Source organism: Vitis vinifera, chromosome 14 (assembly GCF_030704535.1).
Source record: "Vitis vinifera cultivar Pinot Noir 40024 chromosome 14, ASM3070453v1".
In the NCBI taxonomy this organism is placed as follows: domain Eukaryota; kingdom Viridiplantae; phylum Streptophyta; class Magnoliopsida; order Vitales; family Vitaceae; genus Vitis; species Vitis vinifera.
In genome coordinates this window covers 3,639,851-3,711,939 of record NC_081818.1, presented here as the reverse complement: position 1 = coordinate 3,711,939, position 72,089 = coordinate 3,639,851, and the positions used below count along the sequence as shown (strand labels likewise).

Here is a 72,089-nt window from a genome sequence, read left to right as displayed (position 1 = left end):
TCAATATAACCCACTGTAGGTTAGACATAGGACAAGAAAGGCAATTTCCAATAACTTGTTCTGATGTAGGTGAAATTCTGGGTATTCCATATATTGGTAGGAGGTTCCTACTTTCACCTACCAATAGGAATAATAGGATGGAAAACCTATTAGATCTTAGAGATAGACTGATTTCAATGGAAGACATGGGCGAGTTAAAAAAATTGTTTATCTTCTTCTCATGTGCTACATTACTTTCTCCAACATCAAAGTTGGATGGTAGTCATGAGTTGTGGTGTACTTTGCTTACTGGAGACTTTGACATCAATGTTAATTGGGGCCAATTTGTACTTGACACATTGGTTGCTAGAATTAGACATTTTCGATTGGGTAAAGGCTCATGGTTTATAGGTTGCCTTATTTTTTTACATGTAGATACCTTTTTTTATTAAATGCTAAAGTTTTCCATATCATTTTCTATGTTTTAACAAGTCTTTTCTACATAACGTATTGATGTTTGGAATATGCATGTCCTCATCATCATCCAACTGTTGAAGTGCAGATGGATCAAACTCAAGGGTGTAATGAAATGTATATCTATTTGAATTAATATCCAACCGTTCGCATGCCTTTGAAACAAAATCAGCATATGACATCCCTTGTCCAATGTACATGCCTTTTTGTTGCCCACCCTTATATTGTATTTGTTTATCCTCCTTAGGTACAATCTCCCCTCCTTCATGAAGGTAGCCATAAATGGAATTTTCCAAGTCCATTTACCAATTCAGAAGTACGTCTTCTTTCACCGCCAATCAAATCAATCTATTTCACAATATTACAATCAAGGAAAATTTTACAACAAATACAAAATAAACAAATGAAAATTATAATCAATTGAGACATATTTTAAATAATAAATAGCAATATTTGTTGTATATTAGACATGTTAGGGATATGCCAAAGAACCCACAATTGCCCAGTTTCATAAGAAATTTGAAATTTTCAAAATTTTACCTTATCATAATGTATCGTAATGTTATTGTATTTGTATTGTAATTGTGGTGTATTTTTATTATACCTCTATATTTTGATATAAAAAAAAATTATAGATTTTTTTTTATCCATCATCGGATAATCATCAACAACTTCATGTATTAAAATTACAATAGTGTATTTTTGTTGTCTTTTTATAATTTTGGCTTGCAAGGATGTTTTATGATAGGAATACAACATGATAGCCTAGAAATGTCAGTTCAGTAAAAAACAATTCAATATTTTGTCATTTTAGTATATTGTAATGTATTGTAATGTTAATGTTTTTTCATTGTAACTATATTGCATTTGTATTGTACTTATACTTTATAACTGAAGTAATGGTTCTTTTACACAACCTTCAAACTACTAGGCATTCAACTCATCATACCAAAATAATACTTATACAAAAAGGTAACAAATTCATAACAAAAATATAGTGATCTTAACTCTTTAACAAATTCATAATAAAAGACAAATTGGTCTCGTACAAAGGGGATTTCAGTTTTCAATGAAAATCCAAATATGTTCATAAATAAACAAACAAAGTGGTCCCAAACAAGCATAAAACAATTGAGAACATTTTTTCTTCAACCATGTCAAAAAGTCTTAACAACAAAACTAAAGTGCAAACCTTTTCAATGGAAATCAATAATAATCATATCAAACAATCCACCCGGAAAATAAATTAAAAATAAAAACACATCTTCAATATGACCAAAATAATATAAAAAAAATTCAAAATAATAAATTTAAATAACATTTTACACAAAAAAAATGTAATTTCTTTCTCAAAACCTCCTTCAATATTTTAGATCTAATATTTTAGATCTAATATTTTACGGCTACATTGTTAAAATTATTAACTTTTCATTCATTCGATCCGATTTTTAAATTATTTATTTATTTATTTCCATAAACAGACATTTTTTTTTTTGGTATTTAAAAAAAAAACTTACCTTTAATGGATTTCTTGCTAGATTCACACAAAAAAAAACAAGTTTTGTGTAAACGGTTGTAGATAATGACCTAAAGTGTTGGACCTTTTTCCTTTCCTTTTTTTTTCTTTTACAATACCGACAAGTTGCAGGTAGGTTAAAGAAAAAAACTCTTTTTTCTTTCCTGATGCTTTTCACTTTGCTGTTACTTTTCACTTATTAAGGGTAATCTTGGTATTTAAACAAAATAAGGCCTTTGAAGGAATTATCATAATTTTACCCTATCCTTCACAATAATTATCAAATTTACCCACCCTCATCAGTCATATTTTTCCCCAACCTACCCTTAAGGGTAATTCTCCCTAACACTTTCTGCTTGGTTTTGTATGATAATTTATAGGTGGTTTTTGCTTAGTCATGTCATACCGACTCTCTGCCCTTCACATTCAGCATTCATGATAAAATACCACAAGAATTACTGAAAACTTTATTATTACATCTTCGCATCACCTGCCTCACGCTTTATTGCAAACAGTGAGCGTGCTTCTCTCACTGACCAATGCACCCGTACACACTCTATACCTCAAGCCATTAACACTTTCCTCTTGGTTTGGTGTTATAGCTGTTTTTTCCTACTCTTGGTCTCTGCCCCCTTCACATTCAGCCCTACGGCAGGGATCTGCTTGGTGTTAGTGTGTTACTTATATCTCAATTTCTTTACTCTTTTCTTGATGGCCTCTGCTGCTGATTTTTGCTTGCAAAAACCATTGACTTTCCTCGTTCTACTTGAGCTTTCTCATCTCCTTTGTCATTTTTCCTAGCGTCACTCATATTCACTAGAGATCATTCTACTTTTCATCTCTCCGTTTGGAACGAATGCTCGGCTCATTTCCTTTCCTAGTTTAATTTCATGAAAATGATATGAATAATAAGGTGAATAATAATTATAAAAATGATAGATAATATTAATAAAAATGATATGAATAATAACATGAATAATTTTAAATATTAATAGCATAATAAAATTATGTTAATTAAAAAAAAAAATATATATATATATATAAATTTAAGTTATTTGATGAAAGTATAAATATTGGGATGAAAAGATGTAAGAAGATAAAAAAGGAAAAACAAAAAGGGTAATAAGCAAATGAATTGAATAAAAAAAGAAAGTAATGGATGGAAAGCAGTGAGAAATAAATGATGGGACTGATGACACTTTTGAATAGGTATCCGGTTGGACCCTCTTCTTGATGGTGGGTTCTTGACTATTGATGGACAATTCTAGGGTACCTCCTTCGGTACTATACAAATTTTTTTAAGCCATTGGATGTCCAAGATTACATCTTGGCCATCCATTTTAAATTTGAAAAAAAAAATCCACTTAACGAGAAAAACCAGTTGTGACCTTCACTCTCTTCTCCTTTTTCCTCTTCTTCCCCATTTCCCAAAAATTTTGGGTTTAAATAAAATAAATATGTGATAAATATTGAGATAAAAATAGAATTGGATTAAAAAATAATTATTTGACTACATTGTTTTATTTTTAATAAATTATTAAATATTTAAATTTGATATAAAAATAAATATGATAATATTTTAATATAAAATGAGTATTTACATTAAAATTCAATATTTTGATAATTATATATAAAGATTAGATAATTAGACCATCCTAATATTTTTCGTATTCTTCAAAATTTATATTTTTTGAATTTAAGATTTTTAAATTAAAGTTATAATAAAATAAATTATCAATACCCATTTTAGTTGCTAATGATACTATTTTCAAAAATAAATTTGTAATTTCAAAAAATGGATATGAAAAATGTGATCAACGTACCAAGCATGTATTAAAATGTGATGAAGACACCAAATATGTATTCATCAAATTATTAATATCCGTTCCACATTTTTTTGTTTTAACCTCACATTTTTTGTACCTTAAATTATTTATATTTTTTAAATTTTAGATTTACTTTTTAACTTAAAATGATAATAAAATAGTTTAATAATATTATTTTGAGTTATTCTTGATGGAATTTTTTTTTTAAAAAAAAAGGAATTAAAAAATAGAAATGATGAAAATTATCCTTAAAAAAATTAGAAAATGAAAATACTAAAAAATTGGAAATGGTATATACCCTTCCTCATATTTTTTGTATACTCCAAATTTTACAATTTTTCAAAAAACATTTCCACTTAGAAATAGAATAATATTGTTTATTGATGTTAATTAAGCTTAAAAATGATGGAAATTATTTTTTAAAAATTAAAAAATTAAAACACTAAATAATTGTGAAGGGAACAAAGAATATGAGGAATAGTACGAAAAAATGTGAGGAATCTTGATATTCTTTGTACCTTTCCTCACATTTTTTGTATTGTCAAAATTTTATAATTTTTTCAAAGGTTAGAAATTATGAAAATTATTCTAAAAAAAATTAAAAATTAAAAACACTAGGTAAATATAAAAGGTACGAAAAATGTGATGAATGGTACGAATAATGCAATGCCTCATATTCTTTGTATCATTCTTCACATTCTTTGTACCCTTAAAATTTTATAATTTTTCAAAAATTTTCCACTTGAAAATGCAATAATATTGTTTATTGATACTTATTAAGCTTATAAATGATGGAAATTATCCTCAAAAAAATTTAAAAACTAAAATACTAAAAAATTAAGGAAGATACAAAGAATATGAGAAATATTTTTCATTTTTTTTTCCATTTGAAAATACAATAATATTGTTTATTAATACTAATTAAGCTGAGAGATAATAAAAATTATCCTCGAAAAAATTTAAAAATTTAAAAATTAAGACACTAAAAAACTGAGGAGGATATGAAGAATGTGAGGAACTCACATTTTTCATACCATTTCTCACATTATTTGTACCTTTGAAATTTTACAATTTTTTTAGTTTTTGATTTTGTTTTTTCACTTGGAAATACAATAATATTGTTTATTGATATTAATTAAGCTTATAAATAATGAAAATTATCCTAAAAAAAATTTAAAAATTAAAACACTAAAAAATTAGGAGGGTACAAATAATCCGAGGAAGGATACGAAGAAAGTGAGAATCCTCACATTTTCCGTACCATTCCTCATATTTTTCCTACCCACTAAATTTTACAAATTTTTTAATTTTTTTCCACTTGGAAATACAATAATATTGTTTATTGATACTAATTAAACTTAGAAATGATGTAAATTATCCAGACATTATTCATACTATTCCTCTTTTCGTATAATTTTTCACATTTTTTGTACCATTGAAATTTTATAATTTTTCGAATTTTTTTTCATTTGGAAATACAATAATATTGTTTATTGATACTTATTAAAAATGATGAAAATTATCATAAAAAAAATTAAAAATTAAAACACTGAAAATTTTGAGAAGGTACGGAGAATACGATGAAGGGTATGAAGAATATGAAGATCCTAACATTTTTCTTATTCTTCTTCACATTCTTTTGTACCCCAAAATTTTACAAATTTTCCAATTATTTTTTCACTTGAAAATACAATAATATTGTATTAACAATAATTAAACTTATAAATGATGAAAATTATCTTTAAAAAAATTATTTCTTGTTATAAAATATGAGATCTATACTTCTATGGTAACTTGTGGATCAATGTGCATTTTATAATGTGAAAAAAAAATGGAGACGAAAACCACTAATTCTCAACCCCATCTAACATGAGGTACACCGCTGAACATATACTGTTGCTTTAAGGGGAAAAGACAGTTATTTTTAAATTTAAGCATTCTACGCAATCAATTTGAAGCCTGAGTGACAATTGCATGCTACATCATTCAACAAGCAGTGGGAAAAATTGAATTTACGATAACACCTCATCTCATGGGTTTGTTGTCCTAAATTATATCAAATTATGCAAAAAAAAAAAAATGAACTATGAAAAACTTCTGAACCCTATATAGCTAGTACCATCAAGCATATCATCAATTCTGTTGAATATAGTGTAGAAAAGGTTTAAGCATTTACACAACTCACACACAATGATGATATGTTTCAGTAATATATGTATTGTATCACATTGAATCAAACAAATTATTATTTAATGTTCACATTTTGGTGTCATAGCAAAAAAAATGGTGATCACCTCAGAACAAGTACGTCTTACATATATATATGTCTATCTAGTAAATATAGGAATTAAAACAAATAACAACTGAACAATTGTACATATAACAATAGCCAGAATAAAGAAAACATTGCTTTTGGTTCTACACGTATGATGTAACCTATTGCCACGATGAGAGCTCAGAGCATCTAACAAATTTATTACAAGGGACAATACCCTAGTTAAAGTAATTGATGGAACATAAAAAAAAAAAAAAAAAACTCTTTCTTCATTTTATCTTCATTATGTTCTTTTTGACGAAAAACCCAAGACTCATCTCTCATCATACGACAATAAGATTAAAAGATGCCCTTCAACAACTAAATCATTGAACGTATTCACTGTAAGTACACAAATTAAAGTTCTCAAACTTTGTGTTGGGGAAGAGGGGGGGCAACCTATAATTTTTTCCTAAGTTGGACTTTCACATGGCTTAGCTTAGGGGGGTGGGGGCATTGCTTGTTTGGAGATGGATTTTTTTTTCCCACATTTGGAGGAGGGCATCAAACATCCTCATTGGAACTAAATAGGATTTTCATGGGTAGGGGTTGCGCCCTAGGCCCCAGCTGGATCCCTCATTGTTATTAAGTAGGGATCAATGAAGAGTATTTAAATATTATAGGATCACATGTTAACATTTAAGCATACATTTAATAGCAAAAATTTATCCGATTACCTTGGTTCATGCCATGAGAAGCCATTTCTTCTCCCTCTGATATCCAATAAGCTGCTTTCCGGGTACGTGATGGTCCGAGAATGAGGGATCAATGAGCTCTTCCCTTGCCTCCCAAAATTCAGTCCAAAGTGAAGTGTGTGTGTGTGTGTGTTTGCCGGGAGTGCTCTCCAAATAGAAGAAAAGAGGATAGCTACCCAAATGCACACACATCTCTCTCTCTCTCTCTCTCTCTCTCTCTCTCTCTTTATATATATTACATATTACACACTTTAGTTGGACGACTTGACTTAATGAGTTAGTTAAGTGAATTAAGGTGAGCCTATAAAAAATCAAGCAACAATATGTGTCCAGTCCCATTATGGACCACAATGCAAAAAATAAATTAACACTGATTTATGATATTATCAAATTGATTATGTAAGTCCACACATAAAAATTCCAACAATTCTCTCACTTAGACTACATAATCAAACATCACAACATATACATAATCATAAATCAATGTCCCATAGAATCTCATCAAAAACAAATAATCAAAAGCAATCATATATGCTTCATTGCTTGATTCATAGGGAAATGTACAATAATAGCAATCCTTCCAACAATAACATAGTATTACAATACCAAAAAGTGGCTCCCACTAACTTAATACAACCTAGGCTTCCAACAACCCCATTTGAGATACATGTTCTTGAAATGCAATTATGGGTAAGCCTTTTGTTAATAAATCTGCCAACATACTTTTTGTGGACATGTGTTCAATATCAATAAGAGACTCTGCCACTTTCTCCTTAACAAAATAGAACTTTACATCAATATGTTTGGAGCGAGAAATACTCCTAATGTTCTTGGAGAAAGCAACAGCTACGGAATTATCACAAAATAATTTCAGCGGTCTAGAAATGGAGTCAACAACTCCCAAAGCTTAAATAAAATTCTGCATCCACATAGCATGACAACAAGCCTCATAATATGCCACATACTCTACCTCCATAGTTGAGGATGTTGTAAGTGTCTGCTTGACACTTTTCCAAGATCGATACAGCTCCTCCTGCCATCATAAAAATATAGCTCGTAGTAGATTTCTTATCATCTATGCATCCAGCAAAATCAGCATCACAAAACCCAACTACATCAAGTAAGCTGGTGCACTAATATGTCAACATTAAGTCCTTAGTTCCTTGCAAATACCTAAGGACCTTCTTAGCTGCTTTCCAATGTTGACTCCCAGGATTGCTCAAGTACCTTCCCAACATGCCCACAACAAAAGCAATATCAGGGCATGTACATACTTAAGCATACATAAGGTTGCCCACCACAGATGAATAAGGAATGGTCCTCATTTCCTCTCTCTCATCATCATTTTGAGGACACCGAGCCTTTGAAAATTTATCACCCTTCACAATTGGCGCTTTAGTAGATTTACAGTTATGCATATTGAACCTCTTCAATATCTTTTCAATATAGGCTCTTTGAGACAATTTAAGCACTCCATTAGCCCTATCACGAAGAATCTTTATGCCCAAGACATAAGAAGTCTCACCAAGATCCTTCATGTCAAAATGGGTTGACAACATGTGCTTTGTCTCAATCAACAAGTTAGGATCATTTGATGCGAGTAGTATATCATCAACATATAAAACAAGAAATATGTAACTACTCTCACTGACCCTCAAATATATGCATCTATCAACTGTATTCTCTTTAAAGCCATTTTGGGTGATAATCCTATCAAACTTCAGATACCACTGCCTCGAAGCCTGTTTAAGACCATAAATGGACTTACTGAGCTTGCAAACTAAATCTTCCTTTCCAACTTCTACAAAACCAGTAGGTTGCTCCATATACACCTCTTCATCCAAATCACCATTCAAGAAAGTTGTCTTGACATCCATCTGATGTAGCTCCAAATCAAAATGAGCTATTATGGCCATAATCACTCTAAAAAAGTCCTTGGTCAACACAGGTGAGAAGGTTTTTTTGAAATCAATTCCTTCTCTTTGACTATAACCTTTAACCACAAGTCTAGCTTTATATCTCTCTATTTTCCCGCTAGAATCACGTTTGGTCTTAAAGATCCACTTACACCCAACTGGTTTACAACCATGTGGCAATTCAACCAAGTCCCAAACACCATTCATATACATAGAATTCATTTCATCATCCATGGCTTCTTTCCAAGATATGAATTGAGGACAATGAATTGCTTCTTGGTAAGTGACTGGATCAAAAGCATCATAACCATCATACTCATCCTCCTACAAATAAACCATATAATCATCTGAAATAGCCGGCCTACGAACCCTCTGTGATCTTCTCAAAGGAACCTTATTAACAGTAGTATCATCTACAGGAAGGCCAGATTCCACTTGATCACCATGCTCTCCTTGATTAGTGGCTGGCTGTTGGACAATAGGAACATCCACATTTGGAACATGAGATGTAGAAAATGAATCACAACATGTTCTTCTCCAAAAGGTATCTCACGAGGCACAAAATTTGGATCAGCAGTAACTTCATCCTCAAAATATACAGCCCTGTCTGATTCAATGATCCTGGTGGTATGAGATGGACAATAAAATCTGGAACCCCTTGATCCAATGCAATAGCTAACAAAGAAACCACTAATGGTTTTAGGATCAAGTTTCTTTGACTGTGGGTTATAGGGCCTAACCTCAGCCTTACATCCCCAAACATGGAAATGGTGAAGGCTGGGTTTCTTTCCTGACCATAGCTCATAAGGTGTCTTAGGCACAGACTTACTGGGCACTTAATTCAAAATATATGTCGCAGTCCTTAAGGCTTCACCCCACAGAAATTCTAGTGAAGAGGAATTAGACAACATGCACCTCACCATATCTAACAATGTGCGATTCCTCCTTTCTGCAACCCCATTCCATTAAGGAGTGTCTGGCATTGTATATCTCGCATCAATGCCACATTCCAACAGAAACTTAGCAAATGGTCCAGGATTCCGTCCAGTCTCATCATATCTCCCATAATACTCACCACCTCTATCAGACTTCACGGCTTTAATGGGCTTTCCCAACTGCAACTCCACCTTAGCCTTAAAGGCTTTAAACACATTCAAGAAGTCAGATTTCTCATGGATTAGTTCAACATAACCAAATCTAGAGAAATCATCAATAAAAGTGATGAAATATTTATAACCCCCTAAAGTAGTTGGTGTCAAAGGACCACATATATCTGTGTGGATCAAGTTTAAAGTACTTCCACACCTATTAATCTTCTCATTTCTAGTCTTTGCTGTCAGCTTCCCCTTTAAGCAAACAACATAAGTTTCGAAGTCTGAGAAATAAAGATTAGAACGCACACCATCTTTCACCAATCTCTCTAATCTTTGCCTAGAAATATGACCTAGGCGTTTGTGCCATAACATGGAAGAACTCAAATTCATTCTAGCACGCTTGCAACCAACAACAGAATTAACAGAAGATGAATCACATAATAAACCATGATGCAAACTGAGACAATAAAGATTTCCAAACAAAACACCATTGCCAATTAAGACTGAGTTGCAAAAAATATTCACTTTTCCATCTCCAAAGTGAAAAGAATAACCAAGTCTATCCAAAGAAGATACAGAAATCAGATTCCTCCGAAGTGAGGGTATGAAAGCCACATTGTGTAACAACAAAAAACTTTATGTGATCAACTTCAGCTTTATCATGCCAAAAAATTCCACTTTCACTTTGCTTCCGTCACCCATATACACACATTCTTCATGCTTTGACGACTTCCTTCTGTTTGTCATCTCCTACAAAGAATTAGTGACATGAATAGTGGCACCAGTATCTAACCACCAAGAATTGGCATGAACATCAGCATTATTTGTCTCAATCATGTTTGCATTCAAATTAACCACAACCACAATTTCACCTTTCTTTTTCTTTTCTAGCCAATTTTTAAATTTGAAGCAATCAGCTTGCTTGTGGCCAATCTTATGGCAAAAGTTGCACTTCCCCTTGAATTTCTCACTCTTTGTAGCATTAGAAGAAGCAGATGCATTGGAGGTTCCTTGATTTGAATTCCCTTTCCTCTTGAACTGCTTAAAGCCTCCAAAATTCTTGTGTTGAGGTTTTTTCTTCATATTACTGACTTGATCAGTTACAAGAGCAAGAGAGTGAGTCTCATTTTTCTTCAGTGAGACTTCATGTTGCACTACAATGGACATCAACTCCTTCAGAGTCCATTCTTCTTTCAAGGCATTGTAAGTCAACTTCATTGCATCAAAGGAAACAGGAAGAGACTCAAGTATCAACCATTTTAGAAAATTTTCACCCAACTCCACTTTCATCTAATTTGCCTTGTTGAAGTGGTGCCTTAGCTTGATGATATGATCTTTAACCCCACTGACTCCATCATATATAGTAGTTGTGAGAAGCTTCAAATGAGTTGTCATTTCTGCCTTATCAACCTTGGTATAATTGGTCTTCACATATTCCAAGAAGTCTTTGGCCCTTTCTGTCTTTGGCATGCATTCTTTGATAGATTCATCCATAGTGTATTTCATCACCATCAAACAACTCCTGTTGGAGTGCTCCCATCTTTCATAAAATAATCTTTCATCTGCAAAGCTCACATCAGTGGGCTTACTTGGCTCATCAACCCTCAAAGCCAAGTCCAGATTTTGTAGAGTCATATGCACGTTAAAGGACTCAAACCATTCTTCAAAATTATTCCCAGTAAGAGGTTTGATGGCAGACAATTACAGAGAAATACCAGGATTGCTAGTAGCTGGAAAATAGCAAAATTCAACAGTATGCATGTTATTACAATATCATGCATTTGCTAGTTTCCATAATTTCTCAATTTAGCAATAGATTGGAATTTTGAAAATTCCACGGCGGTAAGGACAACTAATTAAATATTACAACCAAGATGTACTAATTTTATTACCGAAAGGGCAAAGAAAATTAGTACGGTTCATAATATACAATTAATTTCCTTCACCAATCTAAGCATCCTACCAAGTATTGTTATCATCGATAGGAAAATTACAATACCCATATGGATCTTAGTAATCACAATAATAAAGCAACTAAATGTGGGAGTTAAATTATCTCAGCAAAGACAATTTGACACATATAGGGTCACGATAGGCAACCACATATATGTTCACTATTGTCATGATAAACTAAAATATTCAATTTGCGCAACTTGACACACTTGGAATTGCGATAGGCAATCATACAAGTGTTATATATTGCCACAATAAATTTAAATAGTTAACAAAATTGACCTTGGACAACATTATTGGTATAAAATAAAAATTATACCATAAAAACAATAATTATAATAATTGTCCCAATAAAGTCAATTTTAAAAAATGCATAATAATTCTAACATATGCATAATCAATCCAAAAATACCAAGGCAAACAAAACAAAAAAAAATTTTGTTTTTTTATGACGTCATGATGACGTCAGCATGTTACTGTTCATCTTCTCCTCCAGCTGAGCACGGCCTGGTTTTGGAGAAGAAAAAAAAAATTTCGCCCAAAATTTCGCGCATTTTTCGACAAAAATACGTTAGATTTCCATCTTCAAACATCAATCCTTCAATCCAAATCCAAAAAAATGCACAAAAAACGCATAATAGCAAGAACCAAACAAGCCCTAATTTTCGAAATATCACCAAATGAGCTCCAAAAATCACAAAAATTGATGGGTTTTGCTCCAAACAATATTCTCTACAAGTCTCCAACCTCAATCGGGCTTAAAAACCAAGAATTAACACCAAACAAAAAAAAAAAAAAAAACCCCAAAAAATGTCTTCCATAACCAAAAAACGAGAAATAAAAAATTAACCCAAAATTGCAGCTCAAATGTCAACCATGCTTGCTCTGATACCAATTGAAGAGAATTTAAATATTATAGGATCACATGTTAACATTTAAGCATGCATTTAATAGCAAAAATTCATCCGGTTACCTTGGTTCATGCCATGAGAAGCCATTTCTTCTCCCTTTGATATCCAATAAGCTGCTTTCTGGGTGCGTGATGGTCCGAGAATGAGGGATCAATGAGCTCTTCCCTTGCCTCCCAAAATTCAGTCCAAAGTGAAGTGTGTGTGTGTGTGTGTTTGCCGGAAGTGCTCTCTCCAAATAGAAGAAAAGAGGATAGCTACCCAAATGCACACACATCTATATATATATATATATAAATATTACACATTACACACTTTAGTTGGATTACTTGACTTAATGGATCAGCCAAGTGAATTAGGGTGAGCCCATAAAAAATCAAGCAACAATATGTGTCCAGTCCCATTATGGACCACAATGCAAAAAATAAATTAACACTGATTTATGATATTATCAAATTGATTATGTAAGTCCACACATAAAAATTCCAACAATCAAGTGTAGCATACTTTTATTTCAGTTATTTTTTTATTTTTTTTATTTTTTCTCTCTACAGTAGCTTAAAATATGAGAGTCCACCAAATGAGGATATGTGATAAAAGCTTTGTTCTATCCCTATGTTTCTTATTTTTTGCATTTAAAAACTATGGTTTAAAGCAAGTCCTATTTCTTATAGCCATCACCTGAATAAAAAATTTAAGTTATTCAACAACATATTGTTGTTTTCTACCAAAAATAAAACATCCTTACTCCATATGAGAGAAAGGTTCATCTTAACTACATACTAGTACACTTAATTTTTAAAATCTCTATGTATAAAAACATGGTTCGCCCTTTCACTCTTTATTTTTATTTGTACAAATTTTCCTCTACCACTGTCTGAAATCTTAAGCAAAAAACCCCACTCAAACATTAAGCATGAAATGGGCATTTTTTTTGGGTCAAAATGTACTTTCCAATGAAAGGGTTTTTTTGGGTTATGTTTTCTTTTTTAATTCCCTAATGCAACATATTTACATAATTCCCCTGATTAAAAAACCAGCTAATAATAGTTTAGAATAAACAATAGGTCCACAATAATAATAATAATTCTTTCAATGGAATAACCTATTGTGATAATGATCTTGAAAAAGGCTATCATTATCCTATAACTTCATGTCTCTCTTTTTCTTTCCATTTTCTATTTTCTATTTTCTTTTTTCTTTCTTTCAGCTCACTTTCCTCATGAATGATCCAAGCTAGCACCATAAGGTTTACATCAAGATAAAAATATTGATAATTTTATTTATGATTTTACATTTTTCTTAAATTAGTATATGAAATTGATCATAAAATAATTAAAATAAATTTATTTATTTATAATATTTTATTTTTATTAATTTATAAAATATATTATAATATATAAAAAGTATATATATATATATATATATCTGTGTGCGTGTGTGTGTGTATCATAAAATAAGTTTGGTTTAATGATAAAAGCCATCCATTTTAAATCTAAGCATCTAAGTTCAAGTCCTTCATTTTATGTAAATAAGAGCACAATTCAACATCAAAACTTAACTTTGAGATATTGCAAAGCTTTATAGCCTTTGGCCCATTAGAGAACATTAAAAAGTCACCATTATAGGCTGGTTGGACTCATTCAACATTAAAAAGTTTGGACATTAAACATTTCCCCCATATATTTTTTCATTTTGTGCAAATAAGAACACAATTCCACATTGAAACTTAACTTTGAGATATTGCAAAGCTTTATAGGCTTTGATCCATTGTACTAAAATTAAAGAATTTACATATATTAAGTAATTAGACTTTATCCATCTTTTGCCCCATTAGAGAAGATTAAAAGGTCACCATGCATAGGTTGATTGAGCTAATCTAACATTAAAAAATTTGACCATTAAACATCACTTATTTCACTGATATATCGTAGATATGTCGGTGATTTTTTTCAATATAATTCGATATTTTTGTCAATTGATATATCTTATTTATATATTATATTCATCTTCTCCGATACATGATATATAAATGATATATTATCGATATATCTCGATATTTTCATCCTTGATCTACAATAATAATTTGTTCTACTCATTACTCGTGTAAGGAACCCAAGGTTGAATATACTTACTTTGGTTGAAAAATGCAAGCGTCACAAGCTGTTGTGCTTTCTAAACACAATTGCATAATTAACATGTTTTCAACCGTTTTTAATAACATTTTTATTTGTTAAAAATAGAAAAATTATTATTTATTAATTAATATTCCCATTTACATGAAATTCAATATATATGCTTTAATAATTAAAAAATTATATATTTAAACCAAAGCATCTAATATTACTTCAATCAAGATATTTTAAAAATAATAATAATAAATTATTACTTTATTAATAAAAAATTTAATAATCTTGAAATAACAGAATTATATAAATAAATGAGTCAAACTTAAAAATAAAATCATAATATTCAAAGCAATCATTTTATTGTCAATAGGAGCCATTTTATTTTAATATTTTTGTTTATTTAGGTTGAAACCGCATTTTATTTTTTTATTTTTTTACATTTTTAACTTCATATTTTTACTTATTTTTTTATTAGTTTGTTTAAAATTTAAAAGTTATGAAATAAATTTAAAATATATGCTTTAATAATAAAAATGTTTATATGTTTAAACTTACGGGTCTAGTATAAATTTTTTATTAGTGAAGCATATTTTTTAATTTCACATAAATAAGAGCATTAATTAACATAATATTTTTAATATATTTTTATATATTTATTTTATAACTTTTAAATTTTAAAAAAAAATCATCAAATACATGTAAAAATGTGAAGTTAAAAATGCAAAAAAATTAAAAATAAAATTGCATTTGTCAAATGACAAATGCAGTGTTAACCTAAATTAATAAAAATTAAAATGAAGTATGTATTTGCCAAACGTGGTTTTAATCTAAATAAAAAAAAATTATTAAAATGAGAAGGCTCATATAATTCTATTGTTTTAATATTATTAATTTATTAATAAATAAAATAATAATCTATTATTATTTCTAAAATTTTATATTTATTGAAGTAATACTAAATACTTAAGTTTAAATATATAATTTTTTTAATTTTTAAAGTATATATTTTAAATTTTATGTAAATAATAATATTAATTAGTAAATAATAAATTTTAGTACATAACATTTATATATTTATTTTTTATAAATTTAAATTTTAATGATGTTATTTGTTTACACTTATTTAAATTTAATATATAAATAAATTAACAATCATAAATAATAAAGTTATATGAATAAATAAGATAAAAAAAATAAAAAATAAAAAGTAAAAAGGTGAAGCTAAAAAGATGACACGGTTTTAGTTTGAAAGAGAAACAATGATATACTGTTTCAATTTTCAACCTAATAAAAAAAGAAAGAAAAAAAAAGTCGGGCCTTCCACATCCCAACTGGCTAGCCATGGAAAATGGAAGTTTCGGGGCAAAATATCTAGAAAAATATATAGGCTTTAACCCCTTTCCAAGACTTATGTTTAAATTAGTCTTTTATCTGCGTATAGGAACCATATCATAATTTTTCTTTTTTTCTTTTTCTAATTTAAGTTGCAGCCTCAATTACAGATTAAGGCATCATCTTTTAATTAAAGTCATATTTGATAATTAAGGTTTCAATTTCTTTTACTTTAAAATTTAATTAAAAAAATATTAAATTATAAATTATTATTAAAATTAAAAATACATACTTTAATAATAAAATTTTTATATATTTAAATTTAAGAATTTAGTATTATTTTAATAAAAATAAATTAATAAATATAATAATAAATGAATATTTTACTTATTAATAAATTAATAATCTTAAAATAATAAAGTTATATGAAATATAAATAAGATATAAAATTATATAATTTATTAATTTAAGATATTTAATTTTTTTTTTTTTAAATGTAAAATTATCCAATTTATTAATATAAGTTATATTATATATAGTACCTACAAAAGTTAACTTCAAGGCATATATGTTCTTTGTATACAAATAGTAGTTTCTTTTTTTTCTAAAATTATAAACATATGTTTTAAAATAATAAAAATTCTATATATAAAAACTTAAAGAATGTACTATTATTTCAATAAAAATAAATTTATTAAAATAGAAATAAATTAATATCTTAAAAAATAATAAATATTTTAGGTTATTATTATTAATATCTTAAAATATTTATAACCTATCCTGAAAATGTGAATCTCAATAATGAACTACACCTAGAGGGGGGTGAATAGGTGTTGTAGACCAATTTAAAAAAAAAAATCCTTCCAACAAAGATTACCTAACCTTAGACTATCTTTAATGTCAAGAATTTTTTCTTCTAATAACTTTTCAACAAAGCAAAACATCCACAAGCAATAATGTATGCATCAACACTCTCCCAACAATTTATAAATGCAAAACACATGCAAATGCTTCAACACTCCTCAAAAATAAATCAAAATATAGAGTGAGAGAAAGAGACAATGAACACCGGATTTTTAACGTGGAAAACCTCCGAAGAGATCAAAAACCACGGGCCTATCACCGATTGAAAACTCCACTATGAAGAATAAAAACTGAGTACAAGGTTTTACCTAGCTCAAGCCAACCAATCCTTCCCAGAATACTTGACTAGTACCTTCATTTTCAGCTTCTCCTTTTGGAGCACACTTGGAGTCCATACCAAGCTCAATCTCGGCCTCTTCTTGAATCCACACAAAAAGAAAATGGGTTTTTGCACAACCCAAATAAAATGAGAGATTTAGATGTGAATGAAAGAATGAATCAACTCATTTATTGCTCAAGAAAATCCATTGAAAACTAGTTTTGAAAACATTAAGAGAAGTGGATTTTCTTTGCAATCAAAAACCCCAACTTAGGAAAGCAAAAATGAGAAAATGAAGAACACTTGGAGTGTGGCTGCTCTCCCCACGTTTTCAGCAGTCTCTCTACCCAGAAAATGAGAGAAGATTGGTTTTTAAAGTGTAAAAAGAAACCCTTAATCTAATGGCTAAGATTTGATCAAAAAAACATTAGTTAGATAGATCCACCCCTACACCTGGATCGATCCAGAAACAGAGGAATGAAAGTCTTGCACCAAAAACCATTTTTCCCAACTTTCTAACACATTTAAAGATTAAAAACCAGGTTGATTCACATCCAATCACCACACACTCGACTACATACCTCGGCCTTTTAGCAAAGTCTTAGTCTTCAAAGTCAAGTAGTCCGAATAGGAATAGGAAAGCCGAGTTAGGGGACACTTAGGAATTTTGTCTGAAATTGTCAACCTAGCTAAACACTCACATATCCCATCCTAACCGCCAGCCGAATATCAACATAATAGTACTAATAAACTTGATGAAACAATATAAAAAAATAATAATTATTATTATTATTATTTTTATAGGTTTGTTTTCTAAATGAAGCTTGTACGGGAATTTACCCATTTTATAATATTATAATAAAATTAGATCATTTGGCCAAACCTTGAAGGCAAAAATGAATTTAAGTAGGGCGATTCATATATATTATATCTTAAAACATGTATGATAAATAAATTGTGATTATTTTTTATAGTTAGAGAAGAGATTAAAATGGAAATAACTTAGCAGCCGAAGGAGACAAACACATGCAGCCGGTGAATGGCACACGATGGAATTTAAAGTCACTGATCGTGATTTCATATGTGTTTGTCTTTTTCTATATTTTATCAATTGCTACGGTGGCTTTCATTGATTGAGCCTAGTGATGGGAGCCCTTTTGTCCGTACACACAATATTGTTCATGTAGAGGAATCCAAGGCTCAGGGTATTTGTCTTTGATATTTGTCTCCCTTAAATTTCTTTTTTTCCAAAATCGTCTCCTATAATTCTTTTTAAAAGAAAATTTTAAAATCATTTCAAGACAAATTTTTTGTTATAATTTTTTTTTTTAAAAATCATCATTTAAAAGGACAATTTAAAAAAAAATAATTATTTTTATTTTTTTCTTTTCTACTTACTTATAAATTTGAAATTATTTTTTCTACCAGGAAATATTTTTTTAAACTATCGTCCTCTCGTAAAAAATTCCAGCCAAAGGCGTCCCAGAACATAAAGCTACAATGCTTACATATTCTTTAATGGAAAGTTAAAAATTGCAACCATCTCATTTAAAGTTGTAAAAAGGTTTTTATGAAATCTTTGTAAAGAAAATTAAATTAATAACACCCCAAGTTAAAAAGTAGTCTGCTCCTTTCCATACCTAATTGCAATACCACTCTCTTCTTTTTTTTTAATGTCATTGTTGCTGTTGCTTAATCCTTTTGTCTTGCCCCTTCTCTTCGAGTCACTGCCTCTTTCCCATTTTATCATCCATTCCTAACTTGGCTCTCATTCACCTCTGATTCCTTCACCGTCTCTCTGTTTGGAACCCAAACTCTGCTCCTTTCATTTCCTTGTTTATTTTAATTTGCTCCACCCTCTTCTTAATTTCCTCCTATTTTCACAGTTCCCATCTGTTTTCCAACATAACCAAATCCCTACCCCCCCCCCCCCCCCCACCAAAAAAATAAAAATAAAAAGCTTGGTAATCTACTCTTCACATTCGGCCTCACATCAGGATCTGCTTGCAAAACACCGACTTTGTTCTCGTTTTGTCACATTGAATCAAATTGCATGCATTCCTTGAGCTTTCTCCATCTCTTCACTCATATTCGCTACTGATTCTGCTTTTCATTTTGTTGGTGACCGTCTCTCTGCTTGGAACAAATACTCTGCTCCTTCCATTTCTTCCACTCTCTTATTTTAGTTTCCTTTTGCTCCCGCTTTCATTTGTTTCTGTTTTTTTTCATCATTTCCCTTCTGTTTTCCCAACAAAACCGCACACACACCAAAAAAAAAAAAATAAAGAAATCCAACTGAAACAAAATGACAGAGATCATTATTGCCGTTGCTACAAAAGTTTCAGAGTACTTGGTTGCTCCAATTGGACGCCAGCTTAGTTATCTGTTTTGCTACCGCGGCCACATGGATGATCTCAACAAGAAGGTTCAGGAGTTGGGGCTTGCAAAGGATGACCTTCAGATTACTGTTGATGCAGCTATTAGAAGAGGGGATGAAATCAGACCTATTGTTCAAGACTGGCTGACTCGGGCAGATGGGATTACAGGCCAGGCAGAGGAATTAATGAACGATGAAAATAAGAGCTGTCTCAATGGCTGGTGTCCTAATCTCAAGTCACGTTACCTGCTAAGCAGAGAAGCGGACAAGAAGGCGCAGGTTATTGTTCAAATTCAAAAATACCATAATTTCCAGAATGGCGTATCATATCGTGCACCTCCACCGACTGAACGTTTTACAGATTATGAACCTTTTGGATCAAGAGCCTCGACTGTGAACAAGTTTATGGATGCATTAAGAGATGATGAGATCAACAAGATTGGGGTATGGGGCATGGGCGGTGTGGGCAAAACCACGCTGGTCAAACAATTGTCCCAACTAGCTGAAGATGAGAACCTGTTCACCACACGAGTCTACATAGATGTATCCTGGACTCGAGATTCGGAAAAACTTCAAGAAGGACTTGCTAAAATTCAACAAAAAATTGCAGACATGTTAGGCTTGGAATTTAAGGAGGTGGCCAAACCCGCTAGAGCAGGTGAACTGATGCAGAGACTGAAGTACGAGAAGATCCTTATTATCTTAGATGACATTTGGATGGAAGTTAATTTGGAGGAAGCCGGAATTCCTTCTAAAGATGATCACAAAGATTGCAAAATAGTGTTGGTTTCTAGAGATGAAGATCTATTACGCAAAGACATGTGCGCACAAGAATGTTTTCCAATTCAACATTTACAAGAAGAAGAAGCTTGGCATTTATTTAAGAAGACAGCAGGTGATTCCGTGGAGGGGGACCAACTGCGACCCACAGCAAGGGAGGTAGTTAACGAATGTCAGGGTCTACCAATTGCAATTGTAACAATTGCAAAGGCATTAAAAGATGAAAGCGTGGCTGTATGGAAGAATGCCTTGGAAGAACTGAGGGGTTCTGCTCCAACATGTCTGGAGTGGAGTTACAACCATTTGAAAGGTGATGAAGTCAAGTCATTGTTCTTACTTTGTGGTTGTTTGAGCAATGGCGATATTTCAATGCATCAATTGTTACAGTATGCTATGGGTTTGGATTTGTTTTACCACCTCAAGTCATTGGAGCAAGCAAGAATTAAACTAGTTACATTGGTGAGAACCCTCAAAGCCTCAAGCTTGTTGCTTGACGTTGAAGATGGAAAGAGTCAGGAGTCGTCAGGGTTGTTTAACGAGTTTGTCAGAATGCATAATGTTATTCGTGGTTTTGCCAGAGCAATTGCAAGGGAAGATCCTCATCGATTTGTGGTGGAAGAAGCTCTTGGATTCGAAGAATATTGGGAAATGAAGGATGAGTTCACATATTGCACTCATATGTTGATAGGCAGAGATATCCACAGGCTTCCAGGAGCATTGGTATGTCCCAAACTTGAATTCCTTTTATTGGATGGTAATAATTCGTCCTTGAAAATTCCAGACTCCTTTTTTGTAGTGACCAAAGAACTCAAAGTCTTGAGCTTGTCTGAAACGTGTCTTACACCATTGCCTTCATCACTTCATTTCCTTCCAAATCTTCGAACATTGTGTTTAGACCAATGCCAGCTTGGAGATATCGCAATAATTGGAGAACTCAAGCAATTGCAGGTTCTTAGTTTTGTGGGTTCCGATATTAAACAGTTGCCGAAAGAAATGATGCAATTGAGTGATCTAAGGTGGTTAGATCTGCGGAATTGCTCTTACCTCAAAGCAATTCCACAGAATGTCATATCAAGTCTATCTCGATTGGAGTGTATGTGTATGGAAAATAGCTTTACTCAATGGGAGGTTGAAGGAGTTAACAATGGAGAAAGCAATGCTTGCCTTTCTGAGCTCAAACACTTGTCTTCGTTGTGGGCTTTAGACATAAAAATACCTAATCTGAATTTGCTTCCACCAGATATGCTCTTTGACAACTTGACCAGATATAGAATATTAGTAGGTGATCACTGGATGTGGCATCATACTTATAAAGCCTCAAGAACGTTGAAGCTCAGTGAGGTTAAAAGCCTTCATCTGGTGAAATGGTTTTCCAAACTGCTAAAGAGAGCTGAAGATCTAGAATTGAGGGGATTGGGTGATACTAAACATGTGTCTAACGAGTTAGACTCGGAGGGCTTTCTTGAGCTGAAGCATCTCCAGATCCATGATAGTCCCGGGATTCAATACATCATTAATTCAATGGATCAGTGGGTCTCATCGCGTAGTGCCTTTCCTATCTTGGAGGAGCTGCATCTTCGGGACCTCATTAACTTGGATGCTGTATGCCATGGCCCAATTCCAGTGGGGTGTTTTGGTAACTTAAGAATTCTACACGTGGGCAGATGTAAGAATTTGCAGTATCTATTAGTTCTTCCCACAGGAGAAAGAAGGGAACTAGCGTTTCCTCAACTGATATCCTTGAGCCTGGAAGATCTACCAAAGCTCAGTAACTTCTACTCCACAGGAACCACTGCTACCCAGGAGTCATTGACAAGCAATGAAGGACCACAAGGAATCTATTCAGAGAGTATGCTTTATGTTCACACGTTATTTTTCGATCAGAAGGTATGTTAAAGACTTGATATCCAGTTTCTTCCATTTTAATTTATTTAAACTACTTTGATATTAAATAAATAAATTTAAAATAAAACAGCCCATATGCAATTTTAAGATTCTCAGCACTTCATTTATGAGTGGATCACACCATGAATCCCACTTCATATTTATTAATTCATTCCTCATTTACCCAACCCTAACCCCAACCTACATATATATATAGGTTGTCTGTAATGATGCTTCTCCTTTCTTTAATTAACGTTATTGTCACTTTAGTTTTGATAAGATACAAAACATAAAAGTTAGAAAAATATAAAAGTTACATTTTGTTGAATAAATAAGAGAAAATCAATCTAAGGAAAAGAAGTAATTAGATAAAATCATCATGTAATATAAATCAGGAATAAGATATACGGTTCATAATTACTTGGGGTAAGACTCAATACCATCAACCCAATTGCTTGTATCTTTAACAGTGATACGAGTCCATGCTTAACAATTTAAAGTCAGCAACAAAATCATATTATTAATTCATTTTATAGTATGAGTTAAAAGAAATTATATTAGACAATGTATAATTGAAAAAAAAGAAAAAACTAAATCATTACAAAAGGAGAACCCTAGAGATCTCAAAAAATTAGGAACCATGGAGTTTCCAATCAATACCATCTCATTGAAATAATTAATTTAAATTAATATATACTTTTCAAATTTAAAACATAAACCATGAAATTAAATGAAAGCCATAATTTTAAATCCATAGGGATCTTTTAAATTTTGACTTAATACACAAGCATGTTGCTTGTAATTTCTATAAAAGCAAAGGAGAGGGATTATATAACTTGTTATGCAAACATCATCTGGTTTAAAAATCAATTTGCTACCACTAGTGGGGTGTAAGGCTGAGGGGACATGCCACCCCTCAATTTACCCAAAAAAAAAAAAGAAAAAGAAAAATGAAAAAATCCCTTACATCTAAAGAATTGTTAAGAAAATAAAAACTAAATGAAAATTTTGTGCTCTTTAAAAAATACAAATTTAATTTAAAAATTTTAAAAGATAAAAAATAATGAAAATTAAATATTATTACCAAAAAAATAATACTCACCATTAAGTACTATAAAAATACTAAAATTTAATTAAAATTATAAAAACAAGTAGAATCTTATTTAATATTCACACTTATTTTTTTTTTTCAGTTTATTCAATCTTTTTCCTTTTTATACTGACTTTTGATGATCATCTTATTTAGTTGTTCAAATTAAGTGAGTTTATGTTTTGTTTGAGTCATAAAACTATTATTGTTTGATAGGATATTCTGGATTATAGATAACATCTATCAAGTTACTATTAACTACTTATATTTTTACATGAAGTAAGAGTAACATGTGGTTCCATCAAAGTTTAAACATAAGGCACTAATGTTTGAGGGATGATTTATTATATGAAAGATAAGTTTTAATAAAAGACTTTACTTTCAACTGTCTTATATTTAGTTATTTGAAAAAGAAAAAAAAATTAAGGTACTAATTTAATTTCTATTGAAATCTCAATCTCCACCGTTGAAAGCATGCAAAAAAAATATAAGTTGTTGATAAAGATACAAAGAATGAATGTAAGATATAAATGAATGAGATGAAGGTACAAAAGAACAAAACCTCAATGCACATGATGCAACTTGATTGGTCCTATTTTGTTGGTAGGTACCTCTTTGATATTATAGCTCTGAAAAATCTCAATATATATATATATATATATATATATACAAATAAGTTTTTTTTCCTAAAAAATTATTAAAATTAATATTGAAAATTTCTAATGTTTTTTGTACTATTTTTAATTCTTTTCAATCTGCTTTAAATGTTATGGATAATTTTTTAATAAAATTTTAAAAAAATTTCAATGTTTTTATTATTTTGGTAGTTCAATTTGACACATTTCATAATTAATATTTAAAATGATTTAATTTTTAATAACAATGAATACCTTTAATACATTACAATTTATAGATGATGACTATATATTATTTTTCTCATTGTCCTTCTTAACAAATGTGTCTGGCTCCTCCATTGGTTTCTACTTGCTTTAATTTTCTTATGGTTGATTGACTAATTGCTAAGAAGATGAAGCATTAATGAATGCAAATGTCTATTTGTACTTGAAAACTTTGGTATGGAAATGTCTATTTATACTTGAATGAGATCACCCAATAGATGAAGGGAGCTTGTGGCTCAAAGTGTAAATATAAGGAATGAAGAAACATGAGATGTTTTGAAAACTCAATAGTTTTATTTATTTTCTATCCACAGTAATATTTTCTCTTAGGGTTCATTAAAATCTGTCACTTTTCAATAAAGCATATCTATTTATACTTGAAGGCCTTGGTATTTAATTATATATGGAGAGTTCTTTAATTTTGAAACATTTCAAAAAGCTTTTTTTAAATAGAAGGTAGAGTGAGAAACGAATTTGGAAAACAAAATGGAGGGAGGGGGTGGTATGGATGAATTCTCCTATTTTGTGAATTTTTTCGATCTAATTTTCTGCTATGTTCAGTTTTGATTCATAAGTTAGTCATTCCAAAAGCTTTACCAATTCATAGATCTACACTTACCTCGAATTTGATGGCTTTGAAGTGACTAGAAGTCAAGTTTGATAAAGTCCAAAGTCAACTTGAGCACATAATCAGGAAGAAATGGAACAAATTTGTCAACTAAACCTAATACATCAATAGAAACTCTAATTATTATGACCAAACATTTATGAACGAGTAAGATTTATCAAATTTGAAAAAAGAGATAAAAAATAGAGGGGTTTCAAATTTTGATCCTTCACTTGAATAATTTGAAAATCTGAATTTGGCAATTCTGTAATCTCCATTTGATTTTGGACATATGAAGTATTTGTGAATGGAAATGTTTTCTTTTTCTTGCTTTTTTATTCTAGTTTTCTTCTTTGTCATAGTTGCCTTACATGTTATATCCTATTATGTCTAGTTATTCAGAGCATATAGTTATATTACTAATGCGACAGAATCATGTCTGCAGATTGCATTTCCTAGATTGGAGGACTTGGATCTCTCCAACCTGGATAATGTGGAAAAGATATGGCACAATCATGAGTTTATTGCAGACTCCGTTGGAAATCTAAAAAGATTGTCTGTACGGTCCTGTCAAAAACTGCAGAACGTTATTCCTTCCAATGTGCTGAAGAGGCTACCGAGTCTACAAATTCTGAAGATAGTGGACTGTAATTCACTGGAAGAGGTTTTTGATCTGGAATCCATAGGTAGTGAGGAAAATCATGATATTCCTACCCTTCAGTTGCGAGAATTGTGTTTAGATAATCTTGAGACGCTGAAGTGTGTATGGAATAAGGCTCCTCAAGGACTTCTTACCTATCAAAACTTAAAGTCTGTACGAGTTTCTCATTGTCCAAGTCTTAAAATTCCTTTTCCAGGTTATGTGGTGAGAAGCCTTGTGCAAGTTAAAGAAGTAGATATGAATTCTTGTAGAGTGAAGGAAATTGTTGCACACGAAGATATGGCAAAAGTAGTGTCCATGTTCTTATTCCCTGAAGTGACCTCTTTGACAAATTCCTGTCTTAAAGAACTAAAATGTTTCTATCTGGGACTGCATAATTTGGAGTGGCCAATGTTGGAGAGACTGGAGGTGGAAAGTTATGAAAGTTTGGAGATGTTGGCTTCTGAACTTGATAAACCATTTGAACAACCCATCTTCCTTTGTGATAAGGTCAGAGCCCAAATTCTTTGATTTGTCTCAAGTTTCATTGCCTTGAAGTTTTCTAGCTAAAATTTTGTGTTAAACTAGTAATGCCACTTTAGCCATTCCATACATGATTCTGATCTGTGATATTATTTTGAATGCCATAATTTATGATTTGAAGTAGTCAAGAAATACATTGATTTTATCATTTTGAGAAGTCAAGTTTTGTTGATTTACAACAAATGTTTTGAATAGCTATATACATATATATTTTATAATGTTTAAAAGAAAATAAGTGCATGCATTGCATGATTGATTAGTCAATTTATTATAAATCTGGGACACCAATAAGTGAAATTTATGATAGTTTTGTTAATAATATAACATGAATAAAGTCGACCATGGTTGTCAAGTTAAGAAAAGCTTATTTATAAATCACATTTTTTTATTTGAAAAATATTAAAAAGAACAAGTCCAATTCAAAATCACATTTTTTTTTTCAGAAAAAGAATAAAAATAACAATTCCAATAAGGACTTGTGAAAATTTTCTAGTTCCAAGTTTGATAGTTGCATAGTTTCTTTAGAATTTATGTTAAAGTCGTCTTTAATAATTTAAAGACTGTAATCTATTATCTTATGAATCTATTTGAATGGTGAAAGGCCTTCCAAAGTGTAGCTCAAGTGAGTGCATCCTCTAGTAATGAACTAAAGGTCCTTCCTTGAAGGCTTCCTAGAATTTAAATGGTATAGGATAGAAGGATGAGCCCATAATGCACAAAGTTTGCTTCAATCGAAATCAAAATAAATGTCTTGCTACGTAGATAGATTTAAAAATTGGATTGTTAAAATATTACTACATAGAATTTTTAATAGAGAACTTTTTACTTGGGAGAATTACTTGATTGTAATTAAAACAGGATTTTTTTCCTCTTTTTCCCTGTAATAAATATTTGGCGGGGAATGTATTTTTTTGGGAATTGGACCACCACTTTTGCAATTGATGTAATGATCTATTGCGTATTTGCAGGTTGCGTTCCCCAAATTGGGGTACTTGAATCTCTCTCTCAAGTTGAAGGAAATACAGGATCTTCAACCTTTATTTGGGGCCTTCTCTAATCTAAGGATCCTAATAATTGAGAACTGCCCATTTCTTTCCAATGTTTTGTCATCCAATTTTGTGCAAAGCTTAAGCAATTTAAAAAAGCTTACTGTGAAAAAATGTGACCTACTTGAAGAAGTCTTTGATCTTAATGGACTTGATGATGCTGACAATGAACATGTTGAGATGCTCTCAAAGTTAGAAGAACTGAGCTTAATCGATCTACCTATGTTGAGATATATATGCAACAGCAGCCCTCGACAAGTTGCGTGCTTCAAGAACTTGGAATTGGTGCGGGTGAAGCAGTGTGACAGCTTGATGTATCTTTTTTCAGCTTCCATGGCATTGGGTGTTGTCAAACTCAAACACTTGCGCATAGAAAATTGCCCTATGATAGAAGAAATTGTCATTGCAGAAAACGGAGCTACAGACAAGATCACTTTTCCTCAGATAACCCAACTTTCACTTCTATCTTTGCCCAACCTCACAAGTTTCTATCTAAGAACACAGAATCTTGGGGTGCTCTTCAATGAAGAGGTTAGCATGTCTCTTAGTTATTAATCTTCCACATCTTCTGCTTTTTGTTTTTGTTTTTTTTCTTTTTGTCAATTTAACACCATATTCGTAATCAATTAATTTTTTTCAGGGAAAATATTTAATTAATTGCTAAGAAGATGAAGCATTAATGAATGCAAATGTTTTCTTTTATTTATTTCTTTCTTCTGGCTTTGTGTTCTTTTCATGTTTACCTTCTATGTCCTATTTCCTATCATGTTGTGATATTAACAAATTTATAGGTATTTTATTAACATGATGGGATGGACTCTGCAGGTTGCATTCCCTAAATTGGAGTTCTTGTATGCCACCGGCCTGGATAACGTGAAAGAAATATGGCAAAACCAACTGTTTGCAAATAATTCATTCAGCAAACTGAAGGAAATGAAGGTAGAAAATTGCAATGAACTGCAGAATATTTTGACATCCAAGAATTGGTTGCCAAGTCTAGAGTCTCTTACAATAGACAGCTGTGATGAATTAAAAGTGGTTTTTGATTTAGAAGTGATAAATGTTCCGGAAGATGTAACAGACAGTCAGCCGAGTCAATTGGGTTTAGATGATTTACAGAACATAGAGCATATGTGCAACAAGGTCCTTGGAAAAAAATTGTGCTTACAAAACCTGGAATTTCTCAAGGTGCATAACTGTGGCAGCTTGAAAATGCTTTTCTCGCTTTACACAGAACCTGAAGGAATAAAAGAAATCATCAGGCAGGGAGAAGGAGCTGAAGAGATTATTGATAAGATCGAGTTTCCTGAATTAAGGTCTCTTTCACTTGAATCTTTGCCCAGCCTAGCAAGTTTCTATCCAGGAAGCCATACTCTCAGAAGGCTTGGTCTGGGAGACCATGATATCCTTACTCCAGTGCTCTTCAGCGAAAAGGTCAGTTGTCTCTTAGATTTCCTTTTCTTCTCATCTTATAACAATTTTCCCTTCAGCACTTGATTTAGAACAAAGTTTTGAAAGAAAAGAATTTCATGAATGAATAGATAGAGGAAACTACATTTCAGTATTTCATTTCCTTATCTTGTTTCACAGTGGGAAGAACCTAAAATATGACAGAATTTTCATCAAAACTTGTTTCTCAAGCAGTGATAAAACTAATGCCAGGACTCTAGCCCAAGCTGGCTTGATGTATCATTGGCCAGTTATCTAACAACTTAGGCAGCTGAGTCAAATTGGAATCAAAGCCCTGTTTTCCAAATGATCAGGAGATATCATTAGTCCCCTAATGATTGGTAGCTTAACATTGTTGGCTACTTGGCCTGATGCACATATGGTATCGAATTAATTATTAGACTTTAACTCATGCTGACTGGATAAATTCTTGATCAATTACTTAACAACTTAAGATTTTAGGTTGGTATCTTGACAGCCAAAAATATAGATAAACTTTTTTAATCAATTTTGCTTAATTTCTTTGAAAGGATGCACACTTCATAAATCAACTTGAGAATGTGCAATATGACAAGAAAATTATATGACCAAGCTATGAAAGTGGGTATCTCAAGTATCATTATATTAGTAGCTAATGTTAGTAATAGAAAATTTTTACTCTATGGCTTCAAAAAAAGGAGCCGTGTTTGTGTTCACTTGGACTATCCCATGAGTGATGACTTTAGCGGGCACCCTTCAAACAAGGAGTCAAACAAACCCCTATATCAAGATTGGGGATATGTTCTGATACCATTTATAATGATTGTACCTAACCATGTGGATATTGCTCCCTCTTTTAAGTTCAAAAGGGCCCTCATGACTTTAAAACACTTCTACAAGGTTAAGAAGAGTTCATACTTATATAGTGTCAGAAACTCTCTCTTATCTACATGGTTAGGTATGGATCGTTACAAATGGTATTGGAAAGTATTAGAGCCTATCCCCGATCCCGATGTGGGAGTTTGTTTGGCCCTCATATGGGAAGTCTATTTGTTTTGCCCCCATAAGAGATGTCTATCTGTTTGGCCCCATAATCCCGTGGGACATAACGAGGAAATTGTGTTTACATAGGGTGCTTAATTGTAATGTCCCACATCAGATAAGGGAGAAAGTTTATGACATTATATAAGTATGAACTCTTCTTAACATTGTAAATGTATTTTAAAGTCGTGAAGACTCCTTTGAACTTAGAGCGAATAATATCTACATGGTTAGGTGGAAGTCGTTATAGAGACATTGAACCAAAGAAGTGTTTTCTTTTACTGTATATTTTAATATCAAACTCAAAAGCTTCCATTTGGGAATGTATATGGTAATTGTTGAAAGAATGGGAGGTTGAAAATTGTGATAAATAAAAAATACTGGCTTCTAAACTTGATAACATGATTCAACCATCTATTTTCTTTGTTGTAAGGTTCAAACACCTTTGAACTTGTCCTTATCTCCTATTCATTTAGCTCTTCAAAGATTATGTTAAAGCATTGCCTATCTATGATTTATGAACCTCATTAAAAAATTCTACTATTGACCGACATAGGATTCATTCTTTGGGTACATAGAGGGAATACTCTTTTAACAAACCTGTACTGGTAAAAATGCCGGTAACTTCCCCTGAAGGTAGGTGTTGGTTTGGTGTTGAGTTGAAGACTTTTGAGATTAACATAGAAGAACACAAAGGAAAAGTGTGTGGAAAGATCTGTGAAAGAGGCCCTAAGTTTTCTTCATGGATCAGATTTGGAGGAAAAGACTTATCTTTGCTGCTAGAAGGGGTTGAGTCATGTTGTGGGCTAAAGGAAAGAACTCATTTCAGGAAATTTTGGTTAGAAGGTGATAGAGATTATAGTCTGGAACTCAGAAGTAATAAAGCAGGAAGATTCTTGTTTTGCGTCGTAAGAGATGTGGAGAACAAAAGATTTTCCTTGGCTTTTCCTGAAGGAAAAGGGCTTGTTGGAGGCTAAAAAATTCTTGCTAGTAAACAGAGAAGTGTGGGAGTCTCCCCCCTTCAGTGGAAAGGTGCTCTGTTGGATGACCACTTACCTTCTCAAGACTCGCCCAGCAGTAGTGTAGACATAGTCTCATCTTCTCTTCAGGACTACCCCGTGCCACGCGATGCCGTTTGGCTAGAAATTGAGAAAGAAACTTTGGATAGAAATGAGGAGCTGCTGGGTAGGTGTCTTGTGGGCTCTTGGGTGGGAGACGTTGTTCGCCTTCTTGACCTTGTTTCTTTCGGATCGTGGGCGAAGAACTCATGGTTCTTGGAAGGAAACCTCTGGCTGTCAAACAGGAGAGAAAATCTCATGCTACTGGAGTTTGAATTCTAGGACGAAGCAAAGAGGGTGTATAATTCAGGGACGAGACGTTTTAGAGGAAGAAGCTTCTGCTTAGAAAAATGGAAACCATTTGTGGGATGTCTTGAGGGAGATAGAGGGGACGCACGCCACGTGTGGGTTAGAATTTTAGAACTCCCTCTGCATCTATGGGGAAGAAGCCTCTTCAAGAAGTTCGGTGACTTTTGTGGGAGGTTCGTGGCTGTGAATGAAAACACAGCTGAACATCGGAACCTCAAGTGGGCCAGAGTCCTCGTCGAAACCAGAGGATGGCAACACCCAAGTTCACTGCAGGTGGTCGCTGGCTCCTTTTGTTATGCTCTGCAACTATGGTGGGAAGAAAAACCCTACCTCTCCACTGTGATCCCCGCCCACGGGTCTAGTGCTTGGAATATTAGGGAAGAAGATGAGACCCCTTCACGCGCTAAGGGGAGTGTGGACTCCCAGCCCTTTGCCACAGTCCTTCTACAGCCTGAAAAGCTGCCCTCGTAAGCCTTAGGGACTGGTGCCCCTGCCTCAGACAAGACGGGTGCAGCTGCTCCCCTTTCTCTTGCCCGCGCTATGGAAACGGGCCAGCATCCCCTTTCCCAAGCCCACGATGTGGAGACGGGCCAACATCTGGATGCCATGGCCCATTCGGGCCTGGCATGTGGAATTTCCTTTGGGCTTGGGCTAGGGAAGGCCTAGGTCCCAGCCACTTTGGGTTCTCCTTGTAAACCCCTCGGTCTAGCCCTTTCCAAAGATTTAGGGCAAGGAAGCCCTAGCTGCTCGCCATGTCAGAGGAGTGGAACCCCTGCTATGATTCCTACCATCGCAAGGTCTTCTCAGAAGGAAGCGTCTCCCCTTTTGGATGTGCCGAATCCTGCGTTTGAGTCTTCCCTCCCTGTCGAAGCTCGCAAGACCCCCCCAATTGGAAGCGTTGCCCCTTTTGGATGCGCCGAAGCCTATGTTGGAGCCTTCCCTTCCCGTCAAAGCTCGCAAGCCCCTCTAGCTGGAAGCGTCGTTCCTTTTGGAAGTGCCGCCACCTGTGAAGGAGCTCTCTCTCTCTCTCTCTCTCTCTCTCTCTCTCTCTCTCCCCCTCCCCCCCTTGTCGAAGCTCGTAATCAACAAGGTATGCTTTCTCTACCCCCGATCTCCTTGAGAGGGGAGTCATCCTCTTCTTCTTCTCCTTTCTGGGACACGGGGCTTGAGAGGGGAAGGGGACCTGGCTCTAGTCTTTTAAAATCAAAGGCAAGGGATGTAGAAGTGACGCCGAACCCCTTGTCCATCATGCTCAGAGATAGGTCGACAGTGATTCTAACTGAAGCCCTGAACTCTGATATGGAAAAAGACATGGCGAAGCAGAGAGACTTGTCGGATGATCCCCCGTGTGAAGAAGGTTGGTCAGAAGAGGAGCTCTCCAAATTATTGCATTTTAGCAAAGTCTTGGGAATTCCTGTTGAAGGGCATAAAGTCGAGATTCTGGTTTTGCTCGCGAAATTGAAACTGAGGACTGGAAGTAACTCCCTCAGCAAGAGAAGGAAGAAGAAAAAATCTTGCACCACCCATTTTGAAAGAGAGTTAAAAATATTGGAATGCTCTGTTAGTTATGGGGGGACATCAAGGATAACCAAAAATCCTGTCAGTGCCCCCTGGGATTTGATTCTAGTTGATTAATGAGAATTAAAATTCTCTGTTGGAACGTCTGAGGGCTTAATGATTGTGAAAAAATAAATATGATCAAGGGAGTGGTGAGGAATCAAAAACCAAATTTGGTATGTCTCTTCGAGACGAAGGTAAAAGATGTTTCTACGCAATTAGTGAAAAGTGTGGGAGTAGGAAGATTTCTTAATTGGGCTTCAGTGGACGTTAGGGGCACGACAGGAGGCCTCCTTCTCTTTTGGGATAATAGAGTCTTGGAGAATTTGGAGGTAGAAAGTGGGGGGTACTCCATCTCTGTTCGTTTTAGAAACTGCATTGATGGTTTCTCTTGGATTTTCTCTGGAGTGTACGGGCCAGTGATAGGTAGCGAAAAGGAAGATTTTTTGGAAAAGCTTGGAGCCATCCGTGGCCTCTGAGAAGACCCTTGGTGCATAGGAGGGGATTTTAATGCTATAAGATATCTAGAGGAAATAAGAAATGCCCTTAGACTCACAGCTGATATGAGGAGATTTTCAGAGGTGATAGGAGAACTGGGGCTGAGGGATTTCCCACTGGCTGGAGGTCCTTTCACTTGGATGGGGGGCTTGAACTCTCAAGCTGCCTCTAGATTGGACTGATTCTTAATCTCTGACCAATGGGAGGACCACTTTTCTGCCATTACACAATCTGTCTCCCTCGCTTGGTCTCTAATCATAGCCCCATAGTTCTAGAAGCTGGTGGATTCTCTTCAAGCAGAAGCCCCTTCCATTTTGAAAATATGTGGCTGAAAATAGATGGTTTCAAAGACCTAGTAAGAAGCTGGTGGAATGGATATTCCATTGAAGGCTATAGCAGCCACTGCATCGCTGAGAAGCTCAAAGCTCTTAAGAAGAACCTAAAAAAATGGAACAAGGAGGTGGTAGGGAATGTCTCTTTCAATAGAGCAAAGGCCTTTTCTCGCCTGCAGCGGTGGGAAGCCAAGGAGAATGAGAACACTCTTACTCCTGAAGATTTAGAGGCTAAAAAGCTGGATCTTGAGGAATATAAGAAATGGACCCTTTTGGAAGAAACTTCTTGGAGACAGAAGTCAAGAGAAATCTGGTCAAGAGAAGGTGATAAAAATACCAAATATTTCCATAAAATGGCCAATGCTAAGGCAAGAAGGAATTTCCTGTCCAAAATTAAAGTCAATGGGTGAATCTCTCTTCCTTGGTAGATATAAAAGAAGGTGTTTGTAGTGCCTACCAGACCCTCCTCTCTGATTCTGGGGATTGGAGGCCTAGTATAAATGGCCTTAACTTCAAGGAGTTGGGAGAAGGCTTGGTCAGCAGCCTAGAAGTTATGGTTTCTGAGGAAGAAATTTTTGCAACCCTAAGCAGCTTCTGTGGAGACAAAGCCCCAGGTCCGGACGGCTTCACAATGGTCTTCTAGTTGTTTTGCTGGGACATTGTTAAACCAGAGATTTTGGGCCTCTTTAGGGAGTTCTACCTCCATGGGACCTTCCAAAGAACCTTAAACTCCACGTTCCTCTTGCTCATTCCTAAGAAAGAGGGGACTGAAGACCTAAGAGATTTCAGACCAATCAGCCTGGTAGGGAGTGTGTACAAATTGCTTGCCAAAGTCCTAGCCAATAGATTGAAAACAGTGATAAGGGAGATGATTTCTGATTCTCAGCATGCTTTCGTCCATGGGAGACATATTCTAGACGTTGTTCTTATTGGTAATGAAGCCCTTGAATCTAGATTGAAAGACAACATCTCGGGTCTCCTTCTCAAAATGGACATTAAGAAGGCTTTTGACCATGTCAATTGGGACTTTCTCATGGATGTGATGTCTAAGATGGGATTTGGGCATAGATGGATTAATTGGATAAAATGGTGCTGCTCCATGGCTACCTTCTCAATCCTCATCAATGGAAGCCCCTCGGCTTCTTTCGTAGCTCTAGGGGATTGAGACAGGGCGACCCTCTATCCCCCTATCTCTTCTTTTTGGCCATGGAAGCTCTTAACCAATTGTTGTCCCGTGCAAGAAATGGGGGCTTTATTTCTAGTTTCAAAGTGGGAGGAAGAGGAAGTGAGGGGTTGTTCGTGTCCCATCTCTTGTTTGCCGATGACACCTTAATTTTCTATGATGCTGTTGCAGATTAGTTGCAATACCGTAGCTGGACCTTCATGTGGTTTGAGGCAATTTTAGGATTAAAAGTCAATCTGAGTAAAATAGAGGTCATCCCAGTGGGGGAAGGCATTCCTATGGAGACTCTTGTGTCGGTCTTGGGATGTAAAATAAGGAGCTTACCTACCTTCTACTTGGGTCTTCCCCTTGGAGTCCCCTACAAATCCACTAGGGTGTGGGATGCAGTGGAAGAAAGATTCAGGAAAAGGTTGTCTCTCTGGAAAAGGCAATACCTCTCCAAAGGTGGTCGTCTTACCTTGCTGAAAAGCACCCTCTCAAGCCTCCCAACCTACTTTCTCTCTCTCTTTGTGATCCCCAAGAGGGTGTGCGCAAGGCTTGAAAAGATCCAAAGGGACTTCTTATGGGGCGGTGGAGCCTTAGGAATAAACCTCACTTGGTGAGTTGGAAGGTTATTTGTGCCGATAAAAAGGAAGGTGGCTTGGGCATTCGTAGTCTAGCTACTTTTAACAAGGCCCTTCTTAGGAAACAGCTATGGAGATTCGCTAATGAGAATGAGTCCCTATGGAAGCAAATTATCTTTAGTAAGTACGACCTTCAAGAGGGAGTATGGTGCTTCAAAGATGTAAGAGACCGTTATGGGGTGGGGGTCTGGAAGGCCATCAGAAAAGGTTGGGAGAAATTTCGTTCTCATTCCCGCTTTATCATTGGGGATGGCACTAGAGTGAAGTTTTGGAAGGATTTGTGGTGTGGAAATCAATCTCTGGAAGAAGCTTTCCCCATCTTGTTTAATCTCTCCGTCAATAAAGAAGGATGGGTTGCTGAGGCTTGGGAGGAAGACGAAGGTGGAGGTAGCTGGGGGCTTCGTTTTAATAGACACCTTAATGATTGGGAGATGGGAGAAGTAGAAAGCTTATTAAGCACGCTTCATCCCTTAACCATTAGAAGAGGTGTGGATGACTTGTTCTAGTGGAAAGAGAGCAAGAATGAGACATTTTCTGTTAAGTCTTTTTATAGCTCATTCTCAAGGGACACCAAGCCCCCCTTCCCGGCTAGAACTATTTTGACGCCTTGGGTTGCAATTAGGGCTAGCTTCTTTGGTTGGGAGGCAGCTTGGAGCAGGCTGCTCACCACGGACCGCCTAAAGAGATTTGGTAGGAGCATCCCCAACAGGTGCTTTTTGTGTAAATATAAGGAGGAAACCCAGATCACCTTCTTCTGTTTTGCGAGAAGGCCAGAATGTTATGGCTTCTGATCTTCTCATTTTTTGGGGTGCAATGGGTGATGCACTCCTCTGTGAAAAGAAACCTCCTAGGTTGGCATGGATCTTTTGTGGGCAAGAAAAGAGAGAAAGCTTGGAGAGCTGCCCCCCCTCTGCCTGATGTGGACTATCTGGAAAGAAAAGAATAGGAGGGCCTTCGAGGATAAGGAGAGGAATTATCAAGATATTAAATCCATTTTTTTGTACATTTTTGTGAATTGGGCTAGGGTCTATATAGAGGAACACACTTTGTCTTTAATAGATTTTGTAGACTAGCTAGCCACCAAGTAAGGGTCAGGTTTGTTTTGTCCCTTTGTTTTTTGCCTCTTTGTTTTTGGTATCCTCCGTGTATACCTTTTCTCTAGCCTTTTGGCTCTTAATGAAATTTCTTTTCCTATCAAAAAAATTTGAAAAATTCTACTATTAAAAAGATTAACTTGATTTGATCATTCCATCATTTTATTTGTATTGATTTATAGTGAGTGTTTTCATAGTTAGAAAACTCTTTGAATGTTTAAAAGAATGGATGCTTGAATTGCATTGTGTGGTTGAATTAGTCATTATTCTATGCATTTGTGGCAATATGAGTTGACAAGAAAGTAGGAAACATGAACAATAGTAGGTCGTGATACTTTTATTATAATTTAACATGAATACAATGAAATTTCAATGCAATGAGATCATTGTTTTTTTATAATAATAAAAAAATACAATGAAAATTTGAAAAAACTTGAGAATAAACCAACTCAAGGTGAGTAGAATGCCATTTTCCATTAGAGCACATGGAATAATGTTTAAGTGATTAATCTTTATTTTCTTTAAGTATTCATCAATTTTGAGTTTAATTTAAAAGGTCAAAAGTTCTTAAAGTTTGTAAGGACATATTTGGTTGTAGTTTTGGTAAAAGTGCTTTTTTACTTATGACCTTTTTATTAGTAGTACTTCTATTTAAAACCTTCTTTATACCTTCTATAAAGAAGCAGGGAGTGTTTAAAATAGACATGTCTATGAAGATGCGGACTGCTTGCACCTAGAATAAAAAATAAAAAAATTGTTTTCATTGCTTTTTCTAATAATTTGTTAAGCAATAAAGTGATATATATATATATGGAAGGAGTACCTATCAAGTCCTAGTTCAAGAATAACTTCCAATGATTTTTTAGATTTTTAAAATTTTGTCAAAAGCTATTTTTTATTAAGATAACACTTTCAAGTATTAGAAAGTGTTTCTAACTTTCACAAAATCTCTTGAAAATAGGCTTTAAGTTTGGGGTTGATGTTGTTTCAAGTGAATGATAAATTTTGTGCTCCCAATCTTGATTAATTAACTGTTTGTAATAACACATGTGCAGTATGGAAATGAAATTATAATGAGCTATAGAACAAGTAATGGGTGCATGGAAGTATACACGGTGTATACAATGTGCCAAAGGCCAAAAAGAGACAAAGGGAATACAAGAACACCACACTCACCTTACTAATTAGAGTGCAACAGGTCAATAAAGTCCATTAGAGATAAGGAGCCCTCTCCTATGCGCACCCTAACCCATTCTCAAAAAATTCACATAAAAGATTGTTTAATTGCTTGATTTGTATTTTTTATGCTTTTGAAGGCCCTTCTATTTCTCTTCTTTTGTATGATCGAAAATAAACATAAAAGAGTTGCTCTCCACACTTTCCTCATGTTCTTCCCTACAAAAAAATCATGCCAGATCAGAAGGGCATCCTTGATTGAAAATAAGATGTTCCATTGAACCCTAAACAAAGCATAAATTAATTGCCAAAAAAGCATAACAACTTTAGAACAATGAAGGAGGATATGATACACCAATTCTTCCTCTTCTTTATACAAATAACACCTACATAGCAACCTCGAACCCCTTCTTTTTAGCTGATCCATAGTCAGAATTCTACCTCAAGAAGCTTCCCAAGCAAAAAAGCTAACCTTCATTTGAACCTAGGGTTCCATACAACGCCAAAAGGAAACTTCTCCACTCTATATTGTGTTAAGAAAGAATAAAAGGATGTAAGTGTGAATTTACTAGTCTTTAACCTTGCCAATGGTGTCCTTTATATCCCTTCTAATTGTCTACCATTGCAATCTCCTAAAAAGAGCTTCCACCTCTCTTATCTCCCAATGATTGTTATGTCTTATGAAAAGTGGCTTCCAACAACCTCCCTTGATTTGCTCCCACAATTGATCAACCCAAGCATCTTTTGCAGAGGTTATAGAGAACAACTTAAGAAAGGCCTCTTCCAAGGATTCATCTCCATTTCACCTATCCTTCAAAAAATTCACCCTCCTATCATTTCCCACCTTAAACCTAACCCTTTTGTTAAACCCCTCCCACCCACTTCTAATAACCTACCATAACCCCACACCATAACCATCCCTCGAAACTCTAGAACACCAGCCCCCCTCATCCATCCCATACTTCCCTTTAATCACATGTTTCCAAAGAGACTCATTCTCATATATAAATCTCTAACACCATTTACCAAGGAGTGCCTTGTTTAGAGTTGATAAATTTTAAATACCTAAGCCTCATCCTATTTTTTTTTTTCATTTAGACTATTAACCAATTCACTAAGTGAGGCCTTCTTTGAAGCCTACCTCCCTTATAGGAAGTCTCTTTGATTTTTTTTTCCCATCTAAAACTCACCTTATGAAGGATCACAAAGAAAGACATGAAGTCAATTTGTAAGATAGAAAGGGTTCTTTTAACAAGGTCAATCTTTTTCCTTTTTAACAAGTATTGCCTTTTCCATGTAGTGAGTCATTTCCAAAATCTTTCCTCCACTATATCCCAAACTTGCACTAATTTAAAAAGAGTTCCCGAAGGGAGGTCTGATAAGTGGTTGGTTTCCACTCTACAACCCAACCCCCTAGTCAACTACTCTAAACTAGGAAACTCCCCCACTAGGGTCAACTCACTCTTTTCCAAATTAAATTTTAAAGTTGAGATTGCTTCAAACCACATGAAAGTCCAACTCATGCACTCTATTGGCTCCTTGCTAGCCTCACAAAGAATCAAAGTATTATCAACAAATAAAAGATTAGACAATTTCACACCCTCTCCTCATCTACTTGCTCCAAAGCCCTTAAAAAACCTCCTTCATGAGCCTTCTTCAATATATAAGAGAGTGTCTTTATTGCCATAATGAAAAGATAAGGGGAGAGTGGGTTACCATGTCTTAAATCTCTTGATTTTTGCAAGAAGCTTGTTATGGTCCCATTCATCAAGATTGAAAAATGAGTTGATGAGACGCACAACTTCATCCAACTTATCCACTTTGTACCAAATCCTATTTTTTCCATAATTGCTTGCAGGAAGCCCCAATTCAAATGATTATTACGCTTCTCAATATTCGTCTTACAAATTATCTCGTTGTTCGATCTTTTAGCCTACAGCCAATGGCTTCCTTGCTATGACCATTGTATCCAAAATTTGTTTCCTTTTGACAAATTCATGCTAGATTGGACATCACTTTCCCTACCACTTTTCTGGATCTCTTAGCCAAGACTTTAGCTAGTAGCTTGGAAAGTCGTTGCACCAAACTGATAGAGCAAAAGTCTTTTAAATCTTTTGCTCCATTTCTTTAGGACTAGAACTATGAAAGTGGCATTTGAACTTCTTTCAAAGAAGTCTAGTTCATTGAACTTTGCAAAAAAAAAAAAGGAAAAAGCCATCACCTCATTCTTTAACAAAGTCCCAACAAAACTTCCAAAATGCTATGGAAAAGTCATCTTGGCCAAAGGCCTTGTCTCCACTCAGGCTGGAAAGACCGCCTGAGAAAACCTCTTGCTCAAAAAACAGATTCTTAAGGAGCCTAGATTCTCCACTCCCAAAGAGGAGAAAGCCAACCCACTCATACTCATTCATAATACCATAAAAAGCATTGACCACCCCTTCCTTTATCTCTAACTCCTTAGAAAGCTTTCTCCCATTCACTTTAATTGAGCTTACAAAAATCCTTCTCTCTAGGCATTTTCCATTTTGTGAATTTTTAGTCCTTCTTTTAGTCATATTTCTTTTAGGTTATGTTTGATTCCCATAAAATATTAAGGAAAGAAAAAAAATGTCAAGGAAAATTATTTTCTCATGTTTTTATGAAAAGTATAAAAGAAAATAAAATATAATTAAAATTAATAAGAAACTTACGTATTTTTAAATTATTTAATCTTTATATCGATGAATTAAAATAAGCAAAATGGGTTTGAAGTAACAAATAAAAATAATTTATCGACTTTGAATCTATTTTTATTTTCCTTCATTTTTTCGTTCTTTCTACTTTTTTTTTTCTATTTTATTTCCTTCGTATTTTCCCTCAAATTTTTCGGGAACCAAATATAGCATTAATTTTTATCTCCAAGAAATCTCTTTCAACATTGGCCACTTCGTCAACTCTTCACAGCCCCTCTCCTGGCCTCACTCTCCTCTGCAGATAGGCCCTATTCCCTTTCTTTTACATCCCACAATCCAATCTGGTTGAGAGCTACAGCTTTATTAGTGGACACATTCCCTACCATCTCTTTATTTCATGCTTTCAAATCTTGGTTCAAAGCCTTTAGTTTGCTATCTAGGATGTGGCTGCAAGAACATCTAAAATTATAGCTTTTCCACCATCTTCTAACCAAGCCTTTGTAACCTTTCACCTTTAGCTGCATATTTACAAAACAGAAAGACATTTCTATAATAGAATAGGTTTATGTAAAGCATGAAGATCAATAATATTAGGTATTAAAATTAGTAATAGAAATTTATTAAACACAATGATTTAAAAATAATATGGTTAGGAGTAAATAAATAGTTCAAAAGATTTTATTGGGAAAATAATAATAAATGAAAAAGGGTTGTGTTTTGAAGGCATTTGGTGTAAAACAATTGAAATGGTGCAAATAACAGTACAAGTGAACATATGAACATGGCATGTGAAGAAATGTCATGGGGATTTGTCATTGATGCGATTTATGGGGTCTCTGCAGGTATCATTTCCTAATTTGGAGATCTTGAAACTCTCTGGACTTTTCAAGTTGACCAGGATATGGGATCGCCAACTTCCGCTCAGCTCCTTTTGCAATCTATGCTTTCTGGAAGTGGAGAAGTGTCCATTACTATTGAATGTTGTTCCAAACTATTTGATTGCAAGTTTACAGAATTTAGAAAAACTAAATGTGGAAAAATGTGATCAACTACAAGAAGTATTTGATCTTGAAGGACTTGACAATGCTGATCATGGACAAGCTAGGATGCTCTCAATGTTGGAAGAACTGAAGTTAATTGATCTTCCTAAGTTGAGGTATATATGGAATAAGGACCTTCAGCAAATTTCGTGCTTCCAGAACTTGGAATTGCTGCATGTTAAGCAGTGTGCAAGTTTGACGCATCTTTTCTCTTCTGGGATGGCTTTGGATCTTGAGCGACTGAAAGACTTATGCGTGGAGCATTGTTCTATGATAAAAGAAATCATCATGGTGGAAGACAGGGTTGCAGACAAGATTATATTTCCTCAAACAACACAGCTTTCACTTCTATCTTTGCCCAACCTAACAAGTTTTTATAGGGGAACTCGTACACATGAAAAGGTTCATATGGAAGACTGCGATATCCTTGCTTGTGTGCTATTTCATGAAAAGGTTAGTTTATCTCTGTTATTTTTTTTTAATATCATTTTTTTTTTCTTTTAATGCTTTATTAGGAATCAAATGCCTCAAGAGGAGAGAAAAAAAAAAGAATTAATTAATAGAAAAGATTTCTTTCTTTTATTTGGAATTATGGAAGTTAAATGTTATAGAATTTCTATTGACACTATCATCCATAAGGCCATCCAAAGATTAGGTTAAAATGGAAAGTTAAGGAATCCTTTTTCGGAAATACTTGTGTACTTGGTGCAAAGCAAGTATTTTATGAATCAATTATTTTTCATGAAATAAAAATTATGACCTTACACATGGAGTATCCTCGAGATTCCAACTTAGTGATTGAAACTGGTTAGGCTTCGATTATGAAGCCTAGCCCAAGTCGTTGTTAAACTTAACCCTCAGCTTCTTGTTGCATCATTTGAATTAAAAGCTAAATTTAGCAGCATCTTAGGCCTTGTTTGTTTATTGAAACATATTCAAGGTTTTTTTTGTCAACTTATCACTTATTCCAAGAAAAAACTATTTCTTTTAACAAGTTTTCAACCAGACACTTTTAGACAAAATTAGAAATATAATTTTTAGGAATTTTTTAAAACTTATAATCAAAATACCCTCTTTGTTGTCATGCAAGAGCCACTAAATATATTATTATTTTTTAAAGAAATACAATAAAGAGATATAAATTTCTTATCAATCAAACATAATTAGAAATTCTAATTACCATCCCAAAATTTATTCTTTATCACAAAACTATCTAGAGGAGGTTGAATAAGTAGTCTGCAAATTTATGCCTAAAACTAATATCTCAAATTCAATTCCTTTTAGGCCAAAATTCTAATCATTGATTTATTTAATTAAATTAATTTATTCCTTTTATGAATTGTTTAGGCCTACAAATATTTTATTCCTTTTAGGCCAAATATCATACAATTTAATTATAATATGTTGAAAATACATAAAGTAAATTATATATTATTTTATTTAATGTTTTAATTATAAAATACTTTTTATTTTTATGATAAAATATATAAAATTTTTATTAGTATATGATATTTATAATTTAAAAATATATTTTAATTTTTTATAATTTTTAAATATATAAAATTAATAAATTTATATAGGTTAAATAGATCATAAATTGGTTGGATTATAAAATTGTCATTTTGACACTATTAAGTAAATGAGTTATAGAGGGATTGTGACATAAATTAAACAGATTAACTGAGTAAGATGGGTTAAACCCAAACTCACTACAATTTGTATCGTTTTTGAGTCATATCATCATTATATCATATCAAAATTGTCACCCCTAAAAATTATGATAAATTAGACATATATATTAGCTTCAAACTTGATAACATAATTTAATGATCACTTGGTTGGAAAGGTAAGAGCCAAAGTACCTTTAAATTCTTCCATGTCTATGTCTTGTAGCTCTCTAAGGATTGTGTTAAAGTATTGGCTATCTATCATTTATGAACCTCATTCAAGAATTCTAGTATTAAAAAAATTAGCTTGATTTGATCATTTCATCATTTGATTTTTGTTGTTTAATATTGATTGTTTTCATAGCTAGAAAACTCTTAGTTTGTGAAGTCATGGTTTTTCTTAAAGTTAGTAGCCTTTTTATTAGTAGTACTTCTATTGAAAACCCTTCTCTGAAGAACCAATTAGTAATTAGATACAAACTACAACTCAAAAAAAAAAAAAAAAAAAATCATCACTTTTTCTAGTAACGTGTTATGTTAACAAAAAAAATGTGTTTTTTAAAAAGTATCTATCAAGTTGTAGTTCAATTCAAATGATTTTTCAAATTTTGTCAAAAACAATTTTTTATGAAGATAACGCTTCCAAGTATTAGGAAAATATGCTTCTAGCCATCATTAGATCTCTCCTGAATATGCTCTGAGTTTAGGGAGTTGATGTTGTTTCGGTGAATGATTTTTTGGTCCCATTTTTAATTAATTAAATGTTTGTAACATGTGAGTATGGGAAGGAAATTATGAGCTAGTGCAATAATATAAGGCCTTAAAGTTAATAATAGAAAATTATTAAACTCTATGACTTAAAAATAATATGCTTTGGAGTTAATAAATGATTTAAAAGATTTTATTGGGAAAATAATAATAAATAATAAAAAAAAAAAGGGTTACAAAGGCACTTGATGTAAACAATTGAAATGGTGCAAATAAAAGGACAAGTCAACACATGAACATTGACATGTGAAGATATGCCTTTTGTCTACTAGTTTGCAATTACTTCAATTTATGGATCTCTGCAGGTATCATTTCCTAACTTGGAAATCTTGAAACTCTCTGAGCTTTCCAAGTTGACGGAGATATGGGATCGCCGACTTCCACTCAGCTCCTTCTGCAATCTACACATCCTGGAAGTGAAGAAGTGTCCGTTACTATTTAATGTTGTTCCAAACAATTTGATTGCAAGTTTACAGAATTTAGAAAAACTAAATGTGGAAAAATGTGATCAACTAAAGGAAGTGTTTGATCTTGAAGGACTTGATCATACTGATTATGAAAATGCTAGGATGCTCTCAAAGTTAGAAGAACTGAAGTTAATTGATCTTCCTCAGTTGGGGCATATATGCAATAAGGACCTTCGGCAAATTTCCTTCTTCCAAAACTTGAGAGTCCTACAGCTGAAGCAGTGTGACAGCCTGATGTATCTTTTTTCAGCTTCCATGGCGTTGGGTCTTGTGCAACTTGACCACTTATGGGTAGAGCATTGTTCACAGATAAAAGAAATCATCAAGGTAGAAGACGGGATTGCAGACAAGATTAAATTTCCTCAAACTACCCAGCTTTCACTTCTATCTTTGCCCATGCTAACAAGTTTCTATCTAAGAACTCAGGCTCCTAGGGTGCTCTTCAATGACGAGGTTAGAAAGTCTCTGTTATTCTTTCACATCTTATACCTTATCTTTTTAACACTTTATTAGGAATCAAATTTCTTTAAGAAAAAAAATATTTGATTAATAGAAGTTTTCTATCTCTTATTTGGAATTAGAGGACTTTAAATATGACCCCATTTTCAATCAGACATTTTCTATTCATTGATTCTTTGAAAATTAGGTTGGAGTAGAAAAGAAAGAATTATTTGCAATTTATGGTGTTTCTAAATAATAACATACTAACTTTTTCTAAACAAAAATCCTTCTTTCGGCTTCAATTTCTGATGGAAATACGATATGATGAGGAACCTCTTGTCACGACTACCTTTATATTTAAACACTATTTTAGATCTCTGATTTATCATAATGTGAAGTTTCCCTCCATGGATGTGCATGGGATGGAAAGTAAAAGACTACACCTAACATGATACCCATATTATTTCTTAAAGATCCCAGCTTAATGGCTAAAGTTTAAGTGGGGTTGCACTATCAAGTCTAGTTCAAGTCCCTGCCTTGTCAAATGCACCTATTTTCATCCTCTTATTGCATCATTTGAATAAAAAGCACAGAAGTAGTCACACCAGTCTTGGTTTTCCCTTCTTCCTAACTTATTCTTGCTGCTTTTCCTCATGCTCTATTAATTAATTGTCATCTTATAACAATTTTCAATGCTCTCCAATGACAACCTTTGCCCAATGCTCTTCAATGAAAAGGTCGGTTGTCTATTAGATTACCTTTTCTTCTCATCTTATAACAAATTCTCCCTTTGGCACTTTATTTAGAACAAAACTTTGAAAGAAAGGAATTTCATGAATGGATACAGGAAGGAAACTACATTTCACTATTTCATTTCCTCTATCTTGTTTCACAGTAGGAAGAAGCTAACATATGATTGAACTTTTCATCAACTTGTTTCTCAATCAGTGATAAAAATAGTGCCAGGACTTTGGCCCAAGCTGGCTTGATGCATCATTGGCTAGTTATCTAACAATTTATGCTTTTGAGTCATATTGGTATCAAAGTCTTGTTTTCCAATTTAATGACCATGAGATATCATTATTCCCCTAGTATTTCCAAAGCTCATATTGGCTGGATACATCCTTGATTGATTACTTAACAACTTAAAATTTTAGGTTAAATTGGTAGTTTAACAGCCAAAAATATTAATAAACAATTTTTTATCAATTTTGCTTTCTTAGGGTTCTTGAAAATCTGCCACTTTTCAATACCATGTCTATTTATACTTGAAAATCCTAATATTTAAAATCTGCCACTTTTCAATACCAAAAAGCCTTTTTAGAATAGAAGTTAGATTTAAAAACTGAATTTGGAATTGGAAAATGAAATTATACTCACACCATTTGAACTCCTGAATGGGGGGTGTTTGAACCTCCAATGGGTGTGCTCTCCTATTTTGTCACTTTTTTTTTAGCTGATTTTATGCTATGTTCAGTTTCAATTCACGTGTTAATCATTCCAAAAGTTTTACTAATCCATAAATGTATATTTACCTTGGATTTGATGACTCTAGAGTGATTCGAAGTTAAGTTTGATAAAGTCCAACATCAACTTGATATTGATAAAATCTAAGAAAGCAAGTTGCATCTAATCAAGAAAAAATGGAACAAATTTGTCAACTAAACCTGATATATTAATCTCTAATTATTATAACCCAATATATGAACCATTAAGATTTATCAAATTTGGAAGAAGAGGTAAAGAAAAGAGGGGTTCAAATTTTGATCATTTCACTTGAATAATTCGACAATCTGAATTTGGCAATTCTGTCAGCTTCATTTGATTTGGTCATATGAAGTATTTGTGAAGGCAAATGTTTGATTTTTTGTCTTTTTTATTCTATCTCTGTTCTTTGTGAATAGTGCCTTACATGTTATATCCTATTATGTGTAGTTATTCAGAGTATATAGTTATATTACTAATGCCACAGATTAATCTTGTCTGCAGGTTGCATTTCCTAGCTTGGGGGACTTAGATATCTCCAACCTGGATAGTGTGGAAAAGATATGGCACAACGAGTTTGTTGCAGATTCCTTTGGAAAACTAAAAAGACTATCAGTGCGGTCTTGTCAAAAACTGCAGAATGTTATTCCTTCCAATATGCTGAAGAGGCTACCGAGTCTACAAATTCTGAAGATAGTGGACTCTAATTCACTGGAAGAGATTTTTGATCTGGAATCCATAGATAGTAAGGAAAGTCATGATATTCCTACGCTTCAGTTGCGAGAATTGTGTTTAGATAATTTAGAGAAGCTGAAGCGTGTATGGAATAAGGCTCCTCAAGGACTTCTTACCTATCCTAACTTAAAGTCTATACAAGTTTCTCATTGTCCAAGTCTTATAATTCCTTATGAAGGTTATGTAGTGAGAAGCCTTATGCAAGTTAAAGAAGAAGATATGAATTCTTGTGGAGTGAAGGAAATTGTTTCACACGAAGATATGGCAAAAGTAGTGTCCATGTTCTTTTTCCCTGAAGTGACCTCTCTGACAAGTTCCTGTCTAAAACAACTTGAATGTTTCTATCTGGGACTGCATAATTTGGAGTGGCCAATGTTGAAGACACTGGAGGTGGAAAGTCATGAAAGTTTGGAGAAATTGGCTTCCGAACTTGATAAGCCAGTTAAGCAACCCATCTTCCTTTGTGATAAGGTAAGAGCCCAAATTCTTTGATTTTGTTTCTAGTTTCATAGCCTTGAAGTTTTCTAAAACTTTTTGTTAAAGTCATGCCACTTTAGCCACACATGATTGTGATCTATGATATTATTATAAATGCCATAATTTATGATTTAAATTATTCAAACAATACCTTGATTTTATCATTTTGAGTTGTCAAGTTTTGTTTATTTACAACGAATGTTTTGAATAGCTAAACTTTTTTTTAGAATGCTTCAAAGAAAATAGCGCATGATTAATTGCTTGGCTAAATTAGTCATTTTATTATAAATATGCGATAATAAGTAAAATTTAGAGCAAAGTAGGTTATGATAGTTTTGTTAATATTACTACATGAATAAAGTACACCATATGGCAAAACTTGAGAATCAAGGCACATGCATAATTGTTAAGTCATAGGTGTGTGTGTGTGTGCATGTGCATGTCGATAGGAAGTATGAAATATAAAGTAATGTATAACCAATTTTATAAAAAAAATGATAAGATTTAAAAGAGTTAAACTATGTCATATCTTATGAAAAAAATTGAATATTGGAGTTTTGAAATGTTCAAATTAAAAAAATATGACTTTAATGTATAGATTAATCACATAATCTACAAAAATGAACTTCTTGAATTTTTAGTTCCAAATTCTAACATGACAAGTGCACTTATATATATATAACCTAATATATTAAGTAAAAACAAAAATTATTCACTATTTACCATCATTTTCAATGTTAACATGCAAACCATTCAAATGAAAATTCTCCAATATTTATTATAAAATAAACTTACTTAACTTTTAATATTTTATTTGAGAAAAGTATAAATACCTTAGCATTGAAAGAAAATTAGCAAAATTACTAAGCTTAAAAAAATTAAGTTCAACAATTTTATGAAAGAATGGGTTGCCTTTAAGAGAAAGAAAATTAAGATAATGAATTCATAAAAAATAAAAATAAATTAAGATAAAATCTTAAAAATTATTTAGAGAAACAAAATTAGGATAATGGATTAATGAAAAAAGAAACAAGTGAAAACGTGAGAAGAGAGATAAATATAAAGAAGTACTATGTTTTAAGCTAGGACCATAATTTTATAATTTTATAGAATTTAATTTTTTAAGGTTTATTTTTGAATTTTGTCTTTTAGTGAAAGAATAGTTTATATTAAGAATTTTGGAGATTTTAGCCTTAGATATATTCAATTCCACCTTTTCTTCAACCTTTTGAAAAATGAATCAATCTAAGAATGGTATAGTGTGTACAAGAAAAAATAAATATTGAGAAAGTTATGATTTTTTAAGTGGGGAATGAATATTTTATTTTTATATTTTTAGTTTTAAATTTTGATTTTAGCTTTAATTGTAGTTTTGTCATTTTTATTATTTTTTATTTAATTGTTATCTATAATAATTTTTTATTGAATTTTATAATGGAAAGACATGAGAGATGAAATGTTTTCATAAAAATTAGATTGTTAGAATGTCGGGAAACAAACTATTATGAGAATGAGGATTTTTCTAATTGAGATAATTTAGTCCCACTTTAATATTGAATTATTACCTATTGAAAAGCAGGATGAATCATAATATATCACATGAATAATTTGGTCCCATTGTTTTGTACCAAACTTGTGTCTTAGTACCTTAATATATATATATATATATATATATATAACATCTACCCAACAATACTGAAGAAATACCCATCCAAAAGTGAAACTATGTCGTCAAATGTACAATTTGGTTTCATTGCTTTATACTTGATTTGTATCACAATTTTTATTATCCTAGTTCCATTCTTTTGTATTTTGGTTTCATTTGTTAATACTTGGTCTCATTTGTTTATATTGTAATCCTATATATTTGTACAATTATTCAATTGTTTAAATTTCACTATATACTTTCAACAATGACCTAAAATTATATATATAATGACTAGGATTGTTTGTAATTATAAACTAAGCATTACTCTTTTTTCTCAAAAAAAAAAATACAAAATAACAAGTTCAATGATGAAAATTTTCTCATCTCAAGTCTAATAGTTTTGTAGTTTCTTAAGGATTATATCACATTGTTTTGTACCTTGATTCCATTCTTTTGTATTTTGGTCTCATTTATTAATACCTATTCCCATTTGTTTATACCATATCCTATATATTTGTACAATTATCCAATAGTTTATATATATATATATATAGATTGTATTTTGGTCTCATTTGTTAATACTCGATTCCATTTGTTTATACCATAATCCTATATATTTATGCAATATCCAACGGTTTAGATTTCACCAACACTTTTATATCTATATATCTATTTATATATGTGTGTGTTTGTATATCTATCTACCTATATATGTGTGTGTTGAGGGGGGGTTGTTGGGTAATGACTAAAATTGTTTGTAATTATAAACCACGCATCACTCTTTTTTATAAAAAAGATTACAAAATAACAAGTCCAATGTTGAAAATTTTCTCATCTTGGGTCTGTTGTGTAGTTTCTGAAGGATTTATGGTAAATCTCATTTAAGACTTGAATTGTCAAAAGCCTCCTAGAGTAAAGGTCAAGTGATAGTGCCCTTTGGTAATGAATTAGAGGTCTTGAGTTAGGGTTGTATTTAAGTGGTGTAGGTAGAAGAGCAAGCCCATAATAAGCAGAGTTTGCTTCGATGCTAGTTGGAAGAAATGCCAAAAATACTATAAAAGTTTTTAATGGAAAACCGTTTAGAGTACATAACTGAAAATATGAGTAGCATGTCTAAATTAGTCTGCTTATGTTTTTTGTTTCTCTGATTCATTTGAGGTAATAAGTTAGATTCACAATAAAAGAGGTCATGATTCTTTTGCTACATGAATAAAATGCAATTTAAAAAAAAAAAATATTGAAAAAAACTTGAGAAGCAAATGTCGAGGTGTGTGCCTAAAGCCATCTCAGTAGATGGAGTCAACTTACAGGTGCTTCATTTATACATTCCTGTGGATAAATGTATGGTACAATTTAGAAGCTCACAGTTTTCTCTTCAAGATTTGATGGAGCATGGGAAGTATTAATGAGCTAGAAAACAAGTTACATAAGTGACAAATCCTAACAATATTATGATCTAATGTTTTTGATACAAAGTAAGTTCTATAGCAGTCCATAAATAGTTTAAAAAGTTCTGTTAGTGAAATAAAAATAATTAATTGAAAGAGTTTCTTGTATTAAACTTTGACCATCTCATTTGAAAACCAATAAATCGTCTATGAGAGCAAGTTAAACCTTTTACAGCATTCAACATCACACCTTGTGGACTTATTCTAAGAGTCATCATTTGGGTGACCCATCCTTGATCTTAAGAGCAGCATTTGCACCGCAATAGGGTTTGTGTTATGAAAGTGGATGGATAGTTTTAGGAATATGTATGAACTTATTCATTTGGTTTATTTATTTTATGGGTTTATTTGTAATGGAATAAAATATTGGCAGGATATTTTGGAATATATGTCCCTAACTTGCAATTGATGTAATGATCTATTGGGTTTTTGCAGGTTGCGTTCCCTAACTTGGAGTTCTTGAATCTCTCTCTCAAGTTGGAGAAGATGAAGGATCTTCATGTTTTATTCGGGGCCCTCTCTAATCTAAAGATCCTGATAGTTGAAAACTGCCCATTCCTATCAAGTCTTTTTTCACCCCAATTTATACAGTGCTTAAACAATTTAAAAAAGCTAACTGTGAAAAAATGTGACCTCCTAGAAGAAGTATTTGATCTTAAGGGACTTGCTCATGGTGATGATGAACATGTTGAGACGCTCTCCAAGCTAGAAGACGTGAGCTTAATTGATCTACCTCAGTTGAGAGATATATGCAACGACAGCCCTCTACAAGTTTTGTGCTTCCAAAACTTGAAATCGCTAGAAGTGAAGCAGTGCAACAGCGTGATGTATCTTTTTTCACCTTCCATGGTGTTGGGTCTTGTGCAACTCCAAGACTTACACATAGAACATTGTCCCGCGTTGAAAGAAATTTTTACCGTGGAAGGCAGGGATACCGATAACTGGCCCCCACAAGTTTCCTGCTTCCAGAACTTGAAATCCCTACAGGTGAAGCAGTGTGACAGTTTGATGTATCTTTTTCCATATTCTGTGGCCTTGGGTCTTGGGCAACTCCAAGAATTATGCATAGACCATTGTTCTAAGATGAAAAAAATTATCATGGAAGATGGGGATGTGGACAACAGGCCCCAACAAGTTTCGTCCTTACACAACTTGAAATTTGTACGGGTGAAGCAGTGTGATAGCTTGATGTATCTTTTTTCACCTTCCATGGCATTGGGTCTTGTACAACTTCAAGACTTATGCATAGAACATTGTCCCACGATGACAGAAATTGTTACCGGAGAAGACAGGGATTTTGATAACCAGCCTCCACTGGTTTCATGCTTCCAGAACTTGAAATCCGTACAGGTGAAGCAGTGTGACAGCTTGATGTATCTGTTTTCATCTTCCTTTGCATTGGCTCTTGTGCAACTCCAAGACTTATGCATAGAACATTGTTACACGATGAAAGAAATTGTCAGGGAATATAGGGATGTGGACAGCAGGCACCCACAAGTTTCATGCTTCGGGAACTTGAAATTCATCCAGGTGAAGCGGTGTGACAACTTAATGTATCTGTTTTCATCTTCCTTTGCGTTGGCTCTTGAGCAACTCCAGGACTTACGCATAGAACATTGTGATACGATGAAAGAAATTGTGGCAGCAGAGAAGGGAGTTACAGATGAGATCATTTTTCCTCAGATAACCCGTGTTTCACTTCTAAAGTTGCCCAAACTAACAAGTTTCCATCTTGAAAAGATTCATGTGGGAGACTCTAATAAAGTGCCTGGGGTGCTCTTCAATGAACAGGTTAGCATGTCTCTTAATTATTCTTTCACATCTTATATTTTTGTTTTTCTTTTCAACACTTTATGAATCAATTTTTTTTATAAAAAAAAAAAAAAAAGATTTAACTCAGAAAAGATTTCTTTCTTTTATTTAGAATCCAAGGACTTTAAATATGACTGGATTTCCAATTGAAACTTTTATCCATTGGGTCTACAAAGATTAGGTTAGAGTAAAAACAGAAAGAATGTTGATTAAGTGCCAAAATATTTTTTTTTTCTTCACATTCTATATCTTTTGGCTAAAATTCAATTGTGCATGTTAATTCTTTACAATCCTCTCTCAAATTATTTGCAATGTTTGTTGTTTCTAAATAATAGCATACTAACTTAATTTTTGAAACAAAAATCATTTTTTTCGGCTTCAATTTCTGGTGGAAATACCATAGAAGGAACTTCTAGCAGTCATTGCTATTATATTTTGTGACTACTTTGATATTTAAAGTAATATTACCATTATGTGAAGTCACTCTCCATAGATGTGCATGGGATGGAAAGTAAAAAGATATCATTTGCTAAAGACCCCAGCTTAATGGCTGAAGTTTAATTGGGGTCCCACTATGAAGCCAGGTTCAAGTCCCTGCTTTGTCAAATGTTCCTATCTTCATCCTCTTGTTGCACCATTTGAATGAAAAAGCACAAAATTAGTCACACCAGTCTTGCTTTTCCCTTCTTCCTAACTTATTCTCGATTGTTTTCCTTATGGTCTATTGATTAATTGCTAAGAAGATGAAGAATTAATGAATGCAAATGATTTCTTTCTTTCTTCGAGTTTTGTGTTCTTTTCCTATTTACCTTTTATGTCTCATTTCCTATCATGTCGTGATATTAATAAATTTGTAGGTATTTTATTAACATGATGGGATGGGCTCTGCAGGTTTCATTCCCTAGCTTGGTGTTTTTGTATGTCTCTGGGCTGGATAATGTGGAAAAAATATGGCACAACCAACTGCTTGCAAATTCCTTTAGCAAACTGAAGGAAATGAAGGTAGAAAATTGTAATGAACTGCAGAATATTTCAACATCCAATGTGTTGAATTGGTTACCAAGTCTAAAGTTTCTTAGAATAGCCAGCTGTGGCAAATTACGAGAGGTTTTTGATCTGGATGTGACAAATGTTCAGGAAGATGTAACAGACAATCGGTTGAGTCGATTGGTTTTAGATGATTTACAGAACCTGGAGCATATATGTGACAAGGTTCTTGGAAAAAAATTGTGCTTACAGAACCTGAAATCTCTCGAGGTGAGTAAGTGTGCCAGCATGAAAAAGCTTTTCTCGCCTTACACAGAACTTGAAGTAGTGGGAGAAATCATCAGGCAGGAAGAAGGAGCTGAAGAGGTTATTGATAAGATTGATTTTCCTGAACTAACCTCTCTTTCACTCAAATCCTTGCCCAGCCTGGCAAGTTTCTATCCAGGAAGCCATACAGTGCTCTTCAATGAAAAGGTGATTGGTTGTCTCTTAGATTTCCTTTTCTTCTCATCTTATAACAATTTTCCTTTTGCCACTTGATTTAGAACATTTCACTATTTCATTTCCTTTGGGATAAAATAAACCATAACATTAAATGTGAAAGAGTTTAAGAAATGGTTCAAAAAATTTGATCCTCTTATTTCATTATTTGAAGGAAAAAAGCACAATTTAGCATCATCTAACTTGGTTTCCCTTCCTCAAGCCGTTTCTTAAGCTCTATGAGTACAATCTTTTTTTTTCTTTTTTCTTTTTTTCTGCTATTTAACTTATGTGTCTAATACCTATCATATTCAGCTATTTCAAAATATATAGGTATTTTATTAACAGAATGAGATGAATTCTGCAGGTTGCTTTCCCTAACTTAGTGTCCTTGCACATATCTGGCCTGGATAATATAAAAGAGATATGGAACAACAATCCGACTGCAAATTCCTTCAGCAGACTAGAAGAAGTGAAGGTAGAATATTGTAATAAACTGCAGAATGGTTTGCCATTGTTTGTGCTGAAGTGGTTATCGAGCCTACAGTTTCTTAGAATAGCCAATTGTGGTCAATTAAAAAAGGTGTTTGATCTGGGAAGGGCAGGTATTCTGGACAATGAAACAGCAACTCAATTGAATAAGTTGGAACTACATAATCTCCCACTTCTGCAGTATATATGGAATAAGGATCCCTATGGAATTCTCACCTTTCAAAACTTAGCTTTTGTGGAAGTTTTCGGTTGTCATGGTCTGGAAAGTCATTTTCCTGCCGATAACTTAGTCCGAGATCTTTCACAACTTGAAAAGCAATTGATAAGATCTCGCTGGACAAAAGACTTGAGAGAGAAAGATAAAGGAGAAGATTTTGTATTCCCTGAAGTAACCTACGACGATCCTCGAAAAATCAAGGGTAAAGATGTCTTGGAAAGTGCATGATTATGTGAGCAAGATTTCAGAAGACATGCCTGGAAGTTCAGGATAGCATCCCAGTTCAAGGTATGAGCCTAAATTCCTTGGATTTTTATCACTTCAGGTTTCTTAATTGTCTTCTTGTCCTGTCAAGCTTACTTTCTCATATATATATATATATATATCAATTTTTGTCATTTCATCTTTATAATATTGTTCAAAAGTGTGACAAATTCCTAATTCATATATATTCTTTTGATAAAGAAAAAATATCATGCAAAATATTAAAAGATAGACGTATGCAATTGCAATACGAAGTAGGAAGATATTTGACAAGAGAAAGTATAGTATTATTTTTTATATCAATTTAAAAAAAAAAAAATTGAGAAACTAATAAGAGTTTTTCGGGGAGAAGAAATGATGGTATGTTAGATTATATGATCATAGTTTTACATACATGTTTTGTTTATTTCTTTCTCTCTCTTTTGAAATCCATTTATTAGCATTATTTATCATTCTTAGGTTGATATGGTATGATTTTTTATATAAATTAAGAGTTGTGCCTAGCCGTTACCCCACATGCAGATGAATGCCACTACACCTTCATTATGAGTAAACTCATCTTTTATTACAAAATTGGTAAGTTTATGTGAATAAGGAAAGTAAAATATGGCCAAATGCAAAGACAAGTTTAATGAACACTAATGCTTTTAGCATTTTTGGTTTAATCAGCGGCCTTTGTGGTAATGTTGGCCAACTAGAGAGTTTTGGACGCATAATTTCTCTAGCCATTTTAAGGATTGGTTCAAAGAGCTTGATCAAATATAGTTGGAACAATCTGATTCAACTCATAGAACAACTGGACTAATAACTAGAGCCAATTAGCAGGTTGCTCTAGAGTCCAAAATGTTTGTCAAATTGTTCAAACTAATTTCTGGCAGTAGAATTTTTCTTTTCCCTAGTCAAACTCTATTTTTTTGTTAGTGCGTGCACCAAACTCCCTTTTTATTCATCTAGTTTCATTTGAAACTCTAGGGCTCCTCCAAGAGCAGAGGCCTTTCATGACTAACAGCAACTAAGGCCTTGAAGTATTATGGGTGGCTCCACCAAATCGTAGATATCACTAGTGACTTGGGTGTTTCTTTCTCCTGGACTCCCTGCTTGGAAAATCATGTGGCAGATTAACTAGCCAAGTGAGAGGCTAGTGACTTGGTGTCTTTTGTGAGAGATTTCTCACCTCCTTGGGTTGAGGAGCGTCCTTGTACATTTTTATTACATGGTTAAGTTGTTAATTTGTTTTATTTCTGGAAAACCATCTTATACTCTTCTTTTTTTTCCATTGGTTGTCATAGGTTTCTCATCCTTCTTGTACTTCATTTCAATAAAGTTGTTGTTTGTAATTTAAAAAAAAATATATATCACACCAAACCTTGCCAAATGCTAAATGTTAAGGATCCCAGTGGCGCTCTTTGATCTGTAATATATGATTTCTTTTTATAACTTCTAGGAAAAACCAGTAGTCCTAAGTTCCTAACTTTCATTATCTGTTCTCTTTGCTTCAAAAAGAAAGTAAAAGAACACTTCCTTTTGAGTACTGAGCTATTTACCTATGATCTTGTTGATGGAATATAAATTCTATTTTGTTGTGTTTGATTGATTTTCCAGGTTGGTTGCTTTCCCTGACTTGGAGGAACTTAGTGTGACAGCTAATTCCCAGCAAAATCCTTCAAACTACAAGTTCTGGAGGTACTCTGTCATCTTTAGATATTATGGTAGTCATTCTATATATTATGCTTTAGAAGATTGTAAAATCTTAACAAATATAATGTTCTAAAGATTACAAACTCTAAATAAACCAAGTATTAGAAGTTTCAATCCATGTTTTGAAGCAGTGAACTAACATGCAAGCTAGAATTTTTCATTATATTGTGAAGTTTCCCTAGAGTTGGACCAATCTTTCTGGGGTTGGAACTCACCACACCCAGCTCAAATTGACAGGAAGCATCACAAACATTTGCTCAATGTATACCAGAACAAAAATTCTGATAGTCTCAGGTCCTCTTTGAAAGTCTTACAGAACTCCACAAAGCAAATGTAGGCCATTGTCTCTACCAATGTCTGGATCTCATTGTGCATGATTTTTAGGACAGTGTCTCTACCCTCTGTCTTGATATATATCAAGGTGTATATCTTGATCTCATGGTTTATGATTGTTATGAGAGTGGTGTTTAGGAAACAATGCCAAAATCTTCTTAGAGAAGATGTCTATCAATGGAAGGAAAGAGAGATCCTCCACTTATGGGGCCTCCTAAGACTCGATCTTCATGTTGGATGGAATGTGATTAGGTTTCAGTATTCTTAGTTGAATGTAACCAGTTTACACTTTCTGCACTGTATCACATCTTTAGTAGGATAACTCATAACAAGCCCTGATCTTCAAAATTATCCAACTCTAGAATGTGGGTTTGTAGTTTCATAAATTTAGTAACACTCCCAAAATTATAATGTATGAATCTTAGTAATGCTTAATACTTGTGTGCATACATTGTGATTAAATGAATCCTTGCAAATAAGGAGGTGAAGCAACAAACAAGGTTGCTTTCAACAAATTATAACGTATGGATCCTATTCCTTTACCAATTTTTTCCTCTTTCCCTGAACTTTTAGGAGGACATTCTTTTAAATTTTTAATGGATTTGGTGGACACCATCAACCAGAATAATCTTTGTTCGTTTTTCCTGGTTGATATGTTTTTAATAACTTAAAATAATTGCCATCTTAATTAACTGAACAATCCTTGTTATGATTCTTTTGAATCACCAAAAACACTCCTATGCAAGAATTATCCAGTATTTTCAATGTGGATTTTAGTTTTCCCTTCTTTTGGTCCACACTTTAAGGTGATTCATACTCAGTCATGCAAAGAGAAGGCTGTTGTACCCACTGTTGCAAAGGTCCCCTTTTGACATGCCTAGTTCTCAATTCACTGAAAGAATTGAAAGCTTATAAGAACCACCTGGAATCAAATATAAACACAAATTTGCTTATCAAGTGTAAGGACCATAGCTCTTGAGTAGTAGATCACCAAAACAATGGCTCTAACCTTTCTCTTTGCCAACATCAAATAAACTATGACTGCATTAATCCAAATGATGGTGAAATCCAACGAGTAAAAATAATGAGCACACAAGATTCGTTCAAGCACTTTAGAAAAATTAGAAACCAACAAAACAAATTGAACTTTCAAGACGAGAAGTTTGCAATAACTTGGTGGAGTTTCAAGATCATTTCTACTCTGCCAAGTTGTTCCTCTGCGTTTTCATGCCTACTTAGCTGTGTCAGTTGCCTTGAAGAACTACTCATCCTTCTCTTTGAGACATTGTTAAGTGTTCATCTGACCAAGATGATTTTTAATTTCATTTATTTTATCCATTTTGTCTAGCTAGTAAAATGAATATTGATGGTATCCTAATGGATTCTAAGGAATGAATAATCATCCTTTACATACAGAACCTGGTATGTCTTTTTCTGTACCTATACGGTATACCTAAGAGTCACTACCACTTGTTTTTCCTTCAATTTTATTTAAATAATACAAGAGCCTCCTTTAATTCTTATTGTTCTCACTTCTTTAGGTACGCTGGATTTGCTCCATGCTTTCCTTCATTTCAGGAGAAAGACATGCTACTATGAGAGGCTCTGCAACGATTTTTTCCTCTGTTTCAATTGAATTCGATTGGGTTTTTCTTTCAGTAAAATTTCATATGATTGCCTAGACTTGGGCAATATACTCCTAAGCTACTATGCTACTTTGTCCCAAAACAGTTAAACTACTTCCCGCTTGAAATATGTGGTTGTATGAACTTATACATTTGCATGCAGGTGTGACCTTTGAATTTTATTTTTTTAATGTACTCTTTATATAATGAATCTGTTCTTGTTGAGAATCTTTCCTAATATCCATCCAGATTGTTGAATGTTGTGCCTGTAACTTTATTCCTTCTGAATTATCAAAGGCAAACATTATTTGATGAATAATGTGCATATGGGATTCCAGAACATGATCATCATGGATTTCACCAGCCTTTACTGCATGGGCAGCTGATTTTTGGATGAGTTTAGTCAATGTGGACCAAAGATGGTCTTGCTGTCATCTTGTTGGTAGAAAAATTTCCAGCAGAGGAAGTCATCTCTTGTCCAAGCATGAGTGGAGAGTTTTTGGTTTGTTGACGAACCTAAATGGGTGGGCCGAGCTCAATCAGGTTTTCTAATACAGGTTCCTTTAGTCCATCAGCAGAATAGTACATATAGGTGAGGGTAAAGTGGAACCTGTTAAAGCAGCATATGAAAATTCTTTGTTGTGCATGAAAAATAGCTTGCTTATCTGCCAAGTTGGAATTTTAACGGCATTTTAGGTGGGAATCTTGCCTTCTAGGCTTAGGCTACAATGCTCCAGACAGAGCTCAGAAAAATCATCTCAAGTCCAACCTTAGAGAGGTCGGGTTAGGCTTTGGCATGGAATTTCTAGGTGGCGCCAGGTCTTGGCCATATCTGGCAATGATGCTTGGTGTTCTCCTTGTCTTTCTTTTTTATGTACGCAGGATTTGCTTCACGCTTCATTTCGTGTGGAAGACACCACAATGATGCTTCCTTTACCTGAAATTGAATGAGATTTCTCCCCCTACTAATTGTCATCATTTCTTCAGTTGTGTACTAGGTTTCCACTTAAGAGGCCCTTGTTTGTAAAAATAATTCAACTAGGTAAGATTTTCCTGCTTCAGAATGAGCCTGGATAAATGGGTCCAAATGATATTTTTGGAGCCGTCTACAATATTTTTGATTTAGTGTTAGAACAGGAAAACTAAGCTCAATTGGGTTTTTCTAAATTATAAACACCTTTCTCATACAGCAGAAGTGAAGGGAAAGAGGAAATTTGTTTATCATAAGTATCATCTTATATGTGTCAAATATGTGGGTTTCTATATGTTTTGAGGGGCTTGTTATCCATGTTCAACAGTATTTCAATTATTACTCAATCAAAATATAAAGAATCTAACCACACAAGTAATTTCTTCAAACTGATTCCACTCCTTTTAATCTCTTTTTCACCTCCACCCACTTCATAAACTCCTGAGGGATCAATGGAACTCTGCCGATTTATTTCAACTGTATTGCCAATTTAGCAAAAACTAGTCAATGTCAATATGAAGAAAGGGAAAAAAATGCTGAAGAAATAAATATAGACCAGCAGCTAAGTTTTCAGTAACTGTCGAATCTTAGTATGAAACAAACATAAACCAACTATGATTCAATCATCAACTGCTTTCAAGTCTAATACCTAAACAATTGGTGTCACTTGGTTAGGTGCTTCAATCAAGTCAGATATATGCTATCCAAGACTGCAAATCCAGCTGCAACACCACCTTCATTTGAGGAAGACACTTTGGTCCTCATCAAGTGACCGCATTGGTCATTTATGATCACCTTCTCCTTGTTCCTGCACATTCCAATTCTTAATACTAAATGAAATGGTCAAGTGTATTCTACATGTGGAATGAGACTTGTGGTTTGATGAATGCCATTTAGCATGGTGTAAATTCCAAGAATGAGTGATTGACAAACAAGCAAATTATGCCTCATTAATTTTATTGTAGCTGTGCAGGTACCTTAAGTAAGCCCCATATATCCCAAGTTCTGATATGGCATGGTCTTTGTAACAAATGCCTTCTCGCATCAGAAATGTGGGAGATACATTCGGGAAAATCCTTTGCATAAGGATGTAAGCAGCATCTTCTTCAGTTCCTTCCTTCTGCAATCTTAGTAGGGTCTCCCTCACATCATCACCATAGATATTGTTCCCTGGAGAGGGACAATCGCTCATTGTTAGCGACACAACAATAGTAATGGAAACAACAACAACAACAACAACAATCAATTTATCAATAATGAGACCTCCGCCTTCTCTCTGTGGTTTCATAACAAAGACCTCAGGTCTTTCAATCGCCTCCTTGATGATGTTTGAGTCATCTAAACTCCACAACCCAGCAAAGCATTTCCGCAGTTTGGCAATGTCATCTTTGTTCTCAAGAAACCTGCATCCAATTGAGTTCAAAAACACTTAATGCAGTATACGTAATCTTTACAACATCAAGAATTAAATCAGAAACATATGGAAGGAAGAACAACTTTTAATTGGTCATCGATTTGTAGCCAAGTTTCTTTCATGGCACTGGTACTTCAATTTTTTTTCATGGAAAATTTCCCTAGAAGAAGCAGATACCATCTACTCATTGGAAATCAAAGTGAGAAATGTGTGGACCTGAACAAGAACCATTTTATGGATATTAAGTACTAAAGAACTAGTATTTTCTCCTTCACTAGAAAAAAATGATTATTACAAATCCTTCTTGCAGGAATCAGACATCCTATCTAAAAACTACTTCCAAACGAGCAAGTAATTCACAAATGCCTTGAACAAGAATTGTACATATCATGTGAATTCTTTGAATATTACCTCTCAAGTACATTGGGTTTTGCAAGCTCTTGCTGAATTTTCTTGGTACCTGCCAAATGATAAGAAATTGAAGGACACTTGACAGCAGATGACTGCTCCATTATTAGCCTTGCTCTCCATTCCTATGATGAATAAGAATTTATCACCAAAACAACAAATTTGGCATCATGATCTTTTTGGCTATTCAGATATGATTGTTTAGTATTAAAGTCCTGCTTATTGGCACCTCATATTTGCAACTAAAACAAAACCAATGTTGACCTCAGCAAGGAGAAAAGAACAGAAAACCACATGAGTAGCAGAAAAATGAAGCAGTATTACTTACTGATTCTGAAGGATAATCAGTTGGTGCATACCCAGCTCGGAAATAAATGACTGCAACTGGTTGGCCACCTCTGCAAGTGCAATGCTTTTAGATTAATGAAGTTATAATTATCACATGGTAATTCCAAAAATATAGAGCAGAAAAATGAAATCTCCATGCCATAAAGCTACTACATACACTGTCAGTGTTCCATCTGGTAGAAGCTTGCCTTCTGCATCAATTTCTGCCAATGTTTTTCGAATAGTTGTAACATCATGTGTGTTATAAAGCTGAGGAAAAAACCTTTCAAGGAACTCTAAGTAAGAACTTTCATAAAGAGGGAGGGAAATACTTCGAAAAATTTACTAATAAAAGCTGCAGCAATTGAATATTGAATAATTGCCTAAACTCTTTCAGTTTGAATGTTCTAAAAGAATTGTTATCTCCACTTCCCACATATGTATTTGTTTTGTGGTTCTAATAATGCTTCATACATAGGAGCCCTTTGGAAAGATTCAAAAGGATATCTTTCTTTCATTGCTGTGCTGAGCCAATGTTGGTCATACATGTTTCGTTCTTCAGTTTGAACCACAAACATAACTAAAGCCCTGCAAAAAAGTCACTTAAGTAAGAAACAGCCCAAATGATCCCAGTAAATGCAGCAATATAAGAAAGACATGATCCAATTAGCAAGATCTTACCTGGGGTTATTATACTCTTTCCAAGCTTGAGCCAATGCTTCTGCAAACTGAGTCACAGCACTGTTTCCAGGGATCCTTTTGGAATCTAATCCAAGGTGTTTCCCATAATGATTAAGTAAGCTCCTGCAAAATGATTAACTACAGTTTAGATACTTTTTGAAGGTTCTTTATGTATGTTGTTTTGTAATGGTATGTATTTTTAACTTATTCAACTGGAATGGGGTTTAATTGCAAGTTAAAATCATGGAGAGATACTCTAGAATCTAAAAGTTTTTAAATAGGAGTCCAGTACTAAGACAAAATATATGGAATGTAGTCTCAGCAAAACTAGAAGTAGAAATAAAAGTATGGTGAAATTTGTTTCTTTTCATTTAAGGCAAAAACTTGAAGTCCAAAAGGAACCAAAAAATGACCATTTCCTTTATATAGGATGGAAGAAAGACTGAGGGGAATGTTGACCATACAAATAGCACAGGATGGAAACAGTGGAAAGGTGCATCTGGGGTATTATGTGATTGTAGGCTACCAATCAAATTGAAGGGAAGTTTTTAGAAGACACTTATAGGAGCAGCTATGTTCGTTAGTACAGGAAGTTGTGCTATAAAACAACATCTTCAAAAAATGAGTGCAGCTGCATCGAGGATCTTAAGATGGATGAGTGATGTTATCAAAAGGATAAAATAAGGCATAACTGCACTTGTAAAAGAAGGTAAGGTGGCACTAATTGAGAACAGGAGAGCTGTTTAAGATGGTTCGGCCATGCGGAACAAAAACATATCAATGCACCAACAAAGGAATAATCTCAAAATGAATGTGACAAAAGGATAAGAGATAGGCAAACAAGAAATGGATGGGAGTAGGAAATGGTATGATTGCTGATAACTTAACAGTAGTTGAGATTGTTAGATAGTGTACAGTTATTTCAGTTATTTATTTTTCCTTTTTTTTCCTTATTGTATTGTGGGTCCCACTAGCATGTATATATATACCCAAGTCCAATGTGTATTATTAATAGTTTTTTAATAACAAATTTTAGGGATTCTCCATTTTCTCTCTTTTCACATGGTATCAGAGCCTAGGGAGAAAAAAAAAACTAATTATTTCTGGTTTATCTGTGAATCAATTCTGGGAAACCTTTCAGTGACCGTGTTTCATTCCGGTCAACTTCCCCATCTCCTAAAGCTTTCCGGTCAACCGTATTGCCGTCAAAAAACCCTCACCGCCGGTGACTTTTCCCGGCGAAGTCTTTTTCCGACACCGACCATACCATCAGGTGCGCAAGGAGGAGATCTTCAAGTTTTGTCAAAGCACCGGAGAGAGAATCTCAATCACGCGCCAGCCACGCGCGTTTCTTCTCCGACGGCCTGAACCTCACGCGCCGGTGCGTGAGGGCGCATGGAGCACTTTCCGGCAACACGCTTCCACCTCTAGCCTCGCCTGAAGCCATCTAGCCACTCTCCATCTGTGTTTGTGCCATCCGAGCCTTGCAAGTGCATTTTTTTGGGTTTTTGGTCTCCGCCGGCCCTCTAAACAGCCTTTCCGGCGACCTTCAGTGACTTCCTCTCCACCCCGAGCCCTGCACGTGTCTTAGGAAGTGTTCTTCTACCCTTCCAGTAGTGCCACATTTGTTTTTCTTTACTATTTGGTCTCTCACAGCCGCGGATCCTCGGTTTTTCTTCTTTCAGCCGCAATCTGAAGCCGTATTAGGGCTCTCTTTGATCCAAACATATTTCGTTCTCCAGATAAGTAGATATGGCTACTAAAAGTTTCATTTTTTCCTCTATTATATCTGGATCTCCTATGATTACTTCAAAGAAATTAGTTGGCAGTGAAAATTATTTGTCCTGGTCTACCTCTGTGGAGTTTTGGTTTATGGGTCAAGGTTATGAGGATCACCTTGTTACGCAGGAGGCGAATATCCCTAAGGTTGACAGAGTACAATGGAGGAAGATAGATGCACAGTTATGTAGTGTGTTATGGCAATCAATTGATCCTAAGATTCTGCTTCATCTTCGGGCCTACAAAACATGCCTTAAATTTTGAAATCAGGCGAAAGGGCTATACACGGATGATATCCAACGTCTTTATAAGGTGGCTTCTTCTATTGTCAATGTCAGACAACAAGACATGGATTTATCTACTTATATTGACCAGATTGCCTCTCTTAAGGAGGAATTATTGACCGTGATGTCTCTTACTACTGATGTTGGGGATCAACGAATACAGATTGACAAGTTCTTCATGGTTCTTACGCTTATTGGCCTCCGTCCAGATCTTGAGACCGTCCGCGATCAGATTCTTAGCAGTTCCTCCGTTCCATCCTTGGATGATGTGTTTGCTCGCCTCCTCCGTATCTCCTCCACTCAGACTTTGCCATCTGATAACACTTCAGATTCTTCTATGTTAGTTTCTCAAACTAACTCTCGAGGAGGATGCAGTGGTAACCGAGGTAGAGGCCAACGTCCTCATTGCACCTATTGCAATAAGCTTGGCCACACTCGTGATCGGTGTTATCAGTTACATGGGCGCCTCCCCGCACTACCCACGTGGTCCAGTCATCTGATCCTCAGTCACCTCAACCTCCGAGCTCCTCCACATCTCAGGGTATTTCCCTCACTGATAGTGAGTATGATGACTATCTCCACTATCAGGCCACCAAGTCAGCTTCTGTTACTTCTGTTGCCCAGACTGGTAATGTTTCTGCTTGTCTTACCCACACATCTTCTCTTGGACCTTGGATTCTAGATTCTGGCGCTTCTGATCACATATCTGGTAATAAAGATCTTTTCTCTTCTATTACTACTATCTCTGCCTTACCTACTGCTACCTTAGCTAATGGTTCTCAAACTGTGGCTAAAGGCATTGGTTTGGCACATCCTCTCCCTTATCTACCTCTCACTTCTGTCCTTTATACTCCTGAGTGTTCCTTTAATCCTATCTCCATCAGCAAAATCACTCTTAATTGCTCTATTATTTTTTCTGATAAATTTGTGACCTTGAAAGACCGGAGTACGGGGAAGACAATTGGCATAGGACGTGAGTCTCAAGGCCTCTATCACCCACCTCGCTTTCAACTCCTGCAGTTTGCATTTCCACTGATGTTCCCCTCCTCATCCACAGTCGCTTGGGCCACCCTAATCTATCCAAGTTCCAGAAAATGGTCCCTCGTTTTTCATCTTTGTCGTCGCTTGCGTGTGAGTCCTGTCAACTTGGGAAATATACTCATGTCTCGTTCCCAAAGCGTTTGAATAATCGGGCAAAGTCTCCTTTTGAACTTTTCCACACTGATGTTTGGGGTCCTTGTCGAACCGCGTCTACTTTAGGATTTCAATATTTTGTCACTTTCATTGATGACTATTCTCGATATACTTGATTATTTTTAATGAAAAATCGAGCTAAGTTATTCTCTATTTTCCAAAAATTTTATGCTGAAATCCAAACCTAGTTCAATATTTCTATTCGTGTGCTACGCAGTGACAATGCCAGGGAATATTTTTCTGCACCATTTACTTCATTTATATCCCAACATGGGATCCTTCATCAGTCTTCTTGTACTCATACTCCTTAACAAAATGGGGTAGTTGAACGTAAGAATCGACATCTTGTTGAGACAGCTCGTACTCTCCTTCTCCATAGTAATGTTTCTTTTCGTTTTTGGGGGGACCCTGTTCTTACAGCATGTCATTTGATTAATCGTATACCCTCATCTGTATTACACGATCAAATTCCTCATTCCCTTCTTTTCCCTGACCAACCATTTTATTTCTTTCCTCCTCATGTTTTTGGTTGTACTTGCTTTGTTCATATTCTCACTCCTGGACAGGACAAACTTTTTGCCAAAGCCATAAAATGCATCTTCTTGGAACACTCTAGACTTCAAAGGGGTTATTGTTGTTATTCCTCTGAGACTCATCGCTATTTTCTCTCCGCTGATGTCACCTTCTTTGAGGACTCACCATTTTTCTCCACCTCTAAGTCTCTTCCTGTTTCTGAAGTCTTACCCCTTCCCATTATCTCCCCACCTAATGCAGTGCCTTCTCGCCCACTTCAGGTTTATCATCGCCGTCATCGTGTCGCTATTCCTCCTTCTTTAACCAAGGTACTTGTTGACTCACTTCCTATCCCTTCGGCTTCTCCTGCCCCGGCTCTGTCTCCTTTTACTAACTTACCCATTGCTATTCGAAAAGGTAATCGATCTACTCGTAATCCTCATCCCATTTACAATTTTTTGAGTTACCATCGATTATCTTCACCCTATTCTGCATTTGTTTCTACTATATCTTCTGTTTCTCTTCCTAAGAGCACCCCTGAGGCTTTTTCCCATCCAGGCTGGCGACAGGCAATGGTAGATGAAATGGCTGCTTTACACTCCAATGACACTTGGGATCTTGTTGTTTTACCCTCTGGTAAATATACAGTTGGTTGTCCTTGGGTCTACACAGTTAAGGTTGGCCCTGATGGTCAAGTTGATCACCTTAAGGCCCGCTTAGTTGCTAAATGCTATACTCAAGTTTATGGTTTTAATTATGGTGACACTTTCTCTCCTGTTGCCAAGATAGCTTTTATTCGTCTATTGCTCTCCATAGCTGCTATGCATTATTGACCTCTTTATCAGTTAGATATTAAAAATGTTTTCCTTCATGAGAATCTTGCTGAGGAAGTTTATATGGAGCAACCACCTGGTTTTGTTGCTCAGGAGGAGTCTGGTTTAGTGTGCAGGTTACGTCGTTCTCTATATGGCTTGAAACAATCTCCTCGAGCATGGTTTAGTCGTTTTAGTTCTGTTGTTCAGGAGTTTGGCATGTTTCGCAGTACAGCAGATTCCGTTTTCTATCATCATATCTTCGGTGCAGTGTATTTATCTGGTAGTTTATGTGGACGACATCGTCATTACAGGCAGTGATCAGAATGGTATTCAGAAACTAAATCAACACATTTTCACCCACTTTCAGACTAAAGACTTGGGGAAACTCAAGTATTTCTTAGGGATTGAGATAGCTCAATCCAGTTCCGGTGTGGTTCTTTCCCAAAGGAAGTATGCTTTAGACATCTTGGAAGAAACTGGTATGTTAGACTGTAAACCGGTAGACACTCCTATGGATCCAAATGTCAAACTTATACCAGAACAGGGGGAGCCTTTAGGAGATCTTGGGAGATATCAGCGACTTGTAGGTAAACTGAACTACCTCACTATTACTCGTCCAGACATTTCTTTTCCTGTAAGTGTTGTTAATCAATTCCTACAGTCACCATGTGATAGCCATTGGGATGCTGTAATCCGCATTCTTCGATATATCAAAAGCACACTAGGCCAAGGTGTGTTGTACGATAACAGAGATCATACCCAGGTTGTTGGTTACACAGATGCAAATTGGGTTGGCTCACCCACAGATAGACGTTCCACTTCCGGGTATTGTGTTTTTATTGGAGGTAACCTAATATCCTGGAAGAGTAAGAAACAAAATATAGTGGTCAGATCTAGTATTGAAGCCGAGTATCGAACTATGGCTCTGGCAACATGTGAACTCATATGGCTAAAACATCTTCTTCGGGAGTTGAGATTTGGAAATGATGAATAGATGAAGCTCATCTGTGAGAACCAAGCCGCTTTGCATATTGCATTCAATCTAGTCTTCCATAAAAGGACCAAACACATTGAAGTTGACTATCACTTCATTAGAGAGAAGATCGCATCAGGATGTATGGCGACTAGTTTTGTCAATTCAAATGATCAACTAACAAATATTTTTACTAAATCTCTCAGAGGTCCTAGAATTAAATACATTTGTAACAAGCTTGGTGCATATAACATATATGCTCTAACTTGAGGGGGAGTGTTAGATAGTGTACAGTTATTTTAGTTATTTATTTTTCCTTTTGTTTCCTTATTGTATTGTGGGTCCCACTAACATGTATATATATACCCAAGTCCAATGTGTATTATTAATAGTTTTTTAATAACAAAAATTAGGGATTCTCCCTTTTCTCTCTTTTCACAGAGATAAAGACTTTGTTAAGCAGAGTTGACAGTACTTTATTAATTTTGTGGACAACACATAAGAATATGTAGAATATGGTTAGAAACAAAATGATATACCTACATATGACATTTCTAGAACTTCATGCAACAGAGTATATTTGTATGCTGAGCGGGGAGGAAACAAAGCAGTTCCACCCCTATTTTGAGAGCATTTTATGGATGGCACGATATCATGGGGCATGAAAGAGTACTCTGCCAATGCACAAGTCAAAAACAGTATACTAAATTCTCATTTAGGTTAAATCCAAATGTTTGCAGCAGCCTAGTTGAAGTCATCAGCATCTTTGAAACTAGGATCCATATATCCCTCATACAGGAGAAGAAGAGGGATGCACCAAACAACTAGTTCAATTTCAGAGAAATTATATGACCCGAACAGTTTTAAACAGCTGCTTTGTCATTCTTGCATAAGACTTCAAAAATAAAGTCCAGAAACATGATTTATTATTAGGAAAAAAGCATAAATTACAAAATCATACAGATACACCTAACCTGTGTAGCTCGGTAACAAGACAACTGAGGCCAGGAAACGAAGATGAAATTGTGTTCAGCTCTATTTGGAGAAGTAATTTTGTTTGTTCATCGAGCATATAATCTGATCGATGTAAACCCAAGCGTATTTCCTATCATAGAGTTTGAAACAAGATCAGCATCTTCCCAACCGTTGAACAATTAACTTAATCCACTTTCATTTTTAGAACAGATAATCACTGAAATTTATCTTGATGAAATAAAATAGGTTGAGGGGGTCCAGCTACCAGATAACAATCAAAATTTTCCATCATGTTCATTTTATTCCACATTAAGCTAGCCTAATATTTGTTCATTAAGCTTAGATAACAGTGCATAATATGGCAAATACAAAGCATATTGTGGCTTATTAACCTCATTTGTACATCCAAATGTTTGTTTTATTTTTTATTTTTTTTAATTCGAGGAGATGAGTCCAATACATGCTTGATTAGCACATTGACATGTTATAAAAGATCATATCTAAATCCTGTCATAATTTGCTCTCCAAATGCTTTACTGTACAAATTACCTCTTTCTTATTCATTTCTTGCATCTTGGAATGAATGTCTAAGAGTCTAGAGGTGAAAGAATCCACTTTCTTTGTTCTGCAAGTAAAGAAAGAGGAAAGAGAGTCTCAGGTCATAACTGTTCCCAATCTCTCAAGTCAGCAAAGAGAGAAACATGAAATAGAATTAAAAGGGGAATTCGAAGGGGGATAGACAACCACATATCACAAATATAATATTAATTTCGATAAATCGGTATTGGAAAATCTTAGGCAAAACAAATATGGAATGCTAAACACATGCCTAAAGGCATCAACTTAATGCAAGCAAGCCCTAGAGCTTGCAGGTTGCTTGCAGGTTTCTAGGGCTATAAAGTGCTATTATTGTTGCAGCATTGTACAATCTTAGACACTGTAACACATACCATGTATGTGTGATATACAACATAAATATATTTCAAATTTTTAAAAAATAAATCCAATTTATACTGAAAATTCTGGTGAGTTTGAAAATATGTGAAGTACACATGTCATAAAGGTAATTGTTTTCAATAAGATTTTTGCAAGCAGTTATCCTTGAGAGACGCAGAAAAAGTGGAGGGAGAATCTCCATGTTCCCTTGGCAAATAATGTGAATAACTCATAGTTTGATATCTATTATCAGCCCACTGCCCAACAGTCTAAGCCTTTTAGGCAACTAGTTGTTTAACATGTCATCAAAACTTTTGCCCTCAAAGCCTTGTGTTCAAGCCTTTTTATCTATCTGTTGCGTTATTTTTTGTTTAAGGGACAGTTTGAACTTTTGGGCAAGTGGTTATTAACAATAAAATCACCAAAGCATAGGGATAAATCAGGTAAGACTAGCTCCAGAGTGGAAAATATGAGGGGAACCAAACTTCTAAAGTGCTGTGGATGCCTAAATAGTACAAAATGTTGAATGTTGATGAAGCAACAAGTTTTATGGAATCAAAAGAGCCTATCTGAGTTAATGATGTCAAGACAAATGGGTGTCATGAAAGCAAAGGACATAGTTAAACATCAATGCATTTGTGAGAAGGCAATGCTAGTACCAACAGGGGTCACAGTAAGAGAGAGTTTTGATAATGAAGGTCATATCTATTGAGAACCATTTACTTAAGTATGAAGGAGACAAAAGGTATATGCTTTGAGGCAGTGAGGACAGACACACCGGCTTATGATTTAACAAAAACTGAGAGGTTCAGATAGAGCAAAATACTCAGAAAAATTCTTATGCCTACCACAAACCATTGGGATAAAGCTTTGTTAAGGTGATTTAAGATTTAAACACACAACACCTGCAAGTGCAAGCACACATGGACATACACAAACACACACGACAGAAAGAGAGAGAGAGAGAGAGAGAGAGAGAGAAAGAACCTGGATAGTGCCTCCTGTAGAAATTTCCAATCCAAACTCACACGATCTACAAGTTCATTGAAAATGGGGGTTAGTTCACATGCTTGCTGCCAATGACTTTCCGGAAATGACATGGGCAATAAGGCAAATGGGGCATGAACCATGCCCACACCAGGAACTGTCCCTGCTCTCTGCAATTTAAACTCCCTAGCATCAAACACCATAACCAACAATTTTACTCAACAACTTTACACTATTATTATATTGGGTAGAACCTCCTCCTTATTTTCCTAAATATCAAACACAATTCCAAGCCAACCCAATCTCAAAAATTTGAAAGCAATCCAATCTAAATATATAGGTTAATATCACCTCCACTTTTACCATATCTGATTCACATTGTGGCAACATCAATTATGTACAGATACCAGGATGGAGAGGATGAAGCAAAGACAAGTTCAAAAAATAAATTACAAATAGAAACTCAAATTTTTGAAAATCAGTATGAGGGTGTCAATGAATCACATAATTAGAGCATAAGCGTGTAGCAGCCAACCATTCTATTCTATCAAAACAAAAATGTCTGCTCTGTTCGACTGCTGAGAAGCCAGCGCTGAAATATGACAGCTATGGGAATAATCAACTCGAGTCACCCTCCTACGATTATTTGCTTAGTCAAGTTCCTTTTTTTGGGTATTCTTAGAAGACAAACAAGAGGAAAGAAAATCAATTTTTCAATTTTCTTCCTGAGTTCTCTAAGAAAACAGGGTACCAATCCAAACAATAATCACCTAAAGACAAAAGTACTTCTAATAGCACCAAAACGTAATCTTTCCCACCCACCTTAACCGTTCTATCGCCAACAACAAGCCCATGAAGAGAACTCCACACAAGAGCGTCATACACCATCCTCTGGAGCAATGCTTCGTCAATACCATGAAAATCATACAGGGGTCTGACAGCACTCCCCACTTGGGTCTCAACCTGATCAACTTTCCCAGAATCCAAAGGCACAAATGACGAAGATGAAGACCAAAGAAGTGACCGTTCTGTCATGGCTCTCTTGCAGGGTCTTTGAAAGATGATGGTGCTTGGATTGAAAGAAAAAATGGGTTGAGATCGGTGAGGGAAGAAAGTGGCTGCGAGAGCAGAAGGGAAAGTGCTATTGGGCAAACATTGAGAAGAGCCAACACCCATCTGGATTGTGACCCTTCGAAAGTGAATTTTGTAGATATCAGAAGAGAAGTTTGATTTGTTCTTCTAGTTTTCCTTTTTAATTAAGTTTATTATTATTATCTCCAACATTTTGATTCTTATTTTCCATTGAATATTCATAAAGTTTGGCACACCAATCTATGGGACCATGGTGGCTTTATTTTATTTTATTTTTGCAGAAAGTGCAAAGTGGCACTGTTTGTTGCCATTGTAGTTGGACATTCTTTTCTTCAATATTTCTATTTTATTTTCTTTCTATTTTTTTTTTTTCTCATGGTTCCTTATCCAACCTTGCATTAGAATAAAATAGAAAATATAAATCAATTATAGATCAACAAAATTAATTGAATTCACATTCAGAAATTCAAAATTTTTCATATTTAACTTCACAAATATCAT

The 72,089-nt window shown here is 34.3% G+C and overlaps 2 protein-coding genes and 1 long non-coding RNA gene across 4 annotated transcripts in view; 2 read left to right on the top strand and 1 right to left on the bottom strand.

The window, feature by feature from the left end:
* Positions 1-446, top strand: part of LOC109123883 (uncharacterized) — a 3,441-nt gene extending 2,995 nt beyond the window's left edge. Inside the window, exon 2 of the long non-coding RNA XR_002031726.1 lies at positions 1-446. This exon is cut by the window's left edge and continues 117 nt beyond it. This is a non-coding gene — a long non-coding RNA (uncharacterized LOC109123883).
* An 18,800-nt stretch (positions 447-19,246) lies between these two features.
* On the top strand, positions 19,247-58,498 carry LOC104881449 (uncharacterized). The gene is made up of 12 exons (XM_010661783.3): positions 19,247-22,363; positions 25,402-26,106; positions 27,108-27,716; positions 28,011-28,619; positions 40,999-41,649; positions 43,937-44,551; positions 46,529-47,230; positions 50,768-52,123; positions 53,036-53,605; positions 53,979-54,608; positions 56,187-56,267; positions 58,157-58,498. The coding sequence occupies exons 1-10, from the start codon at positions 19,625-19,627 to the stop codon at positions 54,546-54,548; spliced, it is 9,126 nt and encodes a 3,041-aa protein (XP_010660085.2). The 5' UTR covers positions 19,247-19,624; the 3' UTR covers positions 54,549-54,608; positions 56,187-56,267; positions 58,157-58,498.
* An 885-nt stretch (positions 58,499-59,383) lies between these two features.
* LOC100254472 (glutathione synthetase, chloroplastic) lies at positions 59,384-71,748 on the bottom strand. 2 transcript variants are annotated; one of them, XM_010661784.3, is made up of 13 exons: positions 71,319-71,746; positions 70,497-70,666; positions 69,123-69,198; positions 68,573-68,703; positions 62,041-62,163; positions 61,867-61,947; positions 61,538-61,618; positions 61,361-61,430; positions 61,036-61,157; positions 60,474-60,613; positions 60,188-60,380; positions 59,860-60,018; positions 59,384-59,687 (listed from the first exon to the last, which is right to left on the bottom strand). In XM_010661784.3, exons 1-12 carry the CDS (start codon positions 71,670-71,672, stop codon positions 59,895-59,897), a joined length of 1,665 nt encoding a protein of 554 aa, XP_010660086.1. In that variant the 5' UTR covers positions 71,673-71,746; the 3' UTR covers positions 59,384-59,687; positions 59,860-59,894. The 2 variants fall into 2 exon arrangements, with proteins under 2 accessions (XP_010660086.1, XP_059598486.1); XM_059742503.1 differs by lacking the exon at positions 59,384-59,687 and having other exon boundaries at positions 59,928-60,018; positions 60,140-60,380; positions 71,319-71,748.
* Between the last annotated feature and the right edge of the window lie 341 nt (positions 71,749-72,089).

Coding starts and splice junctions, on each gene's coding strand:
- LOC104881449 (XM_010661783.3), top strand. CDS start 19,625: ATGACAGAGATCATTATTGCCGTTGCTACAAAAGTTTCAGAGTACTTG. Junction 28,620..40,998: donor CAGTGCTCTTCAGCGAAAAG/GTCAGTTGTCTC, acceptor GGGTCTCTGCAG/GTATCATTTCCTAATTTGGA. Junction 53,606..53,978: donor CAGTGCTCTTCAATGAAAAG/GTGATTGGTTGT, acceptor TGAATTCTGCAG/GTTGCTTTCCCTAACTTAGT.
- LOC100254472 (XM_010661784.3), bottom strand. CDS start 71,672: ATGGGTGTTGGCTCTTCTCAATGTTTGCCCAATAGCACTTTCCCTTCT. Junction 60,614..61,035: donor AAACCCAATGTACTTGAGAG/GTAATATTCAAA, acceptor AATTGGATGCAG/GTTTCTTGAGAACAAAGATG. Junction 60,381..60,473: donor ACCACAGAGAGAAGGCGGAG/GTCTCATTATTG, acceptor GTCCCTCTCCAG/GGAACAATATCTATGGTGAT.